We start from the raw sequence: 72,089 nt of genomic DNA, 5'->3' as shown, positions 1-72,089 counted from the left end.
ACTTGCTGTGGTCCATGCAGTACAAGGAAGTCCCTCAGGCTACTGCTCAAATGGGTCTACAGTCCTGGATCATCTAGACTTAAGGAACTAAACTCAGCAGCAGCTGTTTTTTGCGCCTCCACCACACTCTTCTCTGATCTACACTTTTCTTCAGGAATGTGCAGGTTACATCCATTTGAGATGGAGATATGGATGCTGCAGTAGCTGCCAGGTCACCTGCACTCTGACTAACTGGAAGATCAGGCATCTCACATCCTCACTGGGACCAGAAGGCTCACCGTGAACATTTGTGTCTATGTGTCTCAGGAGAGCTCCTTCCTGCTTAGACAGAAATACTTCCTTTGCTTGCTTTCTTTCTCTGAATGCTGCCCCAGAGGGGCATTTTCTTCTTTCACTCATGACTGCTGTTCTGTGCCAGCTATGGTGGCTCTCAACACTCAGTTGAAGGGGATAAATAAGCAGGCTGGTAGCAGGGCCTGAGTGAGGGAAGATATCAGCGTCTTAAGGGCCTAACTGGCTCCTACTACTTCAGTTGACTGCCTGTTCTCCTCAAGTGGGTTCAGGGAAGCAGCAGGAAATAGGAAGCTCCCTGAGAAGCTGGTGTTAATCAGTCCAGGCTCCTGGGGGTGCTAGAGAGGTACATAAGAGGCTCCTCCTCCTCTCTCTCCCTGCAGTTCCTGCTGCTTTCTGTTATTCCCTCTCACCTTTTCTCCTGCCTGCCTGTTATGTCTTTTGTGCCTTCCTTCCTCCAGAGAGAATACATATGCACCAGCAGCAGACACAATTTTCTACACTCTGGGCCCTAGGGGTGCCCCCCCCACAGTCTGGCACCTGAGGCGGCCGCCTCAGTTCGCCTCATGGTAAGGCCAGCCCTGACAAGAGGGATTTGTACTGAGGCATCTACACTTGTCGCTGGCTAAGCATGGCTGAATTAAAGCCAAGTCCTTACCATACGCAAGGATGGCGAGTTAGGCTGGGACACATGTAGGCTGTTCCAGATAGCAATAACTGCTGAGGAACAGACTGTCACACTAAGAGTAGCGAGGTTGTGAATGAGGACAGAAAGAAGGCTTGCATCTGATGAGCAAGAGAAAGTTTAATAGCTGGAGCAATTTTGTTGACACTTTTGTAAGCCGGCTGAAGCAAATGTGTAGTATTATTAGGCATTAAGCTGTTGTAACTTTTCCTGTTTTTAATTTTTTTCCCCAGCAGCTTGCTTGCCCAATATACATGTGCTTGTAACTGCACTGAGTTACAGTCTGCTCTGTCTGCACGTTTGTAGAGGCCTACAGCAAATGATCACTCTCCGACAGAAGAGGTCTTAACTTCTGGGATGAGTTATAGCAGGGGTCGGCAACCTTTGGCATGCAGCTCTCCAGGGTAAGCACCCTGGCGGGCTGGGCCGGACCGGTTTGTTTACCTGCCGCGTCTGCAGGTCCGGCCGATCGCAGCTCCCACTGGCCGTGGTTCGCCACTCCAGGCCAATGGGGGCTGCGAGAAGCCGCGGCCAGCACATCCCTCAGCCCGCGCCGCTTCCCGCAGCCCCCATTGGCCTGGAGCGGTTCACCGCTCCAGTGGGAGCCACTATCGGCTGAACCTGCGGACGCGGCAGGTAAACAAACCGTTCCGGCCTGCCAGGGTGCTTACCTTGGCGAGACGTGTACCAAAGGTTGCCGACCCCTGAGTTATAGGATGTGCCAAGTAATCACTGTCTCAATTCTTTTTGCCTGGAAGATAAATGGTATAAAATCTGCTAACAAATGAAAGAAATACATATTGGAGAGGAGCCTCTACTGCAGGGAAGTAGTTAGCTGTCAAAAGTCCAGATACAATCCAAACCTACAACATTTCATTTCAGAATTAATGTTGCCAAGTCAAGACTATAGCATCAGGGAAAAGAGACCATGCACTTAAAAGCAGAAGAAGTGAACATAAGACTCCTGCTGCCCTTTGGACATGCTTCTTTTGTATGCTGGGGCAACTTTGCAAGCCAGTGTCAAAGTGTACCTGTATTAGGTGTAGAGCTGCAGTCTCCCGGCACAAGCAAACAGACAGCACATGGTCCCAAAACATAGGCTTGTTCTATTTAAGGGAGGTAAATCTATTAGCTATTATCTATGGCCCAGATTTTCCCACCAGTTCTCCACATGGTACAGATCTCCACCTCTGTGTGTAAAAAAGAAGGCGGGGATTTCAAGTGCCTCCACAGTACAATTCCCCCTCCTTGCATCCTATGAAGGAACCTTAATTTTTTTCTAAACTACACTCAACCATTAGGGATGGGGATGGGGATTGGGACCGCATATGTTCATATGTGTGTGGAAGGGCCTTCTCATGGAGTCCCTCCTCATGCTCAGAACTGCTTCGGTTTCCCCACTGCAGACCATCCTCCTCAGACTGGTAAGGGACTTTGGCTGGAGTCTGCCCCTTCCAGTGCAAATGTGCAACCAAAGCAAAGTTCGAACAGAAAGCAATAAAACTGTCCTTCCCCATTGGTGACAGAGGTATTCACAGTCCTTCTGCCCTGCGCAGGCTAAGTTCTTTCCCCTCATAGGGCCACAATGATTTACACAGTCTCTTTGTTCCTAGGTAACAGGGTGTCCCCACATTTTTTCACTCCTTGGTCATGGGATTTCACCACTGCTTTTAGGTGGCGGCATAAGGGCACCTGGGCCCTCCCTCTCTCCTTTGACCTTGGGCCCCTATATGTCCAAACTGCCTCATTTCCTAGTCTCCAGGGTCACTTCCTATTTCCACCTGTTTGTCTGTATTTGGGGCCTTTTCCCTGACCTCTTCCCAATTGTGTTCCACCAAACCTCTCCCAGACTCCATTCCTGGCTCCATCTCAACATGCTAATCTCAGTTCAAATGCTGGATCCCTATTGAGCTCTTCCTCCACAGCATTCAAGCCCCTCATAAACACCTGCCTCATGCCTGGTCTCACCCAGTAAAAAGCTAGGGCCTTTTATATAGTCCTGGGCCCTGCCCTATGGCTACAGCAGGCCATGCTTACAGCCTGTGGTCACATGATCCCCTATTGGATTACAATTCCCAGAATGCCAGACCTGTTGCAACAACATACCCATTATGTACAGTGCCCGCTCCTGCTCCAGCTGAAGTCGATGGCAAAAACCTTTCATTGCTCGCTGTCAACAGGATCAGGGTTGGGCCCAAAACTAATCACACACGAAAATCTCTCTATTAAATGTAATTATTCGCTTGATCAGAACCTGTTTTCTTCAAATAGAACCACTGTGAGGAAACTGAGTTGTAAGTTTGAAGGGTCAATAGCAAGCCATTTTTGAGCTAGAGAGGGCAACGAAACATTAGAAAAGGGTCAAGGTTTCAAATCAGGGTAATATTCTTAATGAGTTTTAGCTAACGAGGTTTCTTCAGCTTTTACTGAACCGTTTTCCTTTGCCTTCAGGGTAAATGGGAGAATTTTAAAATCCGGAATTATAGGGAAGCCATATAAAATAGAGCCATATAATGCAAGCTGGCTGTGCCCTTAGCTCTCGTACCATCTATCCATAATGACCTATGTAAAAATGAAATGTATCGTCATGTATCAGTATGGCTCCTGCTTTTTCAGGGTTTATTCATTTCATTTTTCAGGGTTTATTATTTTTTTTTTTACCAATTTTTGAGTTTTATATACTTTACTCATTACAGTAGTATATGCTGTCATGAGTAATCTCTTTATAATGTCCCCTAGGGCGCTTTAACATAGTACGTTTCAAACGGCACTGCGTTAAAGCACGCTAGGGAACCTTTAGTGTGCACCAGCAGGGTCTACACGGACTAGTTAATGCACAACACGTTAGCACACTTTAGCCAATCACACTCCAGTAGTCTGCATTACTGTTCTTTGGAGAGAAGCCCTTAGATACAAGTAACCATTTCCAGTGTTCATTGGATAAACACCAATTTCAAATTTTTTTGGTATTGGTTTTTTAAAGTCTGTGTTTATCAATTAAAAATTAAAAAAAAAAAAAACAGAAGCTCTATGCATAACTTCCTGAAGTAGGGACAATACAGTTAATATTGAAATAAATTAATCTGGCAAAGAAATGTAACAGATTGGTCATTGTTGCCTTATTAGCATGGCATGGTCAAGTTTGAGCCTGATTTTCCTCTCTCACCAATTTGACACCTCTGTTACCTATTGATTTGAATGGCGTTTCTCTGGAAGTACACATGTATACATACCCTACCAAATTCACGGTCCATTTTGGTCAATTTCATGGTCATAGGATTTTTAAAATAGTAAATTTCATGATTTCAGCTATTTAAATCTGAAACTTCACAAGTGTTGTAAAAAAGAGGGTTTTTTTGGGGGAGGGGGAGTTGCAAGGTTATTGTAGGGGGGTGGAGGTACTGCTACCCTTACTTCTGCACTGCAACTACTAAACTTATTAGTATAGGGTAAAAGCGCACAAAAGATCAGATTTCACAGTAGGAGAATAGATTTCATGGTCCATGATGCATTTTTTATGGCTGTGAATTTGTAGGGCTCTACGTATAAATGAGAGGAGAATCAGACCTGAACGATTTAGCAGAGGCAGTTAGAAAAAGCAGTGTGATGTGAACAGGTGTCAGTGTTTATTCAGCTGAGATGCAGCAGCTTTGTTTTAATCTGTATGTTTTGATTACATTTGTCACCTCACCTTGTCAGAAAAATGATGTGAGTTGCTCCTGCTACCTTGTTTTTTAAGAAGAGAATGATAGCAAACAATACAGCTTAAGACCTTTTTTTACATTGTTCTATACAAAAACATATCAGAGGTGGTTAAAGCTTCAGAATAAAACATACCAGTAGGGGCTGCTGGTACACAAGTAAAGATTGTTCTACATTAAAGGCTTAGGAACAGGTCCTTCCTTTCTCCTCTCACCCCCCCTCCCCCTTTTCACGGTGAGTGGGCGGAAGTAGATGTGTGTAAGTGGGTGCGTAAAGCCCAAGTGGCACTGGTCTGAGCTTGGTCCTAGCTTCTGCAGAAAGAACAGCTGGATTCTCCACACAAGCCCTGAGAACACTTCATACCCTCCCATTTTCTTTATCTTTGTCCATCCTTAGACTATTTTTTTAAAGTTTATTCATGCATAACAGACACCAAGCTTTTCACAGTGGTAATGTAGCCATGTTGGGCCCAGGATACTAGCGAGACAAGATGAGTGAGGTAATAGCTTTCATTGGACCAACTTCTGTTGGTGAAAGATGCTTTGCCACTCACATAGAGCTCACATAGATCTCTTGTTCAGCTTTAACACTATCCATTACCACCAGGCTACATAATGCAAGCACTTGGTTTTCTGCCCCTTGGAACCTGGCAGATGTGACTAGAAGCTGGCTTTTATGCGTATGCTACAGAAATGCTGAGCAATGCAGCCTCTCATTTGGAATTCCATTAGCCTAGAATCTATTGCTGAATTCCCCAGGGCAAGCCTTTTCACTGGTCCTAAAAATAAAGAAAAACAATACTCGAAAAATCTCCCGGGCATCTGATGTTATCAAATGTTTGGGCTTTGGAAGAAATGGGAACATGAGTGCCTTAATGATCTTCAATCGGCAGAAAAAGCCCTTATAACCATAGTTGTTTGCAGTGGTGTGGTAGCTGTATTGGTCCCAGGATACGAGAGAGACCTGAAGAAGAGTGCTGTGTAGCACAAAAACTTGTCCCTTCCACCAACTGATGTAGGTCCATTAAAAGACATTGCTTCATCCATCCTTTTATCCCTTGTGACCATAGGCAGCCAGGCATACATAAGAGAAGCTTCAGGCTGCTCTAAACCTTGGTGCTGGTCAAGTTGGCCATTGGACGGGGGACAATAGAGGTGGTTTAAACTGACTTTTGCGCCCCAGCTTTGATCCTGCAATATGTGTAGCATGATAGGACTAGAAGATCAGGCCCCAAGAGCTTTAAACAGTTAAATCTCCCTCCTCAATCACTGAGCTTTTTTCTCTTCACTATTGTGATGTCATAATCTCACTTGAATTCAAGATTCTCATGTGCCATTAAAATTTATTTACACGCCACTTCTTGTGATCACACAGGTCCTCTCACACTGATGTAAATCAGGAGTAAATCTCTTGCAATCAGTGTGGTTTGGCAAAGCTAGTGTGAGAACACCATCTTAATATAGTTTTTTTGCTGCACAGTCACAAAACATCATCATTTGCAATAGTGTTATCTCAGGCCAATCTTCATTAGACAAAGCACAGATACTTGGGACGCTCTGCCCTTCCTCATGTAATGAGCTCATTCTGTGGTTTGCCAACAGCTAAAGTGTGGCCATGTTGCAACACATTTCTACAATAATGATGAAGTGACCCAGAGATATGCAGCGATGGTATCAAAATACAGCAACACCTTTGCTAAGTGACTAGAAATGTGGCTGTAACATGCAAGTCCTCTGCTGGGTAAGTTGCTGGGTGAGCCACTTCATTTCAAAGTCTGCACTTCTTAGTATACTGAAGCAGTTCCTGCTACATGTACGAAACTGCACATTGCTTTCCTGTACTGCTGTGGTTTCCTGAGCAGAGTTCGCAGAAAAATGTGAGGTGCCTGCCTGTACCAGTACAGGCTACATTTGCTAAGGGTGATGGTACTAATACTTTAAACAAAAAGAAAAGAGAGAAAAAAAGCCTTTTCTGGAGATTATCCCTCCCCCATTGTAATCAGTGCTGACGTCCCCCAATTTAGGACCACAAAAATAATATCTCCTGCAGTAAACAGGGCATTCCATTTTCTACCCTGAAAGTTTTATGCAAATAATGCTATGTCCTGTTTTGCACATCTGAAGAATGTATTCTTTCATTTGCATAAAGGCTCCACCCTCGAATCCTTCAGTTCCTTATTCCTCCTCCTTGTAAAATCCATACATTTTCCTTGTCAGACCCATCAATTCCCACTTTGTTTTCTCTCCGTTTCCATGTCCACAACTGGTTCTGCACTGGAATTTGCCCAGGTCCCTCCCAAGTCTTCCCCCTGCCCAGATCTCTGGGTCCCCAAGACTGTCTCTTCACTAGGAAAAAGGTGTGCTCATAAACTGAGTTAACTAATTCGAGTTAATCTTAGTGGACACAGCACAGTCTGTAAGCTGCGTTGCACATAAGTCAGCAGGCCAAGTTAAAGATGAAGGCCCAGATCCTTAAATGTACATGCCTAATTCCCATTGAATTGATTTGATTGATTTAAGTTAGGGGCCCCCAAAATGCAGCACAAATATCTGGCAACCTGTCCCCCAGTCCTGGCCGGCGACGCAGCAGGGCTCAGGCAGGCAGGCTGCCTGCATGCTGTGGCTGGTGGCCCCATGCCACTCCTGGAAGCAGCTAGCTGCTGGCACGTCTCTGCACACCCCTGGCAGGGGGGGAGGTGGCTTCGTGTGCTGCCCCTGTTCCGGGCAGAGCACGGAGACCCGCTGCCCCCTCTCCCCAAGGGGCGCACAGAGATGTGCCAGCAACAGGGCTAAGGTGGCTACCTGCCCGCGCTGCCTCCCTCCCTCAGTTCCGCTTCACTCCCGGAAGCGGCCAGCGTGTGTGCGTGCATGTGTGTGTGTGTGTGTGCTGCCGCCGCGCCGATTCCACAGCTCCCATTGACCAGGAACTGTGGCCAATAGGAGCTGCGGGGGCAGCGCCTGCGGGCAGTGGCTCACGGAGACCCCTGTTCTCCCCTGCCTAGGAGCCGCTGCTGGAGGGGTGTGTGCACCAGTCGCTTTGGGAGCTGCACTGCCTGAGGTAAGCACTGCCCCCCCAACTCCCTGCCCCAGCCCAGAGCCTGCACCCCACATCCAAACTTCCTGCCAGAGCCCACACCCCTCCCTGCTCCCCTACCTCAACTCCCTGCCCAAGCCCAGAGCCCGCACCCAAACTTCTTCCCAAAGCCCGTCCCCCCCGCCCCACCACCCCCTACCCCAATCAAGGTACCTCACTCTATTTTCATTTACTTCCCATTACTTAAAATATAGAAGGAGGATGAAGAAAAAAAGAATGAAAAATGGGGACGGGAGAGAAGAGAGAATGTTCTTTTTCTTGGCTGGGTTCCCGGTGGGGGGGAGGGGCGGGGGCTGAAAATGAAGCTGTGCACAGGGCCCCACTAACTCTAAATCCACCACTGAGTTACGTGGTCCAAACTTTTCAAAAAAAGAGGTATCAATATTAGGTTCATTAGGTTTGGGGTATGAGAACTGGTGGAAAGTTAACTGACAACATTTTTTTCCCCATAGAAAAATATCATTTTGTCAAAGCTGAAATGGTTTTCAGAAACGTATCTGTTTCGACAATATGGTCTCAGGTCCAAAATAGAATTTCTGGTCAAAACAAGAAAGCCACTTCCCCAGAACAGTCGCTAGCTGGGTGGGTAAGGCACACACCTGGTTGGAATGCGGCAGACCCAGGTTCAAGCTCCTAGTGAGGCAAATAGAAAGGAGCATAAACGCTGCCAAATTAAGTGCAAGGATGTAATAAGAAAAGCCAAAGAGGAGTTTGAAGAACGGCTAGCCAAAAACTCCAAAGGTAATAAACTATTTTTTAAGTACATCAGAAGCAGGAAGCCTGCTAAACAACCAGTGGGGCCCCTTGATGATTGAGATACAAAAGGAGCACTTAAAGACGATAAAGTGATTGCAGAGAAACTAAATGGATTCTTTGCTTGAGTCTTCACAGCTGAGGATGTTAGGGAGATTCCCAAACCTGAGCCGGCTTTTGTAGCTAATCTGAGGAACTGTCACAGATTGAAGTGTCACTAGAAGAGGTTTTGGAATTAATTGATAAACTTAACAGTAACAAGTCACCGGGACCAGATGGCATTCACCCAAGAGTTCTGAAAGAACTCAAATGTGAAGTTGCGGAACTATTAACTAAGGTTTGTAACCTGTCCTTTAAATCGGCTTCTGTACCCAATGACTGGAAGTTAGCTAATGTAACGCCAATATTTAAAAAGGGCTCTAGAGGTGATCCCGGCAATTACAGACCGGTAAGTCTAACGTCGGTACCGGGCAAATTAGTCGAAACAATAGTTAAGAATAAAATTGTCAGACACATAGAAAAACAAACTGTTGAGCAATAGTCAACATGGTTTCTGTAAATGTGTTTTACTAATCTATTAGAGTTCTTTGATCCCCCTTGTCAACAAACATGTGGACAAGGGGGATCCAGTGGACATAGTGTACTTAGATTTCCAGAAAGCCTTTGACAAGGTCCCTCACCAAAGGCTCTTATGTAAATTAAGCTGTCATGGGATAAAAGGGAAGGGCCTTTCATGGATTGAGAACTGGTTAAAAGACCGGGAACAAAGGGTAGGAATTAATGGTAAATTCTCAGAATGGAGAGGAGTAACTAGTGGTGTTCCACAAGGGTCAGTCCTTGGACCAATCCTATTCAACTTATTTATAAATGATCTGGAGAAAGGGGTAAACAGTGAGGTGGCAAAGTTTGCAGATGATACTAAACTGCTCAAGATAGTTAAGATAGTTAAGACCAAAGCAGACTGTGACGAACTTCAAAAAGATCTCACAAAACTAAGTGATTGGGCAACAAAATGGCAAATGAAATTTAATGTGGATAAATGTAAAGTAATGCACATTGGAAAAAATAACCCCAACTATACATACAATATGATGGGGGCTAATTTAGCTACAAGTCAGGAAAAAGATCTTGGAGTCATCGTGGATAGTTCTCTGAAGATGTCCACACAGTATTCAGAGGTGGTCAAAAAAAGCAAACAGGATGTTAGGGATCATTAAAAAGAGGATAGAGAATAAGACTGAGAATATATTATTGCCCTTATATAAATCAATGGTACGCCCACATCTCGAATACTGCGTACAGATGTGGTCTCCTCATCTCAAAAAAGATAAACTGGCACTAGAAAAGGTTCAGAAAAGGGCAACTAAAATGATTAGGGGTTTGGAACGGGTCCCATATGAGGAGAGATTAAAGAGGCTAGGACTCTTCAGCTTGGAAAAGAGGAGACTAAGGGAGGATATGATAGAGGTATATAAAATCATGAGTGATGTGGAGAAAGTGGATAAGGAAAAGTTATTTACTTATTCCCATAATACAAGAACTAGGGGTCATCAAATGAAATTAATAGGCAGCAGGTTTAAAACAAATACAAGGAAGTTCTTCTTCAGCAGCGCACAGTCAACTTGTGGAACTCCTTACCTGAGGAGGTTGTGAAGGCTAGGACTATAACAGAGTTTAAAAGAGAACTGGATAAATTCATGGTGGTTAAGTCCATTAATGGCTATTAGCCACAATGGGTAAGGAATCGTGTCCCTAGCCTCTGTTTGTCAGAGGATGGAGATGGATGGCAGGAGAGAGATCACTTGAACATTTCCTGTTAGGTCCACTCCCTCTGGGGCACCTGGCATTGGCCACTGTCAGTAGACAGGATACTGTGATAGATGGACCTTTGGTCTGACCCAGTACGGCCGTTCTTATGTTCTTATGTTCTCTACCTGCGTCTGAGTGCTCTAACCTCCAGGCTGTTTTGGGGTGCATTGGTCAGTCTCTCTTGAAAGATTTCAAGAGTGCTTGTTTTTGTTCTGTATCAGAATGAAAAAAATGTCAAAGCCTCAACATCTGTTGCAAAATGGAACTGTTGTCTAGCCTGTCCTCCGTGGCCTTTTTTTCAGCAGTATAAAACATTCCCAAGTCCAAATGAAACCAGTGGCAAAAGTAGTTACCCCACACCTCTGAAAGTCAGGATTTAGGTGTGTTAAATTGCGCAACCAAAAACAGGAGCACCCAAAGTCAGTTGACATTTGAAAATGTTCCTTTTGGTTCACCACATCTTTTAGGAGCCCAGTTTAAGGGTGTGGCAGATAGTTTGCCACCTCTGAAAAAAAAAAAAACTGGGCCATATCTTTAGCTGTTGTAAACGCTCATAGTTCCATTGACATTAACAAAGTTCACTGATCATCTGCAACTAAGGATCAAGCCCGCTTTGCTGAGTTGTTTACACTGCTCTAATAAGCAAGGCTGAAAACATATCTGGGGATATAGTGGGAGAGGAAGCCTTTTGCTGAAGCACTCTCTCACTGTTGGTGTGCCCCCTTGTGGCTGGGTGTGGTGTAACAGGCTTTTCCCCATCTGGTTCCCCCTGCTGACAGCTGCTTCAGCCCTGTGTTGGGCTCTCTTCCCATCACTTGTCCCTTTGGCCATGTTTACTCCTGGGGGAATTCTGCGCCACTGCAACACAGACTTCATGTCCCCCACAGATTTATTTTTTCTCTGCAGAAAATATATTCTGCTTGAGAGGAGCTGCAGTTACAACTTTCACCCACCAGGGGCTGCTGTGGCACCAGAACCGAGAGCAGCTGGCTCACTGTAGCAGCCAGCAGCCAATAGGGAGGAGGAGAGGCTGTGTTTCTCACAGTGCCCTGCCCGCAGGGCCAGATGAGGAGGCATATGATATGGGGAGGGGGACAGACAGAGTGGGGCACACAGGGCTGCTGGGGTGGGTCACATAGACTGGGGGACTGAATGGGACTACGGGTGCAGAGACACATGGCGATGGGGGGCATAGGGGCAGGGCCACATGGGGGTGGGGATTGGGTGAGTGGCGATGCAGGGATACATGGGGGTGGGGGTTGGCTGAGTGGGGGTGCAGAGTCATATGGGGAGAAGGGGAAGCTTAGTTGGGGGGGGTGCAAGGACACACAGGGATGGAGGGAGGAAGGGTGGCTGAGGTGGGGGTGCAGGGACACATGGGCACAGGAGCAGATGTGCCTAACTGAACGGGAGCAGTTAGCAGTCATCCAGGGGCTGCATGGGGGAGGCTCCCAACTCCCTGACAATCCCCCCCCCCAAAAAAAAAACCTTGTATACTTCTCCCACCTGCACACAACAACCCTCCAGTTTCATTCCCAAGCTCCTTCCCAGCACTTACTTCCCTCTCCCTCAGCTCCTCCATTACCCCTGACTTCCCCCAGCCTTTGCACTGCTTCTGAGGGGTGCTGGAAATACATTTCTGTATAGTAGTTTAAATGAATTATTACTCAGACTTCTGTATTAATATGCCTAGGAAGGAATCTATTTGTCAGAAAACATTTCCTGAATCTTTTTTGTTATTTGTATTGTTAGAGACATACTTGTCGACAGGTATTTTGAAATAAATTGCCAAAATAATTGAAAGTGGCATAATTATATTGTGTTATTTTGACAAATAAAATATGCAGAATTTTGCAGAATTTTTAGGTGCAGAATTCCCCCAGGTGTACAGGTCAGTTTAGTCTTAGCCCTTTTGGGGGTAACAACGTCCAACAAATAAAAGTTCAAATATGCTGACAAAAAGTTCTTCAGTCCTCAGAAATCTGTAGTCCTCACACCTTTCTTTCAGGGCTCTCCATCATCCTTGGCCCTTTCTCAGAGCTTCACACCACTTTACCAGTGGCTGGTAGGGAAACCCAGCCCTCCTACTCCACTGAGCTCCAGTCCAGGGACCATAGGTCAGACTGGCAAAGTTCACGGCCCCAGACTTCTTGCTGTCACCTCCTTAGGAGGCATCTACACTTAAAATGCTGCATTGGGCAACTTGCGCTGCTGTAACACTTTAATGAAGATGCTGTAAGTTGACAGGAGAGAACTCTCTTGTGGGTGTAGTTAATCCACCTCCTTGAGAGGTGGTAGCTACATTGATGGGAGAAGTTCTCCCACCAACATAGTGTTGTCAACACAGGAGGTTAGGTTGGTATAACCATGTCGCTCAGGGATGTGAATTTTTCACACCCCTGAGTGATGTAGTTATACCAACATAGGTCTGTAGTGCAGACCAGACCTTAGACTTCTTCCTCCCATACCTCACTCACCTTACCGCCTTCTCCCCTACAACCTCTCTAGGTTATTCTTACTTTCAGGGCCCTCACCTGGAATCCCCCAACAAAATCCCAAACCCACAATTAAAATTTAACCCCACTTCTGCCTTCCTTGGGCTTGACCTTTCATCCCTCTTTCAGTTCCCCTGCTGTATTCCCTGACTGACTCCCAGGACTCCCTCCTTAGAAGTCCAGATGTTGCTTTCTTTCAGGGCATACCTCTAGAACCAGCTCCACCCCAGTGGCTGCTCCCTGTCTCTCCTAGCCATATACCAGCCTTCTCTACACACAGGCAAGGATCCCAGGGCTTACTCCTCAACTGTCCTGGTCTCTCTAATCCCAGAGAGTGACTGAAGACTTACTTTTTCCTCCCCCCACAGCATTCTTCTACTGTGGGTTCCCTCTCTAATAACCACAACCCAGTTTGGCTTCTTCTCCAATTATGTCTGGCTCACCCTCCAGTTGCAACCACGTGGGTTAAAATTGGTCTCTCAGGCCTACATTAACCCCTTCATGGCCTGTGTGGGATAAACACCATTATAACTTCAAACAAGCAAAATGCTGAACTATGAACATTTCTGCTGTGACTATACTTCCCTGAAATAGAGGAGATTTTGGGGAAAGACATCAGCCATAAAAGATCTCTCCACAGATGCCACCAAAACCGTGTGCTCCTATTGGCTGCTGCTGCTGGTCATTTTGAGGACAGCAAGCCCATCAAATCAAAACTGGCGACTGAGGGTGAAGAAATTCAGACTTCCTACTTAGGAAATCTGACAGACAATCTTTTGAAATTTGCAGAGCAAATTTTTCTCCTGCCCTCAAGTTTAAGTTTTTTATTAATTTTCCAGCAACCAATGTTTTGTATTTGACAATGTCACATTATATAAAATGTTATTAAAAGCAGACAGCCCAAAAATCCTTTAAATACAAATTACAGGGTTCCTTTGGCAATCTCCTATCTTAGATTTTCACACTAAAAAAATTAATGACTATACAAACACATACATACATGTAATCAGCCAGACATTAGACTCCAATAGTCTATCTTGTGTTCAAATAAATGAGAATGCTATCTAGCAAACTTCACTTTAGCGTGAATTTCCTTTATCAAAGCTATTTGTAATAAAATATGCACTACGGCCAAGATTTCCAAAAGCAACTAGTGATTTTGGATGCCAACCTGAGACAATTTAACAAGGTCTGATTTTCAGATTGAGTGCTCAGCACTTTCTGAAATATCAGGCCTCCTTGAGGTGTCTCCAGTTGGGTATCCAAAAATCATTAGTTGTTTGAGAATTTTAGCCCACATACAGACTCTGCACCTGGATTACCAACAGTATATTAAGTATGGGTTGCAGACATGTTCAAGAGGCACCTTTTTGTAATTGTGCATTTAACAGTTACTAATAGCCAACTTAGTGTAGCACTTTAAAGCACTTTTTATACCAGTGGAAAAAAGCAGTTTTACTAGCATACTTTAATCAAGTTCTATTCAAATCAAAGCCAGGTTACATCCACACTACTCCTCTGGGAGCTATGGGTCTGTCTACACAGCACACGAGAAGGCTAGTGAGTGATCCCAAACAAACCTAAACAGACAAAGACTCCTTTAGAACATTTAGGCCAGAAAGCAGCTTAAGGAGTATATGATAATTGCACAGAGAAAGCGATCCTAAACATTCCAGTATCACAAGCTATTTTCTTGTACAACATGACCTACAAGACCTCATATTTCTTAACTGCATTATATCATCCGTTTCTCTTCTGCAACCCAGATCAATTTCCATAAAGCATTCGAGTCAAAGAGTCAGTCTGAGACATGAAGCTGCTGTAACAGGATGGTGAGCAGGCATTAAAGAGAAAAGGAAGTTTGCGGAATCTAAATACGTTCCTGCAAGATCGAATGAGACGAAGTCCTTGACCATACAAGGGTCCTTTGCAGCAGTCACAGACTCTACAGCTAAAATGGAGAGAAAATGAGTTAGAAACATTGCACATGACTATACACACACAGTACATTCCAGTATCAGAGGGGTAGCTGTGTTAGTCTGAATCTGTAAAAAGCAACAGAGGGTCCTAACTAACTGTTAGTCTTAAAGGTGCCACAGGACCGTCTGTTGCTTAGTACATTCCAGTTCACTTTCTGCATCCTCAACTAGAAATTAAGGGATCTAGCTGGCCTCAGATTGATTCTGAGACTGATGGTTATGGAAAGTTCCTGCACTTCCTGAACTACATTATGGTGTAGGCTGCTCTCTATTCCAAGGCGGTAATTACTCTAGCCCCAAGGGTGTAGTTATTCTTGTATGGCTCCAGTGGGGAAAGAGGAGAAGTGGAAGTCTGAGGCAGACAAAATGAAGATAGAGAGATGCAGTGCATGGGTGGAGATAGCGCTGCCACTCCCAGAAATGGAGCTGGTATTTCTTTCAACTTAGGCTACATCTACACTACCGGGGGGGGGGGGGGTCGATTTAAGATACGCAAATTCAGCTACGCGAATAACGTAGCTGAATTCAACATATCGCAGCTGACTTACCCCGCTGTAGGGACGGCGGCAAAAATCGACCTCTGTGGCTTGCCGTCGACGGCGCTTACTCCCACCTCTGCTGGTGGAGTAAGAGCGTTGATTCGGGGATCGATCCCCGAGAGGTCGATTTCTACCCGCCGATTCAGGCGGGTAGTGTAGACCCAGCCTTAGGTTGTTCTGAAGCTCACAGCTCTCTTGAACAGACTGGTTCAGTGCACAACCTCAACATGAGGCTGCAGCAAACATTTCTGGCTGGAATATACTATGGTGATAGGTGGCAGTACAGAACCCTAAGCTAGTTAAATGGATCAAAGCAGTCATTTGCACATGATGTTTGATGAACTTGATTAAACGTACAGTTCCATGTATTATCAAAAATACATAGGTCTGGTATGCATTCAGATACATAGCTTAGTATTCCTGCATGGGACTTGTTATATATTGACCAATAAGTAACAGCAATATTATTGATCAGCATTATTTTAGTTTAATGTGAAGATGTCAATAACTTCTCTTAGCCTATTCTGTGGCTCACAATGCATGGCATGCAGCTCCTACAGTGGAGATCTACAGAGGTGGTTTCATGATGGAGAAAATACACATTACCAGGTCTAAAGCTGGTGTCGTTCTGACATTGCCAGAATAAGTGATTAGGGGCCATTGGTACATTTCTTGTGTAACCAAAACTCCCATGGAAGCCAGAGTGGCAGCTGGAGATTTGTCACTTACTTGTTTAATATTTCTTGAATATCCTTTGAGATCTCAGTATATCTTTGCCACATGTTGTTTCTGGAGAAGCAAAGGGCAGCCAGATCAGTAAGTCTCTGTGGTTGGTTCTGGCTGTTTTCTTTCCATAAGAAGGGATGCATTAAATTATTTTCTGTGTAAAGGAGTTTCAGGGGAAGTTTCAAAACCTCACAAGGCAAAGCACAAAGCTGATTTCCTTCAACATTCAGACATTCCAGTGCTCTGTAATTTTAAAGACCACCAAATTATGTACACAATTCATCTCAGCTATAATTGTACACACAGCCTACTTCCCACTTGCTGAGTTACTGCACCAAGATAGCACAAGTATCTGTATGTATAGAAGGCTAAGATTTAAAAAAAAAAAAAAAAAAAAAATACATTTTAAGTGTTGATGCAATGATGTGCACAAAGAGAATTATTTTCTGAAGTACAATTTAAACAACTAGTGCAACTGGAAATAAGGGATTGTGTGTGTATCCAACGGAATGCTTAAGCAGGGCCGGCTCTAGGCACCAGCAAAACAAGCTGGTGCTTGGGGCGGCACATTTTTAGGGGGCGGCATGGCCGGCGCCAGAATGCTGCCCCTAAAAATGTGCCCCGGCCGCCCTAGCTCACCTCCGCTGCTGCTGCCATGGCGCGCGAAACAGCTGATTCGCGCGCTGCTGCTCCCCCTCCCTCCCAGGCTTGGGCGCCTGGGAGGGAGGGGGAGAAGCGGCGCCCACGCCGCGGCCACTCGGAGTCTCCCCCTCCCTCCCAGGCTCTCAAACCTGGGAGGGAGGGGGAGATCCCGAGTGGTCGTTTCGCACGCCGCTGCTACCCCTCCATCCCAGGCTTGAGAGCCTAGGGGGAGGAGGCAGGGCTGGGGATTTGGGGAAGGGGTGGAATTGAGACAGGGCAGAGGGTGGGGTAATTAAATACGAGGGGGGACGGCCAAAATTGTTTTTGCTTTGGGCGGCAAAAATCCTAGAGCTGGTCCTGTGCTTAAGACAGGTCTCCAAAACACACACACAGGCCATCATGGGGGAGGGATAGCTCAGTGGTTTGAGCATTGGCCTGCTAAACCCAGGGTTGTGAGTTCAATCCTTGAGGGGGCCACTTGGGGATCTGGGGCAAAATCAGTACTTGGTCCTGCTAGTGAAGGCAGGGGGCTGGACTCGATGACCTTTCAAGGTCCCTTCCAGTTCTAGGAGATGGGATATCTCCATTATTATTATTAATAATCAGATTTCTCAAAAACTTAATGGTAAGTGTGTATGTTCTTAACTTCACACTCTTGCTTATTAACATGTAAGTATACTTCAATATCTGCCCCCCTTCTGCTCATATAGACAGCTGCGGATATACCCACAAACTTTCTAACCAAAAACAGAGACAGATTGACCTTTTGTGGGAAAAAAATTCCTCTTGCATAGTGTCAGTTTAGGGCAATGGCACCTGTTTTCCCCCTCTACAGTCCAGCAAGGGGAACCGTTCTCAAGTTACCAGCTCTCCCAGTCATTAGCTGTTCTGGGCAGAGACCCATCTCTCTCTCCCTTCTGACTGGAGTATCACCAGGGTGCACAGTTCCCTGCCTTCACTGCGTTACTCCCAGCACAGACAAGTTGCCCAATGGCACCTACGTGCTTTCTCTTTAGGGATGGTTAACAGGTGTAATTGTTGCACTTATAAGGTATCATACAGCACTTCCTATGCAAACCTACTTTATTCTTAAGTTACAAAGCATTACAGAAAAAACATTAAAACAATAAAAGAATCTACACACATACTAATAAACGGACCAATCCTCACCCCAGACCTAACATGGGCTCTGGAAGGAGCAGTCCTTCAACACCCCACATTAAGGGTTGCCTTTTAGAAACAAATTAATCACAGATTCAGTTCAGAACATGCCAACAGTCATATGGGGCCTCAGTGGGCCCTGCCCTTCCAACCCTTCCCTAGAGCAGTGGTTCTCAACCAGGGAGACATATACCCCTGGGGGTCAGGGCCGGTGCAACCTCTTAGGTGATCTAGGGGGTCGCCTAGGGTGCTAGCATTTGGGGGGGTGGCATTTTCTTCAGCGGCGACTGCGGCAGCCGGATCTTTGGCCGCCCCGGTCATCGTCGGCATTTAGGCGGAGGGAGCTGGGGCTGGAGGGTGTGGGGAGGGCCACCTGCAGCAAGTAAGGGAGGGGCGGCATGCAGGGGAACTCTGCTCTGCCTCCTCCCCTGAGCATGCTGCCCCGCTCTGCTTCTCTCCTTCCCAGGCTTGTGGCGCCAAACAGCTGATTGGTGCCGCAAGCCTGGGAGGCGGGAGAAGTGGAGCAGCGACGGCATGCTCGGGGAGGAGGCGGAGCAGAAGTGAGCTGGGGTGGGAAGCTGCCACACTGCTCCCCGGGCGGGGGGGGGGGAAGCTGCCTCAGGGTGGAGAGCTGCCGCGGGGGAGGTGCCTCAGGACGGGGGGGGTGGGGGAGCGGGGAGCTGCCACAGGGCCCGGGGAGGGGGCGGAGCAGAGGTGAGCTAGGGTGGGGAGCTGCCGCACGGCTCCCTGGGCCAAGGGGGTGGGGAGCTGCCACAGGGGCGCGCCTCAGGGCAGAGTGGGCAGGGGAGCTGCTGCAGGAGGCGGCGCCTCAGGGCAGGGAGCTGCCACAGGGCTCGGGGAGGGCGCAAGGTGGAAGTTTCGCCCAGGGCGCGAAACATCCTTGCACCGGCCCTGCTGGGGGTATGCAGTGGTATTCCACGGGGTACATCAACTCATCTTGATATTTGCTTAGTTTAACAGGCTACATAAAAACACAAGCTAAGTCAGCACAAACTAAATTTCATAGACAGTGACTTGTTTATACTGCTCTATATACTATATGCTGAAAAGTGCAATATTTATATTCCAATTGATTTATTTTATAATTATATGGTAAAAATGAGAGAGTAATTTTTCAGGAATAGGGGGCTGTGACAGTTTTGTATTTTTATGTTTGATTTTATAAGCAAATAATTTTGAAGGGAGGTGAAATCTGGGGGTACACAAGACAAATCAAACTCCTGAAAGCGGTACTGTAGTCTGAAAAGGTTGAGAGCCACTTCCCTAAAGGACTGGGGCCCTCCCTGGAACATGGGTCCTGTCCGTTTGCTGGATCAGGAAGAAGGTGTCGGAGAAAAACAGAGTTCTCACTATTTGTTTAGGTACAGCAAGTCAGATGCTTTACTGGCCATGAGCCAGTTTAAAACCAGGCTGTTCATCCAAAAACCCTTTCTTTGTCTGTTGGTCCCTGGAGAATCCACTCTGAACTGGTATATGTGAATCTCTCCAGAGGGTGGCTTCAAAGGGTTTATAATGGAAGAAGTATATTAGCATCCCCATCCCTACTAGAGAAGGTACATACAATGCCACAATAACACATATACAATTGCTTTTAATACAATATACCTCAAAGGTGTTAACCTTAATTCTAAAAGGTATCTGAATTCTATGTTTTTTTTCAGAAAAAACTTTTCCATCTGTCACAAAGTTTCTGTTGTATCATTCCCATGAAGCCAAAGTATTAACCTCCCCTGCCTATCACACACAAACACACGGAGGGTATGTCTACACTGCAAGTGAAGGTGTAATTGTGGCACAGGAGACGTACCTGTGCTAGCTTTAACCTAGCTAATGTGTAATAATAGTAGTGAAGAAATGGGAGCATGGGCTAGCAATCAGTGTACAAGGGGATCCCCGGTATGTACTCTGGTGCCCATGCTAAAACCCTTGCACCCACATGGTCACTACAATTGTTACCCATGCTAGCCGGATTAAAGCTAGCGCAGGTATGCCTACCTGCACTGCAATCACACCTTCACTTGCATATTCTGGGAAAGACAATGTGGTTTACATGATTTGGGTGCATACAATTACAGGGCTCATGCATGCAAATTAGGCAAGTGCACATGCATATGGGCACAATGATCATAATTTGTGTGAAGTTACCTGATTTACAAGCATAATCATGATATTTAAGCAACTGGACACACATTTAATTGTAAAAATCAGACCCCTGTCACAGGGCAGTAGGCCAGTTTGTGATCTCTGTTATATCGGTGCAAATCCAGAATAAATCCATGGACATCAGTGGCGTTACTCCAGATTTACTAATAACAATCAACTTTCTAATAGGCTCACAATATTTTTACACATAGGTCTGGTTCCAGTGTATATTATGTATCAATACCTGAGATTCCTGATTTCATGAGGGATAACACTAATATCATTGAAGGAAACATCCAGATAACTAAGATATGGTAATAAAAACAGCCTGAAAGAGAGAAAACACAGTACATTACAGAAGAACTAGTTAAATACATGGATCTATGCTAACTGATATATTGTCTATATCTTATTTATATCTACTGTGGCAGAGCTCTGACCTTGTCCCCATGGGTCCTGCGCTTCTAGGCGGTATATGCTAGCTTCAGTGGCTCTCTGTGACCCTCCACGTAGCCCTTCTCTCTCTAGAGCCAGGGTTACAGTCTACTGAGCCCTTTTCATCATAAACCAGCAAGGAGGTTGGTGAGAGAACTCCCACAGTCTCTGTTGTCCCTAGGGCTGGTTTTAGAACAGTTTAGCCTCCTGTCCTGACAGGGGCCTGACTTCCCCTCCCAGGAGGTGTTCCTGTAGTGGTGGGTTGGGGGGAACCCAGGCCCACCCTCTACTCCAGGTTCCGGCCCAGGGACCCTAATGGTAGCAGCTGTTGGCAGCCAACCTTTCACTGCCAGCGTTGCTACATTTCCCTGGGCCACTTCCCCACAGCTCTCCTGCTTCTCCCTTACCTTAGCGCTCTCTTATCAATAACTTGAGGGTATCTTCATTAACCAGCCACACTGCCTCTCCTCTGACTCCCTGCCTCTCCTCTGCCTGACTGGAATGAACCCTTTTTAGAGTATCAGCGGGGCCTTAATTAGAGTCAGGTGGTCACATTAGCTTAATGGCCTCACCTGACTCTTTGCAGGTTAATTGGAGTCAGGTGTTCTCATTAGCCTGGAGCAGCCCCTGTTCTGGTCAATCAGGGAACAGAAAACTGTTAATCCAGTGGTCAGTATATCTGCCTTCTGCTATTCTGCTGTACCCAACTGGCCTGAGTCTATCACACTACCTATAAAATCTGTGATGGGGCAACTGCTATCAGTGTTAACTGTTGAAAGTTTAAAAAGACTGATTTACTCCCATACAGGTGTCTGGAAGGGAAGAAGTCATTTCAAAACCATCCATTTCTTAGGCTCATGGTGGTCAAAAATGAGCAGAAAACAGAAAACATTCCACTAAGATGTGGTGTCACCGCAAAATTGGAAATAACTCCATGCACAGAAGCTAATGTGCTGACAATATAAAGCAATATTATGAGTGAAATAGCTGCATTATGAATTTATTCCGAACAGGATTCCTCCTCGCCTCCCTCCTTGGTGTGTGTTTGTGAGCCAAAATCCCCACCCAGAGAGAGCGAGAGAGAGAAGTTGAAGTACTGGTAGGTTAAGAGTCCCAAAGCGTATTCAACTCCTTCAACTCCTATACTATATTCTGCAAATCCTCAGAGGAGTCACTTGAGTGAAGCCAGCAAATGGTACACAATAGCAGCAAGACAATCAGCCAACTGTACTGTCACTGCTGGCAAGAGGTTCAAAGAGCCACACAGAGATAGACCTGATAGGTGTATTAGGCTGAGGACTGTGGCATTGGGTTTTCCTGTGTAACCATGGCCTGTGTGCATTTGACAGGCCAATGCAAGGAGTAGAATAAGCCCAAGCAGTGGCTCCATTAGAGACCACTAGAAATTGTGAAAATATTATCCTCCAGTACTATTTGTTACTAGCTGTGATGCTGGCAGACCAGGTACCAGCTCATGTGAAGGGCCAGGCCCTCACTGAACACTAACAAATACATAGCTGGAAACCAGTCTGACTTACCTGGGTGTTAGTATTGTTAAGATAAATATTAGAGTTATAAGAATGTGTTTGGTGTTTAGACCTTATGAATAGTGTAGGATGCTGCATGTGCAAAAAAAATGGAACCAGCTGTGAAGCAACTCAGAATATCATGGCTCTACTGTTGCGACAAAAAATATGTTTTGTGTTGTTTGTCTTGTCTTGTTGCTAGCATTGTTGTGTATTGTGATTTTTTAAAAAAAAAGAGATTATTATATTAGGAAAATAATAATGAACATGAAATTTAAGCACAAAATAAAATTACCAAGGCTACAGAAGTGGTATGTAGGTGTGGACCCCCAAGGTTATAGATGCAGACAATGGGGGTGCATTTGTGGGGGAAATTTTTACCATGATGATGCATGCTTTGGGAATTAAACAAAAGTTTCATATCCCGTACTGACCCCAATCCTCAGGACAGGTGGAAAGAATGAATCACACCATAAAGAGGCACTGCGAAAAGTAGTAGACCACACCAGTAAGAACTGGCCTGAAAAGCTGCCCTTGATTCTGGCTGCCATCTGCAGCAGTGACAGGCTGAAGCCAAAAATCCAGCTGTACCAAATTGGCAACCGATGCGGTTAATGATTAATCCTGAATGCCTCACTAGAGATTCTGAAGAACACCCTACAGCAACCCAGCATGACTACTTTCAGTGGCTTAAACAATTGCAAGAAGACAAAACTATCTTACAATATAGGGTGAGTCATGCCATTGAACAAATGAATACAAAATTGTACAAGCAAAAAGTCACCGACTCTGAGCTATGGGAAGCCGGTGACCAGGTAATGTATTTAAAGCTAGGGAAAAAGGATCATGCCCTGGATTCTAAGTGGACAGGTCCCTATTCCGTAGTTGACCATCTTGGCCCACTAGTGTACCATATTGAAAAAGACGGCAAACTTAAGTGGGTTCATGTGTCACAGATAAAATTGTTTTCCTAATTTGTTTGTGTTGAATTATTACACAATTATATTTAATATTTCATATATTTTATATTATATTACATATTATATTTAATATGGACTAGAAGTATACCTGCCAATAATCACGTGAATTTCTCCCGATAGAGATTCCCTCGCACACTACCTGATCCTAAGGGAGTCTTGCCAGAAACCTGCTAAGGGTAAGATGTTGTTATTTTGGGGGATATTCATAAGCTTTTGGGGTTCAGGGATAACATATGTACATTGGGGGCTACAATAGTTTAATTGGACAGAGTGGAACAGGGTTCAGGAAATACCCATACATAACAATACCCTGTACTGGACCTTCACACAAATTACATTGCAAGCCTGAGTTAATATAACCAATGAGGATCATGACTGCGTGATTGAGGTGATAACCCCTATGGAGTCGATTATGGATTTGAATCCTTTTTGTGAACCCAGTGAACCTGGTTCACACACCTTTCTACCATTCACACCAGGACCATTAGAGGCGTGCACGGTTACAGTGTGGGTGAACAAAACTATTTTTGTGGGCAACCTAACAGTGCTACTGTTAAACTGCCTTCCAATCATGGAAAGTCCCTACCCACATTTACTTAAGAAATAACCACCAATTAAGGCATACATGGCACCCAGGATAACAACGCTACACATCACAGTTAATTGGACAAAGGATAATGTAACCATCACACGGCCCGAATGTGCACCATACAGCACCCCCTTATTCAACGCTTGGTATGGCTCTTTGAAACAAAAACATTCTCCCCTTCAAGGGAAGAGAGCTCTAGCCAGTACTATACTGGGAGGCAGAGGAGCTGGAACAGGAATATTAAATTCAGTGGATCTGGAAGCATTAAAAACAAAGGCCTGTGCGGTAGAAGCTTTACACCACAGAATAGCAAAAAGGCAAGAACACCAAATCACTGAGTTGGTACAGACAGGGGTGGATACGTTAAATCTACAGTGGCACACTTGGGACCACATCAATCATCCATTTTGGGCTTACTATGCGAGACATAGCTGATAAAATAGCTATAGCCTTATGGTGTTCTGAGCAACAGCTGTTAGCCATTGTTTTAACAGAAAGAGAGATGGATTGGATTCGAGCCAAGGATATGTCTGCCTTAACTCCCCTTCTCAGCAGACAGAGAAATAATCTTCTCCTCCCTTATATTTCAGAATGGTATAAGCTTATGGACTCAGACGTATACACAAACACCCTAATTGGACACATTGCTAGCCAGGTGATGCGGATTCACCCTGCCAGATACCTGAACACCCTATAGTCTTTCTTAGCACTCCCAACCCTACAGGGAAGGCATATTTGGGCCCCACGATTGGCAGGAATGTATTTAAATAATAAAGAAGAAATCAATGATTGCCCCATGGGTGTAAAAAAATGGACTACTCGACAGTGGATATGCCCCAACTTGGCAATTTTAGAGGAGCATTGCGCCGTTCAAATCAAAAATTTAGCAACATGCTACTGGGATGAACTGGATAATAGCACCACCAAAGTATACTATGATGGGGAAAATTATGTTTGTATTATTGGACTGGAAAAAATTGTGTGGCAGGAAAAGTATACTCAGAGGCCACCTGTACAACAATGTATGTGCAATGTGACAATATTGCGAACTCCCACCATGACTTACTAATTTCCAGTTCATAAAAATAAGGATGTTAACCTAGTAGATACCAATAATATGCCCTGAGTTTTATTTTTATTTTGGGGGTTAATTGGACCACCTCATACCAATGGCTAGCAGGGAATAAGCAGATTAGTCAATTAACTGCAGCAACCCGGTCAAAAGTACTAACACGAAGTCTGGCTATTTTGCACCAAGGAACTGAAATTCTGAAAGTATCCACACAAGCTCAACAAATGATGGTGCACCATTGGTATGGCATTTTTAGAGGCTGCTCCCCTTCATGGACATCAGTTTTAAATATTATGATTCATCTCATAATTGTTTTCTTTGTACTAATTGGAACAATATTTGTCATAATGTGCATTATGTGCTGTTGGATGAAAAGAATGTACCTCAGATTAAAACCACAAGGGCAGGTCTACACTGCATTGGTATAGCTGCACCGATGCAGCTATGCCGCTATAGCACTTAAATGAAGACTCCCATACACTGATGGAAGAGAGCTCTCCCGTTGGCATAGTTAATACATCTCCCCGCTAAGCTCTCCGGTTGACATAGTGCTCTCTACACGGGTTACGGTCAATATACTATGTCACTCAGGGGTGTGGATTTTTCACATTCCTGAGTAGTGCAGTTATATGGACGTAGGTCTGTAGTGTAGAACTGGCCTCAAACAGGAAAAGAAGTATTAATTAACGTAAAGTGCTAGTCCTTCAGACAAGAGAGTCTTTGAAACCAAATGAGCCATTGTAAGACATCAAAAGGACAAAGACTGTTGATTGCCCTCCTGTAATGATGCTGGTTCTGGCGGGACCCAACTGAGAGTGCCAATTCAGGACAAATTGCTAAAACAGGGCAGTCACCGCCCAAAGCTGGGGTTTTTCCACCTCTAAGGCAAACCAAACCAGCCAGACAAAGAAGATGTTGATCTTACCCCACTGGCTAACCACAAGTCACACAAGCAATTGCCTTAGACACTCCAGTTTCCCAGTATCACCACCAGTGCCACTCGTTATGGGGACAAATGGTTATGAAAACCAATACCCTAATAAAAGAAAAAAGGTTCTCTCGATCCCAAAGGACCAAGCCCCACACCCAGGTCAATATACAAATCAGATCTTACCCACAAATCACGCTGTTGCCAATCCTTTAGAATCTAAAATCTAAAGGTTTATTCATAAAAGGAAAAAGTTAGAGATGAGAGTTAGAATTGGTTAAATGGAATCAATTACATACAGTAATGGCAAAGTTCTTGGTTCAGGCTTGTAGCAGTGATGAAATAAACTGCAGGTTCAAATCAAGTCTCTGGAGTACATCCCCAGCTGGGATGGGTCATTCAGACCTTTGTTCAGAGCTTCAGTTTGTAGCAAAGTCCCTCCAGAGGTAAGAAGAAGGATTGAAGACAAGATGGAGATGAGGCATCAGCCTTTTATAGTCTTTTCCAGGTGTAAGAACACCTCGTTCTTACTCTGGAAAATTACAGCAAAATGGAGTCTGGAGTCACATGGGCAAGTTCCTGCATACTTTGCTGAGTTACAAGGCGTATCTGCCTTCTCTCAATGGGTCAATTGTATAGCTGATGGTCCTTAATGGGCCATCAAGCAGGCTAGGCAGAGCTAACACCAACTTGTCTGGGATGTCTCCCAGAAGCATAGCTTAAGTTTGAAATACAGACAGTATAGAGCCAATATTTATAACTTCAACTACAAAATTGATACACACATATAGACAACATAATCATAACCAGCAAACCACAACCTTGTCTTAGACACCTCATTTGACCCCCTTTATACAAGATTTGGTGCCACTACAGGACTTTGGTTGCAACCGTGTTCTATATGGTCCCAGTTCAAATCAATAACATGACACCTCCCCACTCAGATGAAGAGGAATCAGGAGCCGACACTTGTTCTATCAGTGTGGACTCTGGGGAGAAGGGGATAAAAATCCCTGACAAGGAGAAACTGGATCTTTATACATCTGGACTCTGAGAGGCAAGGATTCCTAAACATAAGCAAGCGATCCCCATGCTGCTTGGCATGGGTCAGTCCTAAAACACATATAGAGCTGCTTATTATAGAAGCTGATATTACCTTTTTAAATCCAAGACTGTAACTCATTTGTGTCTGTATGTTTCTTGCTTTAACCTTGTAAATAACTCTTTTTTTTTTTAGTTAATAAAACTTTGTTTTATTACACGATTGGCTATTGCCTTGATTTGAGATCGGAGTACAACTGACCTGGGGTAAGAGATTGGTCCTTTGAGAATGGAAGTAACCTGAATATTGTTGTGATTTTTGGTGTAAAGTGACCATCTGTCACATAGTCCAGCTTGCCTGCGTGGCAAGATAGATTGGAATGCTCAAGGCGACCATCTTTGACTCCATGGTAAGATTGTTCTAGTGCTTTAGGAGTTCACACTTGTTACTGGGTTGGTGAAATGTAATTATAGAACAGAGGTTCCCAAACTTATTTGGCCTACCGCCCCCTTTTCAGAAAAAAAATTACTCAGCGCCCCCCTTTTCAGAAAAAAATTACTCAGTGCCCCCCTGGAAATCTACCTTCTTTAAGCGAACAAACAGAAAGATGCAGTGACAAATTTGCATTCTTTTATGTATCTATATTTCTACCTACGTCCTACAATATAGTAAAGAAAGATGTGTTAGTAGAATATCGCCCACAACATCAGGTATACAGTGGTTTTTGCGTAAGACGGCAAAAGACAACCAAACTAAAATACTAATGAAACTAATAAACTGGGTTTTGTTCTTTGCTCAGCATTAGATATATGTATTTGATATTAAATTGTCAAATATCAAACTAAATTTATCAAGAAATAATTAATTTAAAAAATAATCAATATGCAATTAAAAATCAGTTAATAATTTTAATTTAGTTTGCCCTTATTTAAATAATTGTTCCTTATTAACACACGCCTTATTTACCAATTAACACAGATGATTCGATAGATATAAATAAATGTTAATAGTTAGTTTTTTTACGATTTCATTCCCGTTTTTGTTAATATTGTAATAAAAAATATGACAAATATATTGACTGTACACTTCAAATAGTACTGTACCGACACAAGCCTGCTACAATTTTATTATTAGTAAGCACTAGAGACACAGAAACGTACGGTAGATATGTAAGAAAATGTATAAAAATACTCACGTGTAAATTGCTGTTTTATTGAAACAACAATAATACAATTTGCTTTGTATGTGATCCATAATCCGTAAAGATCGAAGGTATTGAATATGAATAAAAAATTTTAAATACTTATTGCACTATTGTTAACTGCTTTTTACACAACTCAGAAACAATCTAAATTAGATTTCATACATGTCGCCTATTCATAGTATCATATTGTAAACAAGTCATTACACGCACATATTCCTGCCGATGCATGCTGGACTTCCCGACAATGCGCGATACGCTCGCCTGCCAACACTTGCTTGTTAAGAGCTGTTGGCAGACTTGACACCTGATCGGTTATAATTTGTGAATTTATTTGGAAAATAAAGTAATCAGTACAACTTTAACTCTATGTTACACAACAGATGAAACATGTACGAATGGTTTTTCAAAATTTTCTTATATTCTCTTCTTTCTTTATGCTTCTGCCGCCCCCTTATTTTTATTCAACGCCCCCCAATTGCACCCGAGGCTACTACTGCCCCCCTGGATCGTTCCAGCGCCCCCCAGGGGGCGGTATTGCCCACTTTGGGAACCTCTGTTATAGAACAACCAGTTTGGGGCGTCTGCCCTGCTTTTTAATAGTCTGCCCTGAGGTTGCCACTTTTAGTCAGGAGCCACTCCAGCCAGCGTGACACGAATACTAAAATAGCACTGAAGCCTCAATCAAGGTCAGGCACTGTGCAACTACACAGTAAGAGCTAGAGCTTACAAACTAGATATGAAAGATAAAGGGTAGAGGAAAAGGGGTACCTACAATTAAAAAGCAAAGCGATCAGGGAAAGATTGGGAAAGCCACGATCTGAAGTTTGTTTTATCGACTATCTTATGGGAAACGGCCCAAGGATGGTGGAGTGGATGAGTTGAGGAAAGCATGGGTGAAGGAAAAGGAATAAAAGTACTGAGGTGGGAGGCAGGAAAAGAGAGTTAGGAGTACAGAGGGTTGGAATTATACAATGAGCCTTCCTTACACAGAAGATCCACGGCTTTTTACATATCTTTACATGGCATAAATATAACAATACATCCTGCCAATTTCAATGAATGCACACCACTACTTTGCATCCAGTAAATATATTATTAAAATTTTCCAGCTTCTTGTTAGGCAATTAGGTTGCTTGGTTTCACTTCTACAGCAGTTCTTCCCATATTGTAATGAATCATTTGTTTTGCAAGATATCAAATGTTCTTTCCCTTCCCAGCCACCTGTAAGCTGTGTTTTAGGGAACTTAATGTTAAATGGTTTACAAGGCAATCATTTCAGGAGTAGAGAAGAGCATTATTTTTGACTATTGTTGATTAGTGGAAATTAGTTGTGTGTCTTTCTTTCACTTTCTGTGCACTGTCTTCTCAATTAAACCCAATAAATAAATTTGCCAGAAGGGTAGTAGTTGAGTTACAGAATTCCTTATGATATATCCATAACTAACAAGGACAATACCAAAGAAGGAAGATCTACAGATCACTTAAAGAGGCAGTGCCAAGAGAAAAGAGGTTATATGTAGATATATAATAAAATTTCAGGATTGTCACCTGGTTGTGGTCTGATCTACACTACAAAGTTAGGTCAACCTTGCCTTGCATCGACCTACACTTAAATTTGTCTCCCTCCGAATGTAAGTGCCCCCTTACAGAGATGCAGTAACACCACTTACCCAAGCAGCGGTGAGCCATGGTAACGTACTGGGGTTGAGGAGCCACAAGCGTAGACACTGCATTACTTATGTCGACGCTATCAGTCCTCCTGCAGCTGTCCCATAATGCCTGACACTGATCACTCTGGTCACAATTGTGAACTCTATTGCCCAGGGGTCTGGAGACCCGAAGGCCTCCCGCTCCTCTAAAGTCCTAGGAGTTTTTGAAATACCTTTTCATGATTGTCCAGCCTGGTAAACACACCTACCAGCTCTCCATTGTTGTATGCAACTGCCAGCTGACCATGCCAGCTACACGCCCAGAGATGCTCTGGCTTGGAGTAGACAGGAGGTATTGGATCGCCTGGGCCTGTGGGGAGAAGAGGCTGTGCAGGCGCAGCTACAGACTAGCCATAAAAATGTGGACACCTACGAGCAGATTGCACAGGGGATGCAGGAGAAGTGGTATGGCAGGGATCAGCAGCAGTGCTGCATGAAAGTAGAGTGTGGCAGGAATACCATAAGGCCAGGGAGGCCAACAGTTGATCCAGTGCCAAGCCTCAGACCTGCCGCTTTTACAAAGACCTGCATGCCATACTTGGTGGACACCCCATCACCCACAGACAACCTTGGATACCTTTGAGGAGCCCGTCAGAGGTCCCTGGCGTGAACAGCGAGGAAGAGGAGGAAGAGAGATATGTACCTGTGGGGTGCAGCTATGCCGCAATCCAGAGCCTGTTTGAGATTTTCTTGCAGACCAGTGAATCCTGGCAGTTGAGCAGGGTAAGCCCAATGCAGGGGAAGGAACCTTGGATAAATGTGTAAATGTATTTCCCATTACGGTGATGTACTAATGAAGCCCCCAACTTAACAGGACACAGCTATCGACGTTTCATTAAATTTACTCATACTACAAAGAGAAGTAGAGTTGTTTATGTGCTTTTCATTTCCCTGTACAGTTAGGCAGGGCGGACCATGTGAAGCAGTTTGTTTATGTACACAGGGGTGTCCCTTGAATCCTCCAGAGAGATCTTGATGAAACTTGCATGGAGGTACTCTGCAATCCCCTCCTTATTTCTTCCTCTGAGGTAGGATGTTTTCCCATGCCAGTCGGTGATTACTGCAATGGTGCCAGCCCATGTTAACAGGCCAGCACCATATGGGCCTGAGCAGCTTCAGGCAGTCAGCAGCAGCTGTGCTCTCTGTGCCTTTGTTCCTCTCCGGAGTGAGATATCTGCTACAATCATGACCACCTGTGCACAATGGTGCCATTGCCATATACTCATGGTTTTATACAACTGAGCAATTCCTGTCTCATTTCCCTCACCTGTGGTGGGCCATGCTCCCCATGTTTGGTGCTGTGAGTGGTGCCATGCACAAGCACTCCGACGCAGAAGTGTCAATAATCATGTCTGGTTTAACACTTTAGGGGAGAGAGGGAAAGGAGTTCTGAATCTTAACGTTCACTTTCTTTGACACGAGTACCTCTGTGTGTTTTATCTGTAGCTGCTGCCATTGTGGCTTTGAGGGGTTCCCCCTCCACACTGATGGACTGGCTGTGTCAGATAAGAAGGAGAAAGAAAAGGTCTCAGGATAACGTGTTCAGTGAGATTCTGCAAACCAGGGCTGCATCAGACTGTGAGCAAAGTGCCTGGAGGGTGAATATTGCAGACTGTATTGAGAAGGAAAGAGCAGACAGGAGAAAGGCCCAAGAGTCACAACAGGAAAAGGAGAGGGAGACGCATCAGGATATAATGGGGCTTCTCCAGCAGCAAACACAGATGTTGCAAACTCTTGTGGCCTACTGGTTCAACAAGCCCAGCTCACTTCCTTTTGCAGTGTTTGGAGAACTCCATTATAGCACCTCACTACACTTTCCCCCAGCATTCCACGTGGCCTCGGTGGCTGCATCCCTACCCTATCACTCCACCCGGGAGCCATAAACAACCACAGCTTCACATGTACCGACCTATGAAAGCCCCGGTTGCTGTATGTGTAGCTAAAATGGACATGAACTTTCTTTCGCGCTGTTAAATTCTGTTCTATTAATTGAGTACGTTTTTAATGTATTTGCTTTTAAATTGCACAGATTTTTCTTTGCACCAGTTTTGTTACTCAAATTCTATTATTTGGAGAATAATTCATCTTTATGAGTTCAGAACATATGTTTCAGAGTCCCTAGCAGTACTGAAAGCACCCACTTACTGGTTTCCGTACCGCGTGACACAAAACTCATAGAATCAGTGGCAAACAATGTAATAATCATAAATGTACAGCAAGCACCACACATTTCCTAACAGGCCCCCACACTGCAGAGCCAGGTAGACTACAGTACATCGCAGTGCATGACTATGGCTCACGGTTAAAGTGCTCTTTCAAAGCCACCCTGAGCCATATAGCTCCACGCTGAGCTCTTGTAATCACCCTTGTGCTTGACTGTTCAAACTCAGCAGACAGCTGCTCTACCTCTGCCCTCCCCCCCAATGGCGACTTTCCCACCTTTGCGTCACAGATATTGTGCAGGACACAGCAGGCAGCTGTAACCAGTAGGATATTTTTTTCACTGAAATCCAATCTTGTGAGTAAGCACTGCCAGCATCCATTCAATCTACCGAAAACATATTCAACTGTCATTTTGCACTTGCTGAGTCAGTAGTGGAATCTTTCCTTGGTGCTGTTGAGGTGGCCAGTGTATGGTTTCAGGTCCAGAGGAGCAAGGCATAGGCTGGGTCCCCCAGGATCACTATTGGCGTTTCAATATTGCTAATGGTAATCAGCTGGTGCTAAAAGGAAGTCCCTGCTTGTAGCTTTATGAACAATCCTATGTTCTTAAAGATATGAGAATCATACTCTTTCCTGACCAGCCAACATTGATGTTGGTGAAACTTCCCCAGTAATCCACCAATACTTGCATAACCAGAAAAAAGTAGTCCTTTCAGTTGAGTGGCAAGGTGGTCTGGTGCCAAAATAGGATACATGTCTATTGCCCCACCGCAGTTCAGGAACCCCGTTGCTGTAAATCCATCCACTATGTCCTGCACATTGCTGAGAGTCACAATCCTGCATAGCAGGAGGTAATTAATGGCCCTGCACACTTGCATGACAATTGCCCCGACAGTCGATTTTCTAACTCCAAAATGATTACCCACTGACTGGTAGCAATCTGGTGTTTGAGACCGCCACTTGCTTCTTCGCTCTCAGTGCAGCACTCATCGTGGTGTCCCTGCGCTGGAGGGCTGGAGCAAGCTCAGCACACAGATCGAGAAACGTGGCTTGGTACATCCAAAAGTTCTGCAGCCACTGCTCACCATCAGCCTGAATTACGAAGCGATCCCACCAGTCAGTGCTTGTTTCTCGGGCCCAGAAGCAGTGCTCCGCCATCTGCAACTGCTCCATGAATGTCACCAAAATACTTGAACTGATTCTTGCTATGTCCCACAGCAATCTGTCCTCCATAAAATTGTGATGTTCCCTGCTGATTCCGTTCTTCTTGCGGCTCTGCAAATACTGGAGTATCGGCGTGTGTTCTGTGATTGCAACACTTACAACAATAGTGCAGAGCTGTGCAGGCTCCATGCTTCTGTCAGAGATGGTGGACAGTGAGGAGGGCTGTGCAGATTCATGGGATTTTTTAAAAAGCTGAGAAAATTATGGGCTATGCAAGACATTATGGGATGGAGAAAGTTGCACACTGGAAAGCTGACCCCTTGCTACCTGTTACCCCTCATGACTCATTTTTTTCCTCACCATGCATTGCCAAAACTTCCCCAAGACAGTGCACAGGATGGTGGTGGGTTGCACCCTGGGACACCTAGCTATGGTGCACTGCATTGTGCATTGACACACTATGCTTACGAAGTTGCTTATTTCCTACAGAAATCTTTTCCTTATTTCCCTTCTCTGGGCCTCCCTCTAGGACACACTACAGTAGTGAGCACTACTATGCTCACTACAGTGGGATCCTGCCTTTGTTCAGCTGCAAAGGGCTTGCAGCTAACAGCTGGAACAGTTCTGTCAGTGACAGGCACTCCACCCCCCTCCTTTCCTGATGAGGTGCTGCCTTCAACTGCAGTGCAAGAGAGAGTCTCAACTCCACCCACACCTGGAAACATGCTGCTTCACTTTGCTGCAGAGGAATCAAAGAGACTTTCTCCCTTTCCTTCAGCAATTCCTGAGACTTTACCCTTTTCCTCTGGGATCCCAGCATAATATTCCTTCTTGCAGAGCTCCATGGAAAAAATCATTCCCAATAAGCATGTCAATGGGGATATTTTCATTCTCAACTGATGCTCACAGTCTCTCTTTTTCTGCTACCTGCAGTCTGTACAGCTCTAACTTTGCAACTGCATCACTCTCATCCATTTTTATGCCTTTCTGCTCCTATTTCCCTTTCCCAAAATAAGCAAACAGAAAATAACAGAAGTGTAACTTTTTTTTACTGTATTCAGCCAACCCACCTAAAATCTCAGCACCAGTGTATGAAGTGCAAATCTCACTCAGAACAACAAGCTGTGCATTTCAGTCTGCTCGCTGCACCACTATGACGTCCCCGGGATACAACCTAGACTGTGAGACCACTGAGTCCCATTACATTCTCCAGCCTGGGCTGTCTCTCACAATGCTATGCTAGTGACAAGCAATAAATCTCTCCAGATGCTATGATCACTCACCCATCAATATGTAGCTACACACACACAGTTGAGTTGTATGAATGTTCCCTAAGCCACACATGAACTGTATAAAGAGACACAAGCAAATGTCCCCAGCCCCAAGCCGTGCACTCCAGTAATGTGCCAGCTTACACCGCTCAAGACTCCCTAGACAGTGCAAGCTCATTAATTAGTTTGCCACTTCATCAAAGGAAAGTGAACATGCACCAATCTTTGTAATCTAAGCAGATTCCCCAAGCACTTCAACCCAAAACACACTGTTTTAGATAAAATATAAAAGAGATTTATTAACTACAGAAGGCTAGATTTTGAGTAATTATAAGGGGTAGGCATAGAGATCAAAGTTGGTTATATAAGAAATATAAATAAAATTTCAGCCTAAATTCTACAGACAAAGCAGGATTTCAATCAAGCAGTTTCTTGCCCCTCTAGATGTTCCAGCAGTTGACAGTTCTTATTACACAGGCTGAATTTCCTTCTTACCCTAGGACCAATCTCCACAGGTCAAGGTTTTTGTCTTCCAAATTTCTTGTTGCCTTCAGAGTAGGTATTTCAGCCCTTTCCTTGCCAGCTTCTGTGAGCAGGGCCTGCCTCTGGCTCACAGCTTAACTTTGCTTTATGTTAGCAAAGTCTTGACCATTACTTTAGTTCAGGCCTTAGGCCTCATACCAGGCCTCTGATACCAAGGTTTATATCTCAGGGCCTACTCTTACTACAATATGCACTGTAAAAATGATAAACAAAAGAAATAGAATTCTTTAATTCACCTCATACAAGTACTGTAGTGCAATCTCTTTATCATGAAAGTATAACTTACAAATGCAGATTTTTTTTGAATACATAACTGCACTCAAAAAACAAAACAGTGTAAAACTTTAAAGGCTACAAGTCCACTCAGTCCTACTTCTTATTCTACCAATCGCTAAGACAAACAAGTTTGTTTACATTGACGGCAGATACTGCTGCCTGCTTCTTATTTACAATGTAACCTGAAAGTGAGAACAGGCGTTCACATGGCACTTTTGTAGCCGGCATTGCAAGGTATTTATATGCCAGGTATGCTAAACAGTCGTATGCCCCTTCATGCTTCGGCCACCATTCCAGAGGACATGCTTCCATACTGATGATGATCGTTAAAAAAATAATGCGTCAATTAAATTTGTGACTGTACTCCTTGGGGGAGAATTGTATGCCTCCTGCTCTGTTTTACCCGCATTCTGCCATATATTTCATGTTATAGCAGTCTCGGATGATGACCAGCACATGTTGTTCGTTTTAAGAACACTTTCACAGCAGATTTGACAAAACGCAAAGAAGGTACCAATGTGAGATTTCTAAAAATAACTACAGCACTCGACCCCAGGTTTAAGAATCTGAAATGCCGTCCAAAATCTGAGAGGGACGAGGTGTGGCACATGGTTTTAGAAGTCTTAAAAGAGCAACACACTGATGCGGAAACTACAGAACCCAAACCACCAAAAAAGAAAATCAACCTTCTGCTGGTGGCATCTGACCAGATGAGGAAAATGAACATGCGTTGGTCCGCACTGCTTTGGATCATTATTGAGCAGAACCCATCATCAGCATGGACACATGTCCTCTGGAATGGTGGTTGAAGCATGAAGGGACATATGACTCTTTAGCGCATCTGGCACGTAAATATCTTGCACTGCCAGCTACAACCGTGCCATGCGAACGCTTGTTCTCACTTTCAGGTGACATTTTAAAGAAGAAGTGGGCAGCATTGTCTCCTGTAATTTGTAACCAGGCTTGTCTGTCTGAGTGATTGGCTGACCGAGAAGTAGGACTGAGTGGACTTGTAGGCTTTATAGTTTTACATTGTTTTATTTTTGAATGCAGTTTTTTTGTACATAATTTTACATTTGTAAGTTCAACTTTCATGATAAAGAGATTGCACTACAGTACATGTATGAGGTGAATTGAAAAATAATTTTTTTTTTACAGTGCAAATATTTGTAATCAAAAATAGATATAAAGTGAGCACTGTACACTTTGTATTCTGTGTTATAATTGAAATTAATATATTTGAAAATGTAGTAAACATCCAAAAATATTTAAAATAAATGGTATTCTATTGTTGTTTAACTGTGCGATTAATCGTGATTAATTTTTTTAATCGCTTGACAGCCCTACTATATATACATTCCTAGAAAGCCTTTTTTGTAGGTGTAATTTACAAAGCCAGTATGGAAATGAATTAATGAATGAATATAATGTAGGTCACACAAAAACCTGAATCCTTGTTTGAGCATAGAAATAGTGCAATCTGATCTATTAATTAATAGTAAACACCTTACCCAGTGGGAAGGACAGATAGTAAATTGAAGGACATGTTAAGGATCCTAAGTGTCTTGAGTTTGTGGACATCATCAGGGATCTCTTTGATGGGGTTGTTTCGGAGCTTCAGTACTTCTAAGTTTTTAATATTATATACCTTGGGGGGAAGAGGTAATGGAAAAAAAGTTATTACCACAAAGACAGTCTGATTCCTGTTATGGCAAGAGTTTCTACATTTCTAACATTAGTAAGTGACACTGTAAGAACTAGAAACAAAGAAACTGTCCTAATATTGTATGAATCTTGTATTTAATGTATAGCAGTAGCTAATTAGTAATGTTATTTTAGTTAAAGTACCTTATCATGTGGTTTCTGGGCCTGATCCTGATCTCACTTATATTCCTATAGTATTATAGGTTGGGCTGGTAGCACTGTCTACTATTAAGGTTGCCCTACACTTCCCATTACAAAAACATGTTTTCAGTTGCTTATAACTTAGCCAAACTAACTGTTTTGGCTGAAATTTTCCATGCTGGATGTCTGCCACAGGCTGAATCTTTTTGGAAAATTTCAGCCAAAACAGTCAGCCATTTTGAAGAATGAGGCTAGGGAAAAATACATTATTTTGACTATGTTAAAAATCTGATTAAAATATTTTTTTAAAGTTCTAGTACTCCCATACTTTGGGATTTAAAATGTGGCAGAGGGGTGGCCTTTGTGTCCAGTGGCGTAGCCAGCTTCTCAGTTCAGGGGGAGGAACCATAAAAAAGGTGCCCCCCCTTGGCTTCTCCTCTGGCCACGCCCCTCCTTGGCTTCTCCTCCGGCCGCTACGCGTCCCCGCCCACGGCTCCTCCGGCCATGCTGAGCCCCCCCTCGGAGGGGCTCGGTGGAGGGGGTGGCCGGGCACGGGGGAAGGGGTGGCGGGCGGGCGCTGCTCGCTTCTCCTGGGGGACTGGGGGGAGCGGAGCAGTGGGGCGGGCAGCAGCTGGCGGGCAGATCCCTTCTCCCCGGCAGCTTCCTGGTTCCCTCGCCCGGGCAGCCCAGCATTTTTTTCAAAAGCGGAGCCTGCCAGGCCGCTGCTAGGCTCCTGCAGGCAGGGGGGGAGGAGGGGCAGCATGGCCGGACTCTGGAGGAGCCATTTGGGGGGGTGGCAGGCACGACCGGAGGAGTGAAGCAGCCAGACTCCTCAGCCATTGTGCCCCACGCTCAGCGCGGCTGCCTCCTGTGGCGGCTCAGGGCTTGGTGGCTGAGCGCTCTGCAGCTGGCAGGCAGATCCCCTCTCCCCAGCAGCTTCCTGTTTCCCTCGGCCCGGAAGCAGGAAGCTACCGAGGAGAGGGGATCTGCCCGCCAGCTGCGGAGCGCTCGGCTGCCGAGCCCTGAGCCACCGCAGGAGGCGGCCACGGCGGCGATATTGGGGCCGTGCTGAGCGTGGGGCGCGATGGCTGAGGAGCCCGGCCCCTTCGCTCCTTTGGATGCGCCCGCCGCCCCCCCCAATGGCTCCTCCGGAGTCGGACCATGCTGCCCCCCCACTTGCCTGCAGGACCCCAGCGGCGGCCTGGCAGGCGCCGCTTGTGAAAAATGTACTGAGGGGAAGTGGCTGCTTCCCCTGACCCCCCCAGCAACGCTACTGTTTGTGTCACGGATGTGAATTTTGCTGTCCCTATGAAAATCAGCCCAAATTTGGCCAAGTTATAAGCCTTTGAAAAATTACAGTTCACATATGATCAGTAGAGACTTCTTTAGATTTTAGCAGCTAATTTCCCTAAAGATTCTGTCTGCACTAAGTATGCACAGACAGGTCAGAGCAGGACTTTCCCAATGATGGCAGCTATGGGCTGCTGCAGCCCATACCATATCTGGGTCCAAGCACATTAATTGAGAGATTGAGAACACGGGTGAGCTAATGACCCCCTAACCCCCCCAACCCCCGCTTGGCCCATGCAGCATGGAGGAGTCAGAGAATGGGAGTCAGGAGGGAGTTCGGGGACTGGCTGGATACAGAATCTGGGACTGGTTGGAAAGAGACTAGGAGACAGGAGGGGACAATGGGAATGGGGAACCAGTATCATAGAATAGAATCATAGAATATTAGGGTTGGAAGAGACCTCAGGAGGTCATCTAGTCCAACCCCCTGCTCAAAGCACGACCAATTCCCAACTAAATCATTCCAGCTAGGGCTTTGTCAAGCCTGACCTTAAAAACCTCTTAGGAAGGAGATTCCACCGCCTCCCTAGGTAACCCATTCCAGTGCTTCACCACCCTCCTAATATCCAACCTAAACCTCCCCCACTGCAACTTGAGACCATTACTGCTTGTTCTGTCATCTGGTACCACTGAGAACCGTCTAGATCCATCCTCTTTGGAACCCCCTTTCAGGTAGTTGAAAGCAGCTATCAAATCTCCCCTCATTCTTCTCTTCTGCAGACTAAACAATCCCAGTTCCCTCAGTCTCTCCTCATAAGTCATGTGTTCCAGCCCCCTAATCATTTTTGTTGCCCTCCGCTGGACTCTTTCCAATTTTTCCACATCCTTCTAGTAGTGTGGGGTCCAAAACCGGACACAGTATCCAGATGAGGCCTCACCAATGTCGAGTAGAGAGGAATGATCACGTCCCTTGATCTGCTGGCAATGCCCCTACTTATATAGCCCAAAATGCCGTTAGCCTTCTTGGCAACAAGGGCACACTGTTGACTCATATCCAGCTTCTCGTCCACTGTAACCCCTAGGACCTTTTCTGCAGAACTGCTGCCTAGCCATTCAGTCCCTAGTCTGTAACAGTGAATAGGATTCTTCCGTCCTAAGTGCAGGACTCTGCACTTGTCCTTGTTGAACCTCATCAGGTTTCTTTTGGCCCAATCCTCTAATTTGTCTAGGTCCCTCTGTATCCTATCCCTACCCTCCAGCGTATCTACCACTCCTCCCAGTTTAGTGTCATCTGCAAACTTGCTGAGAGTGCAGTCCACACCATCCTCCAGATCATTAATGAAGATATTGAACAAAACCGGCCCCAGGACTGACCCTTGGGGCACTCCGCTTGAAACCGGCTGCCAACTAGACATTGAGCCATTGATCACTATCTGTTGAGCCCGATGATCTAGCCAGCTTTCTATCCACCTTATAGTCCATTCAGCCAGCCCATACTTTTTTAACTTGCTGGCAAGAATACTGTGGGAGACCGTATCAAAAGCTTTGCTAAAGTCAAGATATATCACATCCACTGCTTTCCCCATATCCACAGAGCCAGTTATCTCATCATAGAGGGCAATCAGGTTGGTCAGGCATGACTTGCCCTTGGTGAATCCATGTTAAACTCTTCCTGATCACCTTCCTCTCCTCCAAGTGCTTCAAAATGGATTCCTTGAGGACCTGCTCCATGATTTTGCCGGGGACTGAAGTGAAGCTGACTGGTCTGTAGTTCCCCGGGTTCTCTTTTTTCCCTTTTTAAAATATAGGCACTATATTTTCCTTTTTCCAATCATCCGGGACCTCCCCCGATCGCCACAAATTTTCAAAGATAATGGCCAAAGGCTCTGCAATCACATCAGCCAACTCCCTCAGCACCCTTGGATGCATTAGATCTCGACCCATGGACTTGTGCATGTCCAGCTTTTCTAAATAGTCCTTAACCTGTTCTTTCACCACTAAGGGCTGCTCACCTACTCCACATGCTGTGTTGCCCAGTGCAGCAGTCTGGGAGCTGCCCTTGCCTGTGAAGACTGAGGGGGGGAAAGCATTGAATATTTCAGCTTTTCCCACTTCATCTGTCACTATGTTGCCTCCCCCATTCAGTAAGCGTCCCAAACTATCTCTGACCTTCTTCTTGTTGCTAACATATCTGTAGAAACCCTTCTTGTTATCCTTCACATCCCTTGCTATCTGCAACTCCAATTGTGCCTTGGCCTTCCTGATTACACACCTGCATGCTCTAGCAATATTTTTATACTTCTCCCTAGTCATCTGTCCAAATTTCCACTTCTTGTAAAGCTTCCTTTTTGAGTTTAAGCTCAGTAGGTGGAAGATGGGAGAGACAGAGATTGCTGTGGGGAATGCGGGACTGACTAGGTAAAGAGACTAAGATAAGAACCTGCTGTGTGTGTGTGTGGGGGGGGGGGTGTGAATAACAACACTGAGATTGGACAAGGAGCCTGGAGAGAGAAATTGGAACTGGACTGAGAGGCAGTGGGGATGGGGAATGTGGATGATGAGATGAAACTGGAGACCAGTCTGGGGGAGAGAGACAGCTTAGATGAAGATCTGGGGTGGACTGGAAATGTCTGGGCAAGGAGACTAGAACAGGGAGCCCTGAGGGGTGAGGTAGGGCTTGCTGGACAAGGATTCTGAGACTAGATGAAAAGCCTGAGAAGTAGAGACTGGGAGTGGCTAGATAAGGAGAATGAGACTAAGATGAGAAGCCAGGGGTGGGGAAGAGGCAGGACTGGGACAAGGACCAGTGGGAGAGATGAGGTACTGCAGATCACGCTTGGGGGAAAGGGACAGACCAGTCTGGAATAGAAACAAATACTCCAGAGTCTCACCATTCCTCTCCTGTGAATAAGTATTGGTGTAACCCAGTGGCAAAGTGTGATGGCCCCCTCGAGTACTGCTCCACAGCAGTAGTATGTTATCATCTATCAGTTACTCTGTTAGTTCAAATGGCAGAGGTCTTTGTGATGGATCCAAAGATTCCAACCCTGCTGATGGCCCATGTGGGCCTCAGTACAATGTTTTTCAGTTTGCTTTTTCAAAAAGCTAGGCAATTACACAAAAACTATGTTAAGCAAACATTATTAGGCTTGCAAAGTCAAACACTCAAAATTTGGAAATGCCAAAATTAAGGTTGCCAGGACAACCTTAATTTGGCCTTTATATGTATGTATTATGATACAGTCTAATTACAGGTTGTGTAATACAGGAGGCTGTTGTCTGCAGGCACCTTGCTTCATTTATTGCAGTTGGAAGGTGTGTGGTGAATGAGACAGGGGATTGTAGGAAGAGGAATGATTGTCTCATAGAATCATAGCAGTGTAGGATGGGAAGGGACCTCGAGAGATCATCCAATCCAATACCCTGCACTCAGGGAAGGACTACGTAATAACTAGACCATTCCTGACAGGTGTTTGTACAACCTGTTCTTAAAACCTCCAATGATGGAGATTCCACAACCTCCCTAAGCAATTTGTTCAGTGCTTAATTACCCTGACAGTTAGAAAGCTTTTCCTAATGTCCAAACTAAATCTCCCTTTCTGCAATTTAAGCCTATCCTGAGAGGTTAACAAGAACAATTTTTCTCCCTCCTCCTTATTACCATATTTTATGTACTTGAAAATGATTATCATGCCCCCACTCAGTCGTCTTTTCTCCAGACTAAACAAACCCCATTTTTCAATCTTTCCTCATAGGTCATATTTTTTAGAACTTTAATCATTATTGTTGCTCTTCTCTGGACTTTCTCCAATTTGTCCACATCTTTCCTGAAACGTGGCACCCAGAACTGGACACAATACTCCAGCTGAGGCCTTATCAGCACAGAGTAGAGTGGAAGTGGTTAAAGAAACTGAATGCTGCCCTGGAGAATTTGATTCTACTCCTACCTCTGCCATAGAGTTCCTATGTGATACTGGGCAAATCACTTAAACCAAACTTTTACCAGGTGGTCACTAATTGTGTGTTCCTCCTTATATGGGTGCCCAGAGTGAGACCCTGGGGCTTTATGTGCAGAAGTGCTGAGCACTCACAGCTGCAGCTGAAGTCAATGGAAGCTGTGCTTTGAACATACATAGGGCCCTACCAAATTCATGGCCATGAAAAACGCATCACAGAGCATGAAATCTGGACTCCCCCTCCCCCCCTGGTGAAATCTGGTCTTTTGTGTGCTTTTACCCTACACTATACTGATTTCACTGGGGGGTGGGGGGGAGACCAGCGTTTAACAAACTGGGGGTCCTTTCCCAAAAGGGAGTTATAGGGGGGGGTCACGGTATTACCACCCTTACTTTTGTGCTGACTTCAGAGCTGGGTGACCAGAGAGTGGCAGCTGTTGGCCAGGCGCCCATTTCTGAAGCTAGCTTCCCGCCAGCAGCAGCACAGAAGTAAGGGTGGCAAAACCATACCATGCCACCCTTACTTCTGCGCTGCTACTTTCAGAGCTGGGCAGCTGGAGAATGGCGACTGCTGACTGAGGGCCCAGCTGTGCAGGCAGCAGCGCAGAAGTAAAGGTGGCAATACCATACCATGCCATCCTTACTTCTATGTTGCTGCTGGAGGCGGCTCTGCCTTCAGAGATGGGGTCCCAACCAGCATCCACCGCTCTCCAGCTGCCCAGCTCTGAAGGAGCACCACCGCCAGCAGCAGCGCAGAAGTAAGGGTAGCAGTACCACAACCCTCCTACAATAACCTTGTGACCTCCCCACAACTCCTTCTTGGGTCGGAATCCCTACAATAACAACACCATGACATTTCTGATTTAAATAGCTGAAATCATGAAATTTACGATTTTTAAAATCCTATGACCATGAAATTAACCAAAATGGACCATGAATTTGGTAGGGCCATAAACATACATATACTGTGCTATATAATGGTAAGTACTCTGAAAAATCAGGTTCCAGGATCACAAACTGGGCTCCCAAAATTAGTGGATAGTTTTGACTTTAATCTCTTTGTGCCTCAGCTCTCCATCTGCAGAAGAGGGATAATAAATACCCACTCATCTCACAGAAGTGTGGTGAAAAATCAAGTCACCAATGCTTGTGAAACACTCAGATGCTATAGTTCTGAGCGTTATACAAAGCCCCTGAGAAATTTAATACTTCTGACTTCAGAGTAGGATTTGAATAATGTGCAGTAAGTAAAGCCTACAGCCACATACTGAACAATGAGGAGAAAAAAATATTGACTAGCTGCTTATTAGTTGAGTACTGTCCATCCTGTGCACTGAACGAGGCATGGATTCTGTGGAAAAAGTAGTATGTGATCATGTAATTGAGGACTGGATCATAGCATATGCACAAGGGAGTTGAATAAAGATTGCACAGGCAACTTTAATTCTGGAATTTCCTAACTTTTGAGTTCTTGACTTTGCAACTGGATTAAGGTTCTTTCAGAGTATTTTTTGTGTGTAATTTTAGTATCAACCCATAGATTGGTGCCCTATAAATGAGGATAAGTTTAAAACAGGAATAACTTCCCATTGAAGTCAACTGAGTGACACTAGCATAAAGCAAGATCGGAATGAGATCTTCAGACACAGATGCAGAGATATTTCTAAATCTTGTTGGAATCTTTCCAGGCTCACATTGATTCTTACTATCCCATAAATAACCAGAAAAGTAAAGGAATGATGTTTTTCCAATATCTGAGCTATGCAATTTGCATCTCTTATTAAATCATTGTTGTTTGGAAGTTACATTTTTTTATGTTTAGTTTAATATTAAACTGTAAAAATTCAGGCTGTCTTACAGTTTTACTCTTAATAACAATAAGGAAAATAACTGGTACATACCTCCCTGGGAAAGAAGTGTAAGTCATTGAATGACAGGTTAAGATACACCAAAGTGTCGACTAAAGGTGTAAGGTCTGGAAGGAGAGTCAGGAAATAGGCCTAGAAGACATAAGCAGTAGAAAAGATATATTAACTAAATAAAAATCAATTTTTTTTATCAAGAGGAAAAAAAACGAGCTAAGAACAGGCTCCACCAGGACTTAATTTAAAAGATTTATCATTAAAAAAATAGACAAATCAGCAACATGACTCCATTGATAGATACATAGAATCATAGAAGTGTAGGACTGGAAGGGACTTTAGGTTATCTAGTCCAATTTCCTGTACTCAAGGCAGGACTAGACTATTCCTGACAGGTGTTTGTCTAACCTGTTCTTAAAAACCTTCAATGATGGAGATTCCACAACCTCCCTAGGCAATTTATTCCAGTGTTTAACTATCCTGACAGTTAGGAAGTTTTTCCTAATGTCCAACCTAAACCTCCCTTACTGCAATTTAAGCCCATTGCTTCTTGTCCTATCCTGAGAGGTTACCAAGAACAATTTTTCTACCTCCTCCTTCTAGTAACCTTTTATGTACTTGAAAACCGTCATCATGTCCCCTCTCAGCCTTCTCTTCTCCGGACTAAACAAACCCCATTTTTTTCAATCTTTCTTCAAAGATCATTTTTCTAGAACTTTACTCATTTTTGTTGCTCTCCTCTGCACTTCCTCTAATTTGTCCACATCTCTCCTGAAATGTGGTGCCCAGAACTGGACACAATACTCCAGCTGATGCCTTATCAGCATGTCTTGCTTACAATATTCCTGCTAATATATCCCAGAATTATGTTTGCTTTTTTGCAACAGTTTTACACTGTTGACTCATATTTAGCTTGTGACTCTAAACCCCAGATCCCTTTCCACAGTTCTCCTTTCTATGCAGTCATTTCCCATTTTGTGTGTGTACAACTAATTGTTCCTTCGTAAGTGGAGTACTTTGCATTTGTCCTCATTGAATTTCACCCTATTTACTTCAGGCCATTTCTCCAGTTTGTCCAGATCATTTTGAATTTTAATCCTATCTTCCAATGCACTTGCAACCAACCCCTCCCAGTTTGGTATTGTCTTCAAACTTTATAAGTATACTCTTTATGACACTTTCTAAATCACTGATGAAGATGCTGAACAGAGCCAGACCCAGTACCAATCCCTGTGAGTCCCCACTTGATATGTCCTTCCAGCTTGACTCTGATCCACTAATAACTACTCTCTGGGAATGGTTTTCCAACCAGTTATGCACCTACCTTATAACAGCTCCGTCTAGGTTGTATTTCCCTAGTTTGTTTATAAAAAGGTCCTATGAGACAGTATCAAATCATTATGCAAGGAGCATCAAAAGATTTGCCTAGCTGAGGGCCACATTGGCAACTCAAAACTCTGTCTGCCTTGCCTCTCAGCTCCCATTTCATTGATCTCCCCTTCCCTCTTGCATCAAATTTAAGCTACTTGTTCCCACTTTCTATGCTCTGCATGGCCTAGTTCCTACTTTTATCTCTTATTATGCCCTCTTTGAACAAAATATACTGGGCTCTTTCCTGTGATCTTCCTAAGGTGCATGGAATGAGTACTCTGGGGCTGTCTAGCTAAATAGGTTCTGGGATGTACACATGATGTTTGCAACTCAGAGCTCCAGAGTTCTAGAAAGTGAAGCTTCTTCTTTTCATTTTTTAAAAGCCCTTTCTTTCAAAGCTAGGGAACCCCATACAAAAATCTATGGTAAAAAAATATGAATTAATGATTTTGACTCAAATCAGGAAATTAAGTTATGGTTGCATGCACAATCTTTGTCTACACCCTTGGTATAAATAGTTTGATACAGTATTTAATTACATCATATATTATAATCTCAATACATTAACATACTTTTCTCTACAACCTTACATCTATTTATGTGCAGTAACTATTTCCTTGTAAGCTAGAATTCATGAGTCATTTCTATGAAAGTTACATAGTAAACCACACCTACTAGCAGATACTACAGATTGAATACAAACTGGGAGCAATAATAAATAGTTGAATAAATATTAAGCATTATTATACTGACAGATCAATTGTCAATGCTTTGACTCAACAGATCCATACATTACATGAAAACAGAAATAATTAAAAACAGCAAGTACATAACAGGGCCGAATTGATGCCAGACAAGGTTCTAGAAACTTTAGACTGTGATGTCTCTGGTCTTTTAGAAAGAGGGTTGGGCACCTTTTCCCACCTTCAGGATCTTGCCACTCCTACTTGCATGGTGCTGAAGCAATCTGATGGCACTACAGGAGGAGAAGAAGCAGCAGTGTGTTCAAACTCAGTCCACTATTGCAGGAGGTGCTGGGAGCCAGCAGATGTCACATAAATCATGAGGTGCATCGGAAAAATGAGGAGAGACACACAACATAACGGAAGAAGAGTGAGGGTGAAAAAGGGGAGGAAATAGATAATACAGAGGGAGACCAAGGTGAGGCAAGAGAATTAAAAAGGCGCATCTAGAACAACCAATCTTAAGACTACTCTAAAATTACTAAACAAATCTTAAATGATTTTAGCCATTTTTAATTTTTAAAAAGTGGCCATATACTGAGAATTTTAATACCAGGTTCTAGGTGGATTAAGTTAAGAAAGCCAAGTAATGAATCCCAGGGAAACTGTGTTTCTAATTAAAGCAGCAGTTGACCATTAAGGATAGCAATATGGAGAGTGGGTGCAGTTGTAATTTTTAAAAGGTATACCTTAAGATTAAGTTCAGTTCTGCTATGCATTATGCAATATAAAACTGCCATTCTGGCCCTGGCCATCAGTTGTTCTTGTTCATCCTGCTCACTTAACAAATTCTGGTACCCGAATCCCTGGATACCCTTTATAGTATCATCATCAAGGGTACGATCAGGTTCTGCAAGTAAAAAACACATGTAGTCAAATATGGAAATAAACATGGAGATTAGGAAATAAAGAACTAAAGCTTCATTATGTAGATCCCAAATTTATAGCCAAATCCTTCCATGCACTGTTAGGCCTTACTCAGGCAAAATTCCCTGATACAAATCAGCATCTTAGCAATGCCTGGGTAAAGACTCCAGAATTTGACCCTTTAAAAGCATTCAAATTTATTCAACTTTTTTTTTTGAAGGGTGAGCAGCAGAATGGGTTTCAGCTATTGATAAAAGGGCCTGAGCAGTGACTTTGGAATTGGAGCAGAACTTTCCTAAAGTTTGGGAGCATTTTGTTCCGGTCCATCTGTAGCTTCAACCCACAACAGATGATGTTAAAGAGATTGAAGATTTTGATTCTGTTTAGATAAACCATTACAGTTTACATTTTCAGAAGTGGCAATTGATTCTGAGGGTTTTAATTCTGGGAAGCTCAAACCATGGCACAAGCTTGGGATGAATTTCAGGTTTGGTTACAAAAGCTTTCTACCACTCTTACTGTTAACAGCCCAAATGGATTCCTCACTCACTAGTTTAAGACCTTAAAATCCAAAAGCCCAACAGAGTGAAAAGCTTTGTCTCTGAATTTCCTTCCTGTCTTGGTTTTATTGTAATTGTACATTTCTATTATTTATTATTATAACATCCATTTCATTCTCCCCTTAAAAATGGCATGCAGTATTGGGAGTTGATAGTAGGACTGCTCTTCATCTTTTATATTGCCATTACAAAACTGCCACTACAGTGCTGTACATAGTTTATTTCATACACGTAATGTATATATCTTGCCCCTACCTGAATAAGACACCTTTTTGCTCTGTCCAGGAGGGTACAGCTTTATATTGTCCATAAAAGATCCTTTTCCTTCATCACCTTCTTCTAAAATCTGTTCCAATGAGTTAGATTTTCTAATTTTCTCCTCCAAAGCCATTTCTGAAAAAAGTTGGGAGTGGTGGTAGAAGGGGTATGTGAGAAATGTATTAACTTAGTCAGACTACCCCATTTCTCATTTACAGAAAGCACCATTTACACAGCTCTGGCAGCATAAACAGACCAGCAAGTCAGTGTTTGCTTTTAAGGCCCCTTTACATTACCAGAGCAGCATAAAGGGACATAGGCTGGTCCACACTAACTCCCCACTTTGAACCAAGATACGCAACTTCAGCTACGTGAATAACGTAGCTGAAGTCGAAGTATCTTAGTTCGAACTTACCGCGGGTCCACACGCAGCAGGCAGGCTCCCCCGTCGACTCCGCGTACTCCTCTTGCGGAGCAGGAGTACCGGCGTCGACGGCGAGCACTTCCGGGATCGATCCCAGAAGATCGATTGCTTACCGCCGGATCCGGAGGTAAGTATAGACCTACCCATAGTGTAAATGACCACCAGGGAACGGAATTTCTTATCATAGAGAAGCTGGCATGTGTCATAGGACAGCTATCTGCAATTCCTGATGCACTATTTCACTAGTATTCCTAGCAGTCATTTAAAAAAAACCCACACCTATATTCCCACTGAAATGCACTGTAGGCTTATCTTAGAGTTAAGATTGATGCACTGTTTTTCCAGCCAATGCAAACCATAAGAAGAAAGGAAATATGCATCTATGTCATCAACAGCCCATCTGCACTCCACTCATCAGTTCCCTTTCTCAACCTCAGCTCCCTCCCTTCCACCAATCACAATTCACTTATTTCCACCCATTTTGAACAACCAATGTGCAGCCTCAACACCACAACCACATTAATGGTTGTGTTCATATGATTAAATATAGAGTTGGTGTGGTTTCATGTTCCATTTTACATAATTCTATACATAGTTTTGTACTGGGGTGTGTAAAAGAGATAGAGGGTAAAATTGCAAATGGTGGCTGCAAACTATGTTTTTATATAACATTCAGGAAATGTTATATAAATGGGTGATTTATCTGGTTGGTGATGGGCCCAAATTTGGAAGCAATTTTAATGTAAAAGTAACAGAATTGAAATATGCACGTGTGTCGGCTGGTGTGGTGTATTTACAGTGGGAGTTGAGTGCCTATATTAATAGACAGTTCTGAACTACAGATTGTGCAATCAATTTAACAACAAAATGCCATAACTATCTGGTTACAGTGTGTATTCATTTTAACGTTCCATGCAACCCTTGAAATAAGTGTCTCTCTAAGAAATATTTTAAGAAAATAATGGGTGAATATTGCCTACTCAACTTTTTTCTACTCATCACCCTTCTCCAGAAAAAATACATTAAAAATGTTTACAATATTTCAGGTCATAAAAGGCCAAGGCTGTAAATTAGCACAGAGAAATAACAGAACTGGACTGTCTGACCAGTCCTAGAATCAGGTCAGATTCTTACATTTTCATTAGCAAACAAAAATTACATTTAGTGACAGTTAAGGCTTGCTTACTTCCCCTTTGTGAATCACTACTAATTTAGCTACAGGAATAATTGCTCACCCCTTTCTAGAGGCATCAGAGGAGACTAGACACACTTTCACAGTGAGTTACCCACCTATTTAGTAGTTAATATAAAATTGGTGAGTGGGAATCACCAGTTGATTCTATCCCTGGCTCTGGAAGAGGAGTGCAGTTTTACAGTGGTGAAAGATAGGCTAACCAAAACTAGGTTAGTTGCTCTAAAAGGTCATGGCACAGTGGCTAAACTTGGGATTGTGTATGCCATAAACTTGGCTTTTAGGCCACCAGTGATTTCACAGTAAGCCCTATCTCTTGGCATGTTATTTATCGTTGAATTAAAATTCAGTGGGTTTGCTTTGGCACACATTTTCTGTTACAGCTGAAGAGGTATAAAATATAGATGAACAATACCGATGTATAACTGATATTCTAGGAATCAGCATGTGAGGATTAATAATCTGGACAAAAGATAGGTCCCAGAGAGTTGCAGAGTTTTTGCAAAAGGGATGCAAAGAAGAGTGAGGCAATCCAGGGAGGCAGTGGAAGAAGGAATCATAAGAAAGGGTAATTTTATTATTATTCTCTATCAATTCGTTTTTCATCACACCATCATGAAAAATTCAAACAATGCTCAAAGTTTATATTCTATGTTTTGGTTTTTGCCTATTCAATGACATATATATATATATATATAAAAGGTTAAAAGTTATGCTGTAACACAATCTTAACTGTAGCACAGGCCCTGCTGCACCATAATTTTATCAAACATTATTTACTTAGAGGTAGAAAATTGGAAGAAATATGGTTCTCTAGGGCCGGTCTCTCCTGGGAGCAAAGGAAGTTGATTGTGGGAGATACACTCATCTTTTCCTAATCAAAGATCTCTGCGTAGTGCTTTAGACTTGGAGGAAAGCCATAACAACCCAAGATCCCTGGTAACATGGGGCCTGATCCTGCAAACCATTACTCTCCCGTGTGTAGTCAATGGGGCCATCTACGTGAATAAAGACTACTTGCATGGCAACAAGCCTTTGCAGGAATGACCCCATATTGTTGCCTTGATTTGTCAACCCGTTCAACCCTGTGCACATAAGCAAAAACCACTATGGTTAGAAAGCCCAATCCATTCATTACCCAGAAATACCATCGGAGTCCTACTGAAGCCAGTGGGCCCAATTCACTGTTGTCCTGCACCTTATGTAGTCATTTAGACCTAGATTCTTAAAGGTATTTAGATGCTTCTGTACTCAGGAGCCTAAATCTTATTCTCACTTAAGAGCCAAAATCCTACTTACTGGCAATGGGATTTAGGCTCTTCAGTGCCTAAATCACTTCTGAAAATAAGATTAAGGCTCCTATATCAATTAGGCAATGCAACACTGAACTCAGCAACACCTAAATACCTTTAAAAATCTGGGCCTTACACTAGTACAAATGATTGCAAAATGATAGTAAATCAGAATATTAGCATTTTACACTCATTTAAATGACTACACAAGATGCAGGGCTACAATGAACTGGGCCTAGAAGGACTCTGTGCAGGTGTTAGGACCATCTTTCATGGATCCCATTGCAGGATTAGGGGCCAGTTTTCAAAGTCTCAAGCAATGGGGCTTTAAACACTTTCCTTATATTATTAAGTATTTTAAGATATTCTTAGTATAAATTGTTACCTGTTGTTAACATTTTAAAAATAAAGTTAGTTTAGTTATTACTAGCTACAATTTTGCACTTTCTAGCTCTTAAATGATGTAAAATTCTCACAAACAGACAAATGGCAAAGTTTTTTTCCTGTAAAGGAGGCCTATTTTGGAAATACTTTCAGTAAAAATCATGCACAGACAAAAGTGAATTAGAACACTTGACAATGTAAAATACAGTACCTATGATACTCTGTCTCTCAGGCTTTCTTCGTGAAATTACTGGGAACTCCTCATTATTGGACAATACCGTTGTGTTAACTTCAGTCTGTATGCTCTTTCTCACTTTATTGGTCAACTGGGCACTGAGTTTTTGATAGTTACAGCGAGAAACAACTGGCTTTCTAAAGGTTGCCATCACAGGTGATGGGTGAGAAGAGGACACTGCAGCTAAGCTCCCAAAGGTAAACTCTGGTAAAGTAAAATAAGCAGGCTCATCCTTCGGTAAACCAAGAAGCTGCATGCGAAAGGACTTACGACTTTTGTGTAATGGGAAGTTGGAGGGACCACTAGGAGTTGGAGCTATAATAATATCTTTTTTAAGAATTTGATCAGGAAAAAGATTTTGGACTTTGAGTTGGACTGATGTTCGACTGCTTGAATAATAGCCAGAAAGAGTAATTCTATCCTTGTCAGTTGTGCTTGCAGCAGCAGCAATGTCTGGTAAAGGCCAACAAACAGAGTCACTCTCCTCGGGGGGAGCCAGAACCTCCATGTCAGAGGATCTACCATCTTTCTGCGATGGGGAGCCAGTAGGTGTACAAAAATAAGGAGCAGTAAGAGTCAACACCTTTTTTAGATTTTGATCAAGAAGGACGTGTGTATCTTTGGGCTGGACTTGTGTTTGACCACTAGAATTTTGGTCAAGAAGGAGATGTGCATCTTTGGGCTGGACTTGTGTTTGACCACTGAAATAACTACTGGAAAAAATATTACTGTCTTTCTCATTTGTGCTTCTTATCACTCCAGGTCGGTCTTTTCCACGAATCCTGTCTGGAGAACACAAAAGAAAGAAAAGTGAGGATACATTTATAACTAGGCATACATTTCACACCTTTTCCAAGAAAATATTGTGGATCTCAAACTGGATGCTTCAGAGAGAATTTCCCCTATACTGAGTAAATACACACAAATTATAATTTAAAAAAATCAACCCTACTGCATCACAAAATGTTTTACTTTGTACATTTATTTGACAAGTATAATTTAATTTTAAACAAAGTAAACAACACCGAATGATCTGTAGTAATTTTGTAAACATGTGAGTAAGTGTTAGACATCTATATTTAGAATGCTTACAATGAGCCACACAGATTAGTGAAAAACTAATTACTGAGGTTCTACTGCACATAAAACTTGATTACTGTGATAGTTCTGAGAGTGCTGAATCAAAGATCAGGGTCCCACTGTGTGAGGCACTGGACACACATAACAGAAAGGCAGTCCTTGCTGCAAGAAGCTTGCAGGGGCTCTCTCTGGGGCAGTGTTCCTCCACAGAACCCTACCATGGGGCTGTGACTGAAAGCCACAATTTAATCCTTTATGAACTGTGTTGCTCCAAAGAACAATATATACCACCTTGAACAAGAAGAAGCAAATTAAATTAATGTCCACTGGTTAAATTACCAAATGGCTGATTTGTTAATTTACCAACAAATAATTTCAAACTATTAGCCAGTCATAAACTCACATATTTAGTTTCTAATAATGGTCACTTGGACTAACATCCATCCCATTATGAAGGACCCACATAAGGCTCTCTATACCATCTAGGCCCCATGATAGCCATGCTTGTGGGGAGTGGAAGCTCAGGCAGCAGCAACCATTCAGGGGGCTTCCACATCCCCTAAACACCATGATGTGGGCTCTGTGCCGGCTTCAACTAGGATGATGCAGATGAGACCAGCATGATAAGCCTGTGAGAAGACACTTAAATGGTGAATATAGGGTCCAGTGCCAAAAATTTCCACAGAAGGGCTGCAAAGGAGCTGCAGCCTTTTTTCCAGGCCACCAGCTAGAAGAGCAGTCACATAGGATTCCCTGTGTATTGTCTGGATTAGTGCCCCACCTTCCTGGGAATAGGTTCATCTTATTCTTAAGGAGTGAACTGGTCTCATACTTGATAAAACACAACCAGTGTGTTCTCCAAGGTGATCATATTACCATTACTGAAAAGCTGGATTCTGATCAATGGTCACTCCACTTTATAAACATACATCAAATGTAATGGCTGCATTTTGTGGTGCGTGAAGTGATCTTTGAATGTACTTTATTGTGCAGCACTTTCATTCTTGTCAGGGTACTGTATAAATCTATACGTTCTAAATAGCATTCATCACTAATCATATGTTATAATAGAAAAAAGCCATTACAACAGAACATTGTCTCTGGATAAAAGGTTTATCATTTTTAAATAGTTTTAAATCAGTGGAGCAGAGCTCTGGTATTGAGCCAGAAATATTTAGATACATTTTGGATGGTGCCAGACTGGAAATGTGTTGTACAGACATAGATGGAAAATTTCACCAACAACTTTAACTAACCCGCTAATGGACTTAATAATATCAAGAGAACAAGAACTGCAGCTTCTTACTTCACTCACTGAGATTTCCCTTCTTACTTAATTTTTACCATACCATTATAATGTTATGAGTATTCTTTATCAATTAGTGAAATAATAAATGATAACCGGAATTAGTATGATAACAAACACACTACAAGTGACACTATATTAATAAAACAATATAATATTAATGTTAAGAAATTTCAAATTAGTTATGCATATCAAATACTATGAAAAAATTGTTTTCAGAACTTTTTCCTTTAGTTTATTTATTGATTATGTTCAGATTTAATAGTTTTATCTATTTAAGTAGTTTTACATATAGGTCATAGTATCGCAGCAGTTAGAGACAGAAAAGACCTAGTAGGACATCTTTTCCAGGTCCCTGCCAAGGCAGGATTGTTCTTTTACAGTGCTAGTTTATTTTAACATATTGTCCAGTGTAAAGTACTGATCCTATATCAGAATCTGCACAGCAGACTCTTGTGGGAGCACAAGTTTGACTGAAGTCAATGGGACTGTTCAGGAGTAAGAGCCCTTCTGCAAGACTCAGTTGTAGGATCAGGACCTAGTTTTTAAAAAGTCTCAAGCAGTGGAGTTTTCAGCTCTTTCTTTGAACTATTAGTTACATAAAATATTCCTACTATCAATTGTTATTGGCTGTTAACTCTATCTTTAAAGTTAGTATTTAATTATTAGTTACTAGTAGGGCTGTTGATTAATCGCAGTTAACTCACACGATTAAAATTAGCTGTGATTAAAAAAGATTAATCACATTGTTAAACAACAGAATACCAATTGAAATGTATTAAATATTTAGGATGTTTTTCTACATTTTCAAATATATTGATTTCTATTACAACACAGAATACAAAGTGTACAGTTCTCACTTTATCTTATTATTTTTTATTACAAATATTTGCACTGTAAAAATGATAAAAGAAATAGTATTTTTCAATTCACCTCAGACAACTACTGAAGTGCACTCTCTTTATTGTGAAAGTGTAACTTACAAATGGTTTTTTTTTGTTACATAACTGTACTCAAAACCAAAACATTGTAAAACTGTAGAGCCTACAAGTCCACGCAGTCCTACTTCTTGTTCAGCCAATTGCTAAGACAAACAAGTTTGTTTACATTCACGGGAGATACTGCTGCCTGCTTCTTATTTACATTGTCACCTGAAAGTGAGAACAGGCAGGCATTCTCATGGCACTTTTGTAGCCAGCGTTGCAAGGTATTTACGTGCCAGATATGCTAAACATTCATATGCCCCTTCATGCTTCCATGCTGATGACGCTTGTTAAAAAAATAATGTGTCAATTAAATTTGTGACTGAACTCCTTGGGGGAGAATTGTATGTCTCCTGTTCTGTTTTACCTGCATTCTGCCATATATTTCATGTTATAGTAGTCTCAGATGATGACCCAGCATATGTTCGTTTTAAGAAAATTTTCACAGCAGATTTGACAAAACGCAAAGAAGGTACCAATGTGAGATTTCTAAAGATAGATACAGCACTCGACCCAAGGTTTAAGAATCTGAAGTGCATTCCAAAATCTGAGAGGGATGAGGTGTGGAGAATGCTTTCAGATGTCTTAAAAGAACAATACTCTGATGCGGAAACTACAGAACCCGAACCACCAATAAAGAAAATCAACCTTCTGCTGGTGGCATCTGACTCAGATGATGAAAATGAACATGCGTCGGTCCGCTCTGCTTTGGATCGTTATCGAGCATGGAAGCATGTCCTCTGAAATGGTGGTTGAAGCATTGAGGGACATATGAATCTTTATTGGGTCTGGCACATAAATATCTTGCGATGCTGGCTACAACAGTGCCATGCGAATGCCTGTTCTCACTTTCAGGTGACATTGTAAACATGAGGTGGGCAGCATTATCTCCTGCAAATTGTAACCAAACTTGTTTGTCTGAGCGATTGGCAGAAGTAGGACTGAGTGGACTTGTAGGTTCTAAAGTTTTACATTGTTTTATTTTTGAATAAATTATTTTTTGTACATAAGTCTACATTTGTAAGTTCAACTTTCATGATAAAGAGATTACACTACGGTATTTGTATTAGATGAGTTGAAATATACTATTTCTTTTGTTTTTTACAGTGCAAATATTTGTAATAAAAAATAAATATAAAGTGAGCACTGTACACTTTGTATTCTGTGTTGTAACTGAAATCAATATATTTGGAAATGTAGAAAACATCCAAAAATATTTAAATGGTATTCTATTATTGTTTAAAAGTGCAATTAATCACGATTAATTTTTTTAATCGTGCGATTAATCGCAATTAAGTTTTTTAAATCGCTTGACAGCCCTAGTTACTAGCTATTGCTAAATAAATGGTGAAGCGCATTTTTGCATCTTCTAGGTCACATATAGCATGCGAAATGTACAGACATTTCTGAACTGTATTGTATCATCAGTTATATCAGTTTTTAAGCAAAACTCCCCATTGTCTTCAAAGGCAACATGACCCTACATGTATATATGCAAGTGCTTACTTATGCAGCTGTACACCAGGAGGGATGGGACCATCTGCAAATGGCCTTAATCTGAATCACAATTGTACCTCCCTGTATCTTTACGTTTGTTCCTGACTCCATCCTCTCTAATCTCTCTCAGCACCTTCTTTATCTCTTGCTACACCTGTTTCTTTGTCATTTGGTAACTGACCCTCATAGTGACAGGCCTTGGTTGGATCATAACATAAGCCTTCATCATGGTGTTAGGGAAATTAGTTTTAGCCTGGTGTCTGATAATGGATACTTGTGGTCTATTCCTGATCCCAGAGTTTTGCCATTAACTTCAATGTATGCAAGAAAGAGCCTTATAGATCCTAAATTCTAATTATAAATTTATTTTTAATAACATTGGTTTGTTCTGGGATTAGAGGGGAGACCATGTGAAACCAAGCATTTATTTTGTCACAGATTAAAGATTTTTTAACAAGTTATCTCAGCACTAACTGTAGTTTTGGGTCATTTCAGTTAATGTATGAACTTATGATATGTTGAATGTATGAAACCATCAGCAAGTGTTTTAAGTTAAATCCACAACAGCACTGGAGCAGTTTCCATTCCCTACCCTGATGCTAATGGTGACTATAGGGCCAAACAAGCTTCAGCACAAATTGGAGCAGCCTAGGAACTGCTCTAACTTGCACCCGCATTTAATGCCCCCAAGAGCCCATTACATAAAGGACAGCTGAAACACAGCATGCTCTGGTCCTGCCTGCTCCAGTTCTTTTAAACCCTCCCCATTGTCTATGTCATGGGACACCTGAAGCAAGTGGCATAGAGCCAGCTACATTGGCTTTATGCCACCTGGCATGTGGCAACTTCCCAACAAATTGGAATACTCAGAGGCAGCTTTCTGACTGTTCCGCACTGCCTGAGCAGTGAAAAGCAGTTTAAAGAAAAAGGAGTCTGAGCTACTCTCTCTTTAACTTTATCTTAAAATGGCTACCAATTTAAAGCCCTGATTCCGGGAAGCACCCATATTCAGGAAGGGCATTTGAGCCCACGCTTAATTTTAAGTGGGTAATTTAAGTCTCACTGAAGTCAATGGGACATAAGAACATGCTTTTAAGTTAAGTACTTTCCTTAATAGAAATGGAGGTGAGCATGTGCTTAGTACCTTCCTGAATTGAGGCCTAAGGTAGGGCCCCGATGCAATCTTCTCTTGTTCTCTTTATGCTGCTGCGCGGGGTGCTAATTAATCAATACTCTATTCTGCAAGTTAAGTAGGTAGTAAACTTTTTGTACAGCTGCATCTTGAAGTCAGTTCAGTGGGACAAGAGACTATATGGGTCTTCTTCATACTTAATCCCACACTCTCATTCAAAAACCAGGATAGCAATCTCAAATTTTATCAAGTGCTGGCTTTCCTTTGGGTTGTGAACACATGCAACGATCATCTTTCAGTCATATTCACACAGCATTACACCTCCAGCTCCAATCTTTGTTGTCACAGTGCAGTCTCATTGAGGAATTATTCCGGTTTGATTTATTATTTGCTGAATAATGATGGCAACTATATAGTGTTTAAATGAATGCTTAAATAGATTAAACCACATTCTTTCAATATTGTCTGCAAAGAATATGTAAATCTTGGAGCTATGCATTGTGAAGACTATCTGTTATTAGTACTGCTTACCTTTATAGGTGTTCTCCCTTGGCATAGGCAGTTCAGGTAGCAGCTTTGGAGGCAGAGGCCTACGAAGTAGTTTTGGTTGCTCAAGCATTTTCGGCCTAATAATTATTCTTGCTGGACAACTGAGGAGGATTCAAAAGTTTGAAAATTCTAGATATAAGGCAAACAAAAGAAAAATCATCTCTGGATTTATGTATTGACTTGTAAATGTCTGCCCAGATATAGTCGCTGTTAGAAAACACCAGTATAAATGGATGAAAATGGTACTCTGTTTACTTAGTAACTAATTTGACAATTTGCTAATTATCAGCAGCGTTTTTGGAAGCTAAAAGGTGACATTATTAAAAAATAATCTAGCTGTTCTGTTAATTTAGGTTTGGAATACTCATATTAGAGAATGACGTATGACACCGTTGTTATAAAAGTGGTTGGGGGTAACAGTTAATTCTTCTGATTTAGTGAAGCAGCTGGGCATAAGCATATTATACTTGTGTTCCATGCTTCAGATTGGCTTCTCATCTGCTTCAGCATGTTTTCAAGACCATGGATTTTAATTTATAAAAGTTTAATTTTAATCTGTGTTTTAAGTGCCCCATAAATTGCTATTATAAAATATGTATGTGGTGGTGTACAGTACATGAAAACAGAGATAGCCTCTGTCCTAAGAAATGTATCTATCTTGTAGATTTTTGGAGATGCAATACATTGGTGAGAATGATTTTATTTTTTTGTTTGTAATTGTAAACTCACTCTTTAGGGCCTAGTGGCAAAAGGTGATTATAAAAGGGACTTTAATGAAGAGAAAGTGGTAGCTTGGTACACTGGCCTGGGGCTAGCATTCCATGCATAGGGGTATTCCTGGAAAAAGCCCACACAGATGGGAGTGAGAGAAAGGAAGAAAGAAACAAGTAATTGAGACTGGCATCATTCAGAGATTATAAAGTAAGAAGGGACCACTGTGATCATCTAGATCTAGTCTAGTCTGACCTATATAACACAGGGCATTAGGCTTTCCTGAATTAATTCCTGCTTGAATTAGAGCACATCTTTTAGAAACACATCCAATCTTGATTTAAAAATTGTCAGTGATGGGGAATCTACAACAACCTTTGGTAAATTCTTCCAGTGATTAATTACAGTTACTGTTCAAAATTTGTGCTTTATTTCCAGACTACATTGTCTAGCTTCAGCTTCCAGCCAGTGGATCTTCTTATACCTTTGTCTGCTAGATCAAAGAACCCACTATCAAATTTTTGGTCCCCATGAATTACTTATAAACTATGACTAAGTCACCTCTTAACCTTCTCTTTGTTAAGATAAATAGATTGAGCTCTTTGAGTCTATCACGATAAGGCAGGTTTTACATCCTTTAATACTCTTTTGGTCCTCCTCTGAACCCTCTCCAATTTATCAACATCCTTCTTGAATTGTTGGCACCAGAACTGGACACAGTATTCCAATAGCAGTCACACCAGTACCAAATACAGAAGTAATATAGCCTCCTTACTCCTACTTAAGATTCCCATTTTACTCCTGAGGGAATTCTGCATCAAAAAATAAAAACAAATGTGCCAAAATATAAAATAATGCTGCACACAATATTTTTAAAAAACTGCAAAATTCTGCAGATTGTATTTGTCAATAAATGTGGAAGTTCTAGCATGGCAGTGGGGAGCACAGGCCACTGGCTACATGGAGGTGGGAGATCACCCTGCACTCCACCTACCCCCCAGGACACGGACTCAGTGGTGAGGCTGTACTTGACCCTGACACAGTGCAAGGGCCGGGCTTGCCCCAGAAACACCCGAGGCCCTGCCTCTCCACATCAGGTGTGGGCAGGCAGGCTCAGCCTAGCAGGATCCGAGTGTGGAGGGGCTTAGTGTGGGGGGGGGTCCAGGTGTGGGGCGAGAGGGTTCTGTGTGGGGCAATCTGGGTGCAGGGCTTCAGTGGGGGGGGGGTCTGCGTGCGGGGGGATCTGGATGCACAGCACCTTGTTGGGGAGGTTCAAGGTACAGGGGCTGGGGAGGGCTGGGTACAGGAAGTAAGGCTTGGTTGTGGGAGGTTCAGATGTGGGTGGCTCAGTGCGGGGGATTATGGTTGCGACGGGGAGGTAAGGCTCAGCAGAGGGTCCAGGGGGGTCTGGATGCACAAGGGTTGGGCGGATGGGGGGTGGGTCTGACCTGGCACCAGCCAGGGTGTCCCCAGCCCTCCTTTCCCTCCATAATTTACCTCTCTGCCAGCTGCTCCAGATGCCCAAAACGACATGCCTATGCTGCTGGGGAGGGGCACATGACTGCTCTTGTGGCTTCCCTGTCAGAAAGTCATTTTTCTGTGAGAAAGCAAAAAAAATCTGCGGAAGCCATGAATTCTGCGCACACTCAGTGGTGCACAATTCCCCTAGGAGTACCATTTATACATCCAACGATTGCATTAGCCTTTTTGGCCACACAATCACACTAGAAGCTCATGATCAGCTGATCATCCACTACTATTCCAAACCTTTCTCAGTGTCACTGCTTCCAAGGATACAGTCCCCATCCTATAAGTATGAGCTACATTTTTGTTCCTAGATGTATAACTTTACATTGGCCCTATTGAAACACATCCATGACCTGTCCTCTTCATTATTTACCATCTCACAATCTTTGTGTCATCTGCAAACTTTATCAGTGATGATTTTATTTTTCTTCCAGGTCATTGATGAAAATGTTAAATATTTTAGGGCCAAGAATGGATTCCGGTAGGATCTTATTAGAAACACACCTGCTTGATGAAAATTCTCTGTTTAAAATTATATTGAGACCTATCAATTAGCCATTTTTAATCCATTTAATGTGTGCCATATTAATTTTGTATTGTTCTCATTTTTTAATCAAAATGTTGTGTGGTACTAAGTAAAATGGCTTACAGAAGTCTAAGTATATTATATCAACTCTAAAACCTTTATCAACCAATCTCATGAAAAAAAGATATCATATTAATTTGACAGGATCTATTTTTCATAAACCCAGGTTGATTGGCATTAATTATATTACCCTCATTTAAATTCATTATTAATCAAGACCCATACCAGCTGCTCTATTATTTTTCTCAGGATTTAGGTCAGGCTGACAGGCCTATAATTACTCAGGTTGTCCCATCTACTCCTTTTAAACATTGGCACAATATTAGCTTTCTTCCAGACTTCTGGAATTTCTCCAATATTCCAAGAGTAATTGAAAATCAAAGTTAATGATCCAGCGAGCTTTTTGGCCAGCTCTTTTAAAACTCTTGGATGCAAGTTATCTGGCCAAGCTGATTTAAAAATGTCTAACTTCAGTAGCTGCTGTTTAACATCCTCCTGGATTATTATTGAATTAGAAAGTGTTTCATTATCATCATGATACACCAGCTATTTTTTCCACCAAATAGAGAACAAATATTTATTGAACACTTCTGCCTTTTCTTCATTATTTTATTGACAATTCTACCATTTCTATCTAGTAATGGACTAATACCATTGTTAGGGTTAATTGATGAGGCAGAAGTGTCAAGGGGAGACAGGATAGGAGACAAGGTCTATAACATAGGCAGGAACACAGCTCTAGAAGACACTGAAAGGCAGGACTAGAAGTTCAAGTTATATACAGTGTGTAAAGAGGCTCATAGAAAGATTAATGAAGTTTTCATGTGACTCTGGGCTTACATGCAAGTGAATCTCTATTGGTTTGATTTCAAATAATGCAATATTTGGTTTTGAATGATTTCATATGAAATTAGCATCAATTTGATGGTTTCATTTGGAAGTCATTTTGACTTTGTTCAAACCTGAATATATGTCCTGGACTACACACAAAGATTTACTGGTTTAACTAAGTGTGATGTACCAATTTAGCTAAACTGGTGCAACTTTGTGTGTGAAGAAACCCTCAAAGTGAAACAACAATTAAGAGATGACTTGATCATAGTCTGGAAAGTACCTACATGGGGAAGAGATTTCTGATAGTAGACTGTTCTTTAATAAAGCAGAAAAAAAAAAGCATTAACAAAATCCAGTTCGCAGAAGCTAAATCAATTCAGGCTAGAAATAAGACACTTTTTTGTTTTTTAAAAAACACTGAGAGTATTTAACCCCTGGAACAACTCACCTAAGGACAAGGTGGATTCTCCTAGACTAGTTATTTTTCCAAAAGATAAGCTATAGCTCAAACAAAAGTTATGGGCTTGATGCAGAAATTACTAGGTAAGGTTCTATGGCCTTATGCAAGTAGTCAGTCTGGATTATCATAATTATCCTTTCTCATCTTAAAAAACTATTAAGTTGAAGAAGAATATATAAACCCTTGCAAGCAAAACTGCAAGTTTGACACAGCTGTAGTAACAAGATCTCTTTTCTCATATCTAATTCTAGCACTCTTCTTCAATCATGTTATAAATTTGCACTAAAGGCCAAATGCTTTCAATGTCTTTCACTCTAAATTTCCTCTCTTCATCTTTTGTGACTAATACAGTATGGGACGCAAATCAGTTTAAAGCGTGAACCAGATTCTATTTGGCTTTAATAATTGCTAAATATCAGAACCACTATGCTCTGTATATAGCAGAAATAGATTTATACCCACATTAGGGTGACCAGATGTCCTGATTTTATAGGCACAGTCCCAATATTTGGGGCTTTTTATTATATATATAGGCCCCCCACCCCCTGTCCTGATTTTTCACACTTGCTATCTGGTCACCCTAACCCACATGTTATTAACTGCCCAGGACAAAGCACCTGCTTTGCATGTTAAATGAAAAAGTAACTTTTTCATAAATGTATCCTTTGAAAAGAATATTACAATTAGGGACAAATAAAGATTACTGTACAAAAACTACTGGTAATACACGACATTATACTTGCTTTTGTTTTGTAACCAAGAATCCCCCTACTCCCTCCCCTCCCATTTTGGACTCAACTTCCAAAAAAATTCTTTCCTATAATACATTATTTGTGCATATCCTTTAAAAAAAGCACATTTTGGTACAGTAACATCCCCGTTATTGTCAAACTATATTTTAATTTTTATTAAAGTGAAGATTTATATATATGTGTATACACACACACACATACATAACAATATAATACTCTGCATGTCTATCGCTCCTTCCGTGCAAGGATCTCAAAACACTGTACAAACAGTTGTGATATTTTGTGCCATTTTCTGACAGACGCACACTTTGTTTCATCCAAATACAGCACTGCTGACCACAAGTGGTAAAAAAAATCATGAGATTGGCTTAAAAATCATGGGATTTGACAAAAATAATTGATTTAGGGTTGTTTCTATTGGTCTTCGAGCCATGGGGGTGCACTCAGCCCTGGTTTTCTGATTCCACCACAACCAGGGGAGCTAGAAACTTTCACTGAATCAAAGCAGGTTGAAATTCCGGCTTGCTGGGGCTCTAAGAACAACCCCCGCTGTCAGAAATCTGGCAAGCTGGCAGCATTACAGCCCCCAGGGGAAGTGTGCGAGAGGGGATCCATCCAGGATCCCTTTGTCATAGAATCATAGAAGATTAGGGTTGGAAGGGACCTCAGGAGGTCATCTAGTTCAACCCCCTGCTCAAAGCAGGACCAATCCCCAACTAAATCACACTGCTCTGCCCCCCTGACCCCAGCCACCCCCCAGCCGCACCTTACAGCCCAGGGGCCTGGCATTGCCTCTTGCAGCCCTGCAGTGACATGGGCTGAGCGCCCCAGCCTCTCCGCAGGGGGAGTCAGCCGCACAGCCTCTGCCCATCCCCTTTAGCACCAGGAGGAGGCGGGGGTGGTGGGGAAGGGGCTCCTCTCCGCCCAGCAGCAGCCGCAGGCCTCACATGCCTCCTAGGCTGCCCCAGGCGTCCTTGGAGACGGGCCCTAGCAACCCCCAGGGGAACCTCGTTCTCGCCAGCCCGCGCGGCGAGAGAGAAAAAGAGCGCGAATGCGCGTTCCCGCGTATTCCTCCAGAACGGGGGGGAGAGAGATTGGCGCGCTCCCGCCAGGGGCTCCTCCGCCGCGCGGCGCGCGCGCTTGAGCTTGGGCAGGTGTGGTGCAGCTCATCTGCAAGGTGCTAGTGGCCAAGGTGGGGAGGCAAACAGGAGGCGGCGCTGGACCCACGTGCAGCAGCATTGCACTACAGGGGTGGTGAAGATAATTATTAATAATATTGAGTTTATAAATATGACACACTCGTAATTAGCATGGGCTCGTCTAGATTCATTTATTATTGCAGGCTTCATTTGCTTCCTAGTCAGCATTTCCATAGTTAGTGGTGTCGCTGAATAGTTATGGATGATGCTAGAATAGTCCTTATCACTACTGCTATAGGGTTAGCTTTATCATAATTAGTGATAAGTAATTATTGATGTGATTATTATTGCTGCTACCTTTTTGTTGTACTTCCTTTATTGCCCTCTGCAGTTATTTATCAGCCGTGGCGTTACAGTATTCCTTATAATTTATGTTTTTCATTGTTCTGCTTGTCATTGCTATTTATGGTTGTGATTTATTACTGGCGCATTACTTGTATTAGATTTTTCTGTACTGATTATTTTTTAATAATCTATAATGCTGTTTAATACATTGATCCTTGTTAAGGAGGAGACTTATTGAGCATGCTTTTTCCTCATCCTTTCCTTTCAGTGCAGGATTCCAATGCCTGTTTGTGTGCCTAGGAACGAAAACCACTGGCTGAAGGGCAGCAGCACCAGTTAAAAAGAAAACAAAGCAAACAGTGAGTTTTGAAACCATTATCTACGGTCACATTCATCTTATGTTTGTTGCTCTGGATGTTTTGTCTGGTTTTCCTCATGTTTCTTGTTGTGTGTTAAGTTATCAGCTTTAAGATAGTTGACAAAATAGTTTTTGTCTGTGTGTAGTCTGGAAAGGTGCAAAGTAAAAGGGAATTGTCCTTAGCAGTGATTTAAAAAAAAAAATCAAAGAAACTTCAAATTTAGCTTAGTTGTATTCATTTAACCTTGACCCTTTGTCTTGTTATCTACTGGACATAGAGTTACTAATTGCATATAATAACCGTGCAGGTTTCTTAGTGGTTTTTATTTCCAAATTGACTCAAGCTTCCTTCAGATAACATTAGATTTCAGCAGGGTCACCAATACTGTAGTCCTGATTCAAGCAAAACTCCTATTGATTGACTGCACTAGAAATGTTGCCTGAGGAAAGACTACACTGGGTCCATTCCAGACTATTTGTAAAAAGGAAAGGGTGAGAGGGAAAGCAGAGATGGAGTTGCTTTTTATATCTCTGTCAGGTGAAAACGTTAAGTTCAGTGACATGTTTAGGAGAAGCAGGAAGATAGTATCTCTGTTGTGTGAATAGTGATGGCTCTTGTTTTTTGTTTCAACGATTCAGCTAATCTTAGTTTTTTAAAGGGGCACATTAAAGAAAACTTCGTTATATTTGTAATTATTTTCACCAACATTGAAGGTCATTTCCTCTAACTCAGGGGTGGGCAAACTTTTTGGCCCGAAGGCCACATCTGGGTGGGGAAATTGCATGCAGGGCCATGAATGTAGAGCCGGGGTGGGGCTTGGGGTGTGGGAGGGATTGTGGGGTGTGGGAGGGGGTGCAGGGTGTACGAGGGTGTTCAGGGTGTTGGGGTGCAGGAGGGGTTCAGGATGTGGACTCCGGCCTGGTGCTGCTCTCCTTGAGTGGCTCCGGGGTGGTAGTGACATGCAGTGGTGCTAAGGCAGGCTCCCTGCCTGCCCTGGCCCCGCGCCGCTCCCGGAAGCGGCTGGCACCACCTCCGTGCGGCCCCTGGGGGAGGGAGGGCAGAGGGCTCTGCACGCTGCCCCCACCCCAGGGACCACAGGGACGTGGTGCCAGACGCTTCTGGGAGTGGCGCAGGGCCTGCAGCGCCACAGGGGTGGCAATCCCGTGGGCCGGATCCAAAGCCCTGACGGGCCAGATCCGGCCCACGGGCCATAGGTTGCCCACCCCTGCTCTAACTTATTATGGAAATAAAGAAACTGTTTTGCATGTTGCTGATTTAATATGTTGTTTGTCCTTTATCTGCAAGGTTAATGTTTTTCAACTGGACTGTCATCAAATCGATTGTCCTGTCTTGTGCTTTTTTTAATGTACAAATTCAGCTACATGGAAGATTACAGATCGGGGATGGGAGGAGGGGAGACATTTTATATTTTTTTTATACAAAACAAAACCAAAGATATTGACTGTAAAGTAAATAATAGAAAATCGAAGGGGGGTTATTTGCTAAATTACATCAATATGTTCAGATTTTTCCATACAAGTATCATTCCTTAATCAGTAACCAATAACAATGTAATATCTGGTCTACAACTCATATACTTCTGTTGTGTTTAGTGATGTGAAATCCAAAGCAATGTTTTTATGTCTAAGATGTGTTCTCACAGCAATGTAATGCGAAATGATGAACTCTAGATTAGATTGTAAATTCTTTTGGGCAGGCGCCACATCCGCTAATAAGTTTGTACAGCATGTAACACAACAGGGCCCTCATCCTGATTAAGATTTTTAAAGAAATCCTCTTGTTTAAACAGATCTCAAGAAAACTGTAGTGCTGAAACTAATTTACATTTTCACATTGTCCACAGTGAAGTATTTGGTTGGGTTCCTTGTCTTTGGCTCTGAATGGGCCATTTTGTGACTCGTGTATCGGGCAATCATACAAACCCTTACTGAAATAAGTACTTCCTCATGTAAGTAATACCATTGAGCTTAATAAAATCAGCAGTCTGAGTAAGAACTGCACATGAGAAGTGTTAGAAGCATTGGGCATTATATAGTTTTAGGAAAGGCAGATTATTGTATTTAGATATTAAACAGTATTAGCCTTCCAACTCTTTAGGAAGTCAAAACCAAATAGTAGGCCTGATCCTTCATTACTTGCATATGGAATGCAGGATTGGGCTCCAAATTTTAAGGCCCTGATTTTGCAAACCGTATGGGAATGTCTACACTGGAGCTGGAAAGTATAATTTCCAGCCTGAGTAGACCTACCTGCACTAACTAGTTCTGATTGAGACAGCACACTAAAAATAGAATAGCTGCGAGTGGTTGGATGGGTATCCTCTGATGCCATCCAAGACCATAAGTACATACTCGGGTAGCTAGCCCTTCTGCCACTCATGCTGCCGTGGCCATGCTTCTCTGTGTAGCATGCTCGCTGAATCAGATCTAGTGTGGGTATGTCTGCATGAGCTGGAAATTACACCTCCAGCTCTAGTGTAGACCCACCATTTAGGATGAAATTTTGGCCGCATTGACATCATTGGCAAACCTCCCATTAGGTTCCAAAGGGCAAGGATTTCATCCTTAGTGTTTATGTGAGTAAAGTTAAGCTTATGCCTAAGTGTTTGTAGGATAAGGGCCTATGTTTTGCATTTCAGCATATAAAGCAGGGACAAGAGCGGTCTTAAAAAACACAAACTAGCTGAGTTTAAAGTTAGTAGAATGTACTGTAATTGTGACACACCGATATAATACTGTAAGTACATTTGTGAAAATGCACAAATTCATGACAACATCATGAGCCTGCTTGGGGACTTTAATTCCCTAAATTCTTCAATATTCAGCACAAGGAAGAAATCTGCTGCTGCTTCTTCAATATTGTTCTTGTAGGGGCAAATCCAACTCCCTCCTCTGTAGCCACAGAAGTCCCCTAAGTAATGAAACTGGTGCAATTCTTCTGTGGAAAATGGAAAAGCCGGGGGCAGTACAGCCGGTGCACGCTCCAAGAGGCAGTGGAAATGGCTGGGCTGTCATCAAGGGGTCACAGAGTAGATCTGCGGTCTGTACTTGAGGATTCTCCTCCTGCTTGTCATCTTGGTCAGCGTCTCATGCCGGGCACTGGGATTTGAGTTTGATCCTTAGTGTTTGAAGTACATGAATTTCTTCTACAATAATATTAGTGAGTGGAGGACAAGTTGTTAATACATTTGATTGCTCTTTTGGAATGCAACGACTTCTGTTTTTGATGATTACCTGTTGTGATCCTTTTTATACATTTTTTAAAAAATGGCTTTATTTTTTAATGATATGTAACAAACTTTCCCTAAATATGTTTAATGTTATCTCTAGCTTTACATTGCTTTGCTTTTGTTCCTTTTTGTGACTAAAGCTTTAATATTTAATCTTTCTTTCCTGCTGTGATATATTATTGCCAGAGCAAGGTGATTACGCTTTGAATGTATGTCCTTGGCAAAAACAATGAGGAGTCCGGTGGCACCTTAAAGACTAACAGATTTATTTAGGCCTAAGCTTTTGTAGGATGCATCTGAATAAGTGGGTTTTTTACCCACGAAAGCTGAGGCCCAAATAAATCTTTAGTCTTTAAGGTGCCACCGGACTCCTCGTTGTTTTTGTGGATACAGACTAACACGTCTACCCCTATGATACTTGTCCTTGACAATTACCATTTTAAAAAATCCTTAAGTAGATGTTTCTGTATTTTTCTGTCATTTCTTACTGTAAAGGCAAATGCCATAATAAGATTATCCTGTTTCATTTTGTCCTCTAAGGCCCTGATCCTGCAAGCACTTAATTGACTTTAATGGGACTAGAGAGATAAGGTGGGTGAGGTAATATTTTTTTATTGGACCAACTTGTGTTGGTGAGAGAGACAAGCTTTTGAGTCACATAGCGCTCTTCTCTGGTCTGTGAAAGATACTTCAAGCTCTGTGAGGCTTGAAAGCTTGTCTCGTTCACCAACAGAATTTGGTCCAATAAAAGATATTACCTCACCCACCTTGTCTCTTTAATATCCTGGGACTGACACAGTTACTACAACACTCATACATTTAATGGGACTACTCAGATTCATTGCTATTACATTATAGTTTTATACCAGTGAAACTCGGTTGATTTCCCTGAAGTTACACTGATGTAAAACTGAAGTAATGAAGCTGTGAATCAGGTCCTTGGATTATCTTTTAAACCATCTTTGTTCCCATAAACCAGTGATCAGCAACCTTTGGCACGCGGCTCGCCAGGGTAAGCACCTGGCGGGCAGGGCGGTTCTGTTTACCTGCCGCATCCGCAGGCTTGGTTAATTGCAGTTCCCACTGGCTGCAGTTTGCTGCTCCAGGCTAATGGGGGTGGTGGGAAGTGGCAGCCAGCACATCCCTCGGCCCACGCCGCTTCCCGCAGCCCCCATTGGCCTGGGAGCTGTGATCGGCTGAACCTGCAGATGCGGCAGGTAAACAAACCGGCCCGGCCCGCCAGGGTGCTTACCCTGGCGAGCTGCGTGCCAAAGGTTGCCGATCCCTGCCATAAACAATCACTATTCTCATGAAAGGGAAGTTTCTTCACTTTTTCCTATCACCACATTGTTATGTTTTCTAACCTTGACATGTTACATGACAGTAGCACCGTTAGCATTTTAAAAGTGCTTATTGCCCTGCTTGGGTTGAGTTGCCTGTCCCTTACTTTTATTGACAGGAGAAACTCAGAAACAATTTAGTACCCCTGTCTATTTTGGTAAAATGAATCTATTTCTGGGTACAGTATGAATTGAGTGCCATCACTTTGGAAATAGAGGGAAGAGCGCACTCCAAGTATAATACAGACAGTTGTTGCTACTTATTTTTTAAAGTTAACCTTTATAAATTGCTTTGTTGTGATGTTCATGGAAAAAACAAACATACAAACAAACACAATATGCTAGCAGTTCTTAAGCAGAAGTCTCAGATGAAATTACTGTCTAAAATGATATACCTAAGAAACAGATTCTACATTTTAAGGTTGTGAAATAATACTTGAGAACATCCTTTAATGTATGTGAATATAAGTCTCCAAAAGATTAGCTACAATAGGATGCCAGCAAGTTCTTTTTGTAATGCTCATGGGGAGAACTGAAGCACGATATCTCAGTGCATCTTGTAGACCATTGCTTTCTTGAATGTAGGAGAAGATAAATCATTTAAACTCCACACATTTTCTGACTATACAACCTCAGCTCTATTGTTATATTTGGAATCTTTAAATCTCCTGGGTGTGTTTCAACAAAGTTTTTAAGTTCTAAGCATTTGTAATTCTCTGCTGTTTGTACACAGTCTTCAATCACTGATGTTCTGTTTAAAAAAAAAATCTGAGAGATTTTTATCATGAAATGTATATCATAAAATATTGAAAATTTAACTTGATGTTAGTAGATTAGACTTGACAATGTATTTTCCCTTTCCCACTCCCATTGCATACATTTGTTGGCTATATACCAGCAGGTGTTCTGGCTGACCTTTGCCCTCAGATTTTTTTGATTATATACTTGAGCCAAGATTTTGAAAAGTCATTTGCAATGTTGGGTACCTTGGTTTGGGTGTACAAATTAAAGGGGCCCTGATTTCCATGAAGTGCTGAGCTTCTTAAGACAAGGCTCTAATTTAGGTGTCAGACATGCAAAAACTAAGGGTATGTCTATATTGTGATTAAAAGCCCTTGGCTGGCCCACGCTAGTGGACTCAGGCTCAAGGGGCTTGGGTTAAGGGGCTGTTTAATTGCAGTATAGACATGTGGGCTTGGGCTGCAGCCTAAGCTCTGGGACCCTCCCACCTTGCAAGGTCCCAGAGCCCAGGCTTCAGCCTGAGCCTGAATGTCTATACTGCAGTTAAACAGCCCCTTAGTCCAAGCCCCACAAGTCCAAGTCAGGTGGCAGAGGTCAGCCGCAGATTTTTAGTAGCAGAGTAGACATACCCTTATGCATGCAGTCTCACTAATCACTGTTGAAGATCTTGGAGTCCAGTTCCTCGGATTCTTTGAACTCCATTCATTGATCTATAGGGTTAAACCTGTCCAAGAAGAGCATTATTGGATTATATTTCATTTTGCAGGTTACAGTGAGATCATGTATGTATACAAAGTCAATCAGAACTGTAGTTCTGTGCACACAAGCAGTTAGAAGTGCTAATGGGGATGAGAGAAGATATAATAAAGCCTTTTTTAACTTATACTTTAAAATGAACAACTAATTTAAGTATTTTTAAAAATACTTAAACTTGCCCCAAAATCTATGTTTATTTTAAAGTGGTCTGATTGTCTTTTCTCAGCCAAACTTCTCTTCCACTAACTAGAACTTTGATTATTGGGCAGAAGTGTGATGTCACCCAAGATATATCACTTTAGGAAAAAGGAGAATAATTCCTAGAACCAAAAAATGTTCCAGAAAGGAGAAGTTCAAGCAGATATGGGGCTCCCTGCAATACCGCTTAATTGGCCCGTGCAACTAAAAGGTCCAAACATCAGTAAGAAATCTTCTACCCTACTCCTCAACTAGCCCAAACTCCTTTGCCATGCTAACCGGTGAGGTAGACACTGAAGTGCAGTGACGACTTTGGATGTGTTTGAAACTGATATGAGTGGGAGAAGGTTTCCTGTTAAGTAGGCGAGGAGAGAACCTGCTATGTGCCCAAGCCAGGCAGAGATACATTGAGGAGATTTAGTCAGCCTGCAAGGAAAGATATTTTTGTTAAAGATTCATCACGTCCACCCTGGTCCTCCAGTAAGAACAGTACAGAAAAGATTACGTAGACCTCATGTGTAATGGCAAAAGAACCCATTTATCTATTTTTTTTTAAACATACTGAATTAAAAAAATGTACAATCTCTTTTTTCTCTTTGCAGGTATTTCTTAAAAAAATGTCTGAAGCTGAATTCACAGACCCTGTAAAGTTCCAGTTCCAGGTTTAAGCCATTGGCTACTGATGTGCCTCAACTCAGTTCTTCAGGGACCAAGTCTAGATGTGCGAGGGCAATTCACTTTTCAAGCCGTTTCAAACCTGACTTCTCTACTGAGACTGCCTATTAGGGCCAAATTTCAGTTAGCCTCACAGGAAAAGCTGTGAACACAAACACCTGCGTCTTCATGCACAATACTGACTGGCATGTGTAACCTGCAACATTTGCTTTCACAATTACCTATTAAGCGTAGACAGATAAAAAAGTTATGTGCAGACAAACAGATTTCCTGGTCCAGTAGTTAAAGTGCTAGCTTGGGCCACCTGAGACCTGGAGTCAATTCCTACTCTGCTATGGATATCTTGGGCAAATAACTTAGTCTCTAAGTGCCTCAGTTCTCAATCTGTCAAATGGGGACAATAGTTAACCCCTCCCTCCTGGGGGTAGTGTGAGGATAAGTACATCAAAGATTTTGAGGCACTCACATACTACAGTACTGAGGGCCATAGAAGTACCTAAGGTGTTTGCAAATGTTAAAACTGTAGGTAAGAAGATCTGCTGAAAATGTGGCCCTTAGTAGAAGGGTTTTTGTTTTTTTTTGTATTGTAGATACCTGTCCCCTGGGAAGGAAGTGAGATCACCAATTCATGGCCACAGAACATCTATTAG

General features: G+C 42.8%; 1 protein-coding gene and 1 long non-coding RNA gene across 5 annotated transcripts; one reads left to right on the top strand and one right to left on the bottom strand.

Annotated features, from left to right (window-relative positions):
* Nucleotides 1-12,013: 12,013 nt before the first annotated feature.
* On the bottom strand, nucleotides 12,014-63,514 carry LRRC63 (leucine rich repeat containing 63). Of its 4 annotated transcripts, none has more exons than XM_054007874.1 (10): nucleotides 63,403-63,514; nucleotides 57,749-57,895; nucleotides 51,196-52,005; nucleotides 47,690-47,827; nucleotides 46,697-46,857; nucleotides 43,933-44,031; nucleotides 36,452-36,588; nucleotides 20,283-20,366; nucleotides 16,076-16,315; nucleotides 12,014-14,779 (listed from the first exon to the last, which is right to left on the bottom strand). In XM_054007874.1, exons 2-10 carry the CDS (start codon nucleotides 57,834-57,836, stop codon nucleotides 14,596-14,598), a joined length of 1,941 nt encoding a protein of 646 aa, XP_053863849.1. In that variant the 5' UTR covers nucleotides 57,837-57,895; nucleotides 63,403-63,514; the 3' UTR covers nucleotides 12,014-14,595. The 4 variants fall into 4 exon arrangements, with proteins under 4 accessions (XP_053863849.1, XP_053863997.1, XP_053863929.1 ...); XM_054008022.1 differs by having other exon boundaries at nucleotides 16,076-16,135; XM_054007954.1 differs by lacking the exon at nucleotides 20,283-20,366.
* A 334-nt stretch (nucleotides 63,515-63,848) lies between these two features.
* LOC128830103 (uncharacterized) lies at nucleotides 63,849-71,750 on the top strand. Its single transcript, XR_008443537.1, has 3 exons — nucleotides 63,849-63,890; nucleotides 64,389-64,479; nucleotides 71,367-71,750. It is a non-coding gene; the product is annotated as an uncharacterized LOC128830103 (long non-coding RNA).
* The last annotated feature ends 339 nt before the right edge of the window (nucleotides 71,751-72,089 follow it).

Source organism: Malaclemys terrapin, chromosome 1 (genome assembly GCF_027887155.1).
Source record: "Malaclemys terrapin pileata isolate rMalTer1 chromosome 1, rMalTer1.hap1, whole genome shotgun sequence".
Lineage (NCBI taxonomy): Eukaryota > Metazoa > Chordata > Testudines > Emydidae > Malaclemys > Malaclemys terrapin.
Note: the sequence above shows the minus strand (reverse complement) of the source record. Positions and strands in the feature narration are given on the sequence as shown.

Excerpts from the sequence above, each read along its gene's own strand:
- LRRC63 (XM_054007874.1), bottom strand. The coding sequence starts at position 57,836 with ATGCTTGAGCAACCAAAACTACTTCGTAGGCCTCTGCCTCCAAAGCTG. Across the intron at positions 44,032-46,696 it reads GAACTGAACTTAATCTTAAG|GCCTATTTCCTGACTCTCCT; the intron begins GTATACCTTTTA and ends TATGTCTTCTAG. Across the intron at positions 20,367-36,451 it reads CTATCTGTCCTTCCCACTGG|GCTGTTTTTATTACCATATC; the intron begins GTAAGGTGTTTA and ends TCTCTCTTTCAG.